A 51,991-nucleotide genomic window follows, 5' to 3' on the forward strand; every position below is an offset into this window, starting at 1 on the left:
CATACAAGAAATTCTCAAACAATAAATAAAACAACTATATTTTTAAAGAAACACAAATAAAAAATAAATACTTGAAATCATTTACAACATCCTTAACCATCAGGAAAATTAACACTGAGATTCCATCCCATTCTAGTCAGAATGGCTATTGTGAAGAAAAGAAATAACAAATGCTGGCACGGGCGCTGGGAGAGAATAACCGGGACCAGCTGGGGATGCCAACTGTGTAGTCACTCAGAAAATCAGCATGGAGGGCTCCAAAATGTGAAAACAGAACTACCGTATGACCAGCTCTACCACTCCTGGGCATAGGCATGAAGGAACCTAAGTCAGCACACCACAGAGAGACTTTCCTATCTATAGTCATTGCTAGTCACACTAGCTAAGGAATGGGACCACCAAAATGTCAATCAACAGATAAATCTACAAAGAAAATATGGTGGATAGATACAATGGAATTTTATTAAAACAAAATGAAGATGAAAGAAGACTTCAGCTGGGAGGAAGCGAGACGGCTCGGTAAGTAAAGGCACTTGTTGACAAGCCCACTGACCTGAACCCAATCCTCTGAACCCATATGGAGGACAGAGAGCTCCAGCTTCTGCAAACTGTCCTCTGACCTCTGAAATGCATGCCCCGTCTACTCACATATAAATGCACTTTTAAGAAAGGAAATGTTCCGATATTTAATCCTATAGAACCATTTTAGATCTGGGACACATTTCTGAAGCTATCAGTACCAGCATTGTAATGACGATGCTAACTGAGTTAAATCATTAAAGATCTATGCCTGTAACTAAAGGTAGAATCAACCCTAAACCATATAGTTTAGGTTCATAATAGATTCAAAATAGGTTTATAATAGATTTAGGCTTATTTAAAACCTACTTAGAATAGAGTTAAAGGGTAATGGATAGATTAGTACAAGCCACTACACACCTCCTACCACCAGCACCACCACTACTTCCTGGGATTCAACTGGAAGGCAGGAATAGACCTCGTCTCAGTCCTCATCCCCTACTGTTTATCATATGTCTGCTTTCGAAACCACAAGAGCTGCTTACGTATTTGAACAGTGGTCTGGAAAACAGGTCTGAATTTGTTGCATCCCCCATCATTAACATTCTCTTCTGTATTTTCGTAGTTCACCTCCAGATGAAGTCAGAGAAAAATAAAATAAAATAAAATAAAATAAAAATAGCTTTGCTAGTGGCTTAGACCTTGCCAAATCATTTACAAGGATGTTATTGTAGAAATATGGTATAGGTCATTTAACTTCAGATTAAATAAAAGATTTTTATGCTTTTCCTTGCTCCTGGAGCAGCTTTGAAACTTTGGGTCTTGCTTTTCTGTGTAGACTCAGTCACAACATGGGGGTAAAATCTCATCAGGTCATGCGACTGTACTCTGTCCACTGACAACAGGGTCGCCGGTTTTCTTGGAATAGGCATTGTCCAGACGCCACAAGTTATACTAAGAAAACAAGACAAGCATAATCATAGTCCTACAGATAGTATTGGAGCTACTTTAAAGATGACGTAACATGTTAAAAACTTAGTGTATGACTGACTGTACACACATTATATATTCCTGCTTCAGCAGTTTTTGAGTGTAGAGTTTCTTTTAGTCAGACCTGGAATTAGGTCTCTCACTCATGTGGTTTCAATTAAGTTCTGTTAAAAATAGCTTGTAATATAATCATTTTCATTTTTAGCACTTCAACAACTTTACTACTTCTGATCCATACAAAGGACAGATCTGGGGACCAAAACAAAGGATACAATACCCTCAGGAGAGCTCATTAGGAGCACAAAACATCTAGTTTAGTGCATGGTCTTTTTTAATTTTTAAAAATTTTTATTTATTTATATTTTATATATGAGTGCTCTGCATATACTTGCACACCAGAAGAGGACATAAGACCCTATTATAGATGGTTGTGAGCCACCATGTGGGAATTGAACTCAGGACCTCTGGAAGAGCAGCCAGTGCTCTTAACCACCAAGCCATCTCTCCAGCCTGCATAATCATCTAATAACACCTAGGTCCATATTTTAAAGTACAAACACATGTACATGAAGCATATGAGAGAATATCTCTTTTCTTAGCTGACTAAAGAAAATACCAAGAGCATTAGCAGAATTTCCAGACAGTTTATCACAAACAATAAGGGAATTTTATTTTATATAGTTTAATTTTATATAATTTCAGGCAGACGTTCTGCTTATATCGACTTTTTAACTTCACATTCATATCTTCAATGCAGTGAAAATTCAGCCACAGCTGTTACGTTCTGCCATTTGTCTTCATTATAATATCTAGAGAAAATGTAACACATTATTTTGTACAGAAGCAAGTGTCCAACAGTTACTGATAACCAACTCCCAAAGCGAGAGCGCTCACTGCCTGCATCACACCCCCTCCTTCTACTCCTCCCGAAAGTGCTGGGGAGTTCTTTCTGGAGAGACAGAGACCGGCTCAGTAACATTCTAGAGGAAAGCCTGACAATGACTGACAATGCACTCTGCAGGGTTCTGCTGCTCACCTTGTAGCCTGGAGGAACTCACCTTGTAGCCTGGAGGAACTCTGTCCCGGTGCTTTTTGTCCTCATTCCCTGCTCAGGCACTGCTCAAACAGCACCTCCCAGTCTCTCATTTGCCATTCCTTTGCCTTCCCCTATTCCATGCTGCAGGTAAATCTGCTTTCTTACCAAATATAGCATTATTGAAGCCTTCCTCTCAGGGCTCACACCAGGAAGTCCAGCAGGAAGACCATAGCTTAACCAGACTCCCACTGACACATTTTCATTTTGATACATCTTATCCCCAATCCTAATTAGATTATACCAGGTGATTTTGTAATTTTGTTGCACCTCAGAAAACCCTGCTATCACAGTCATGCCTCCATGCCAGTTCGAATCTTTGAGTAAGGAACCTAAATATCTGATAATCAGGAAAGTAATGTATCGCTAAGTTACAGTTTGCTACTCAAAGTGGGATCTAGGGGTCAGTAACAGCAGCAGCAGCATCTAACAGTAGTCTTACTGTTAGAAGTGAGGGTCCTTTGGTACCATTCTAAAGGAGCTGTAGCAAAAGCTCTGTCATAACATGATCCCCAAGTGGTTCACAAATCATTAAAGTTGGGGAAGCCAACTTTACTACATTCACTCCTTGTGTGGGATGTACTAACCTCAGATGTCTTGACTCAGTAAAGACTTCTCAATTATTCCCAGCCTCATCTTCACTTCACCTTCGCAGACTTCATATCCACCTTAAGGGACATGATCTTTACTTTCCCAGTCATAAACTATTACGCCTCACTTCTGGAACTTGAAATTACTAGAGATCTAGGCATCATCTTCCAATCATCCTTCCTTACTACCCCATACAAGCAACTGATTAGTTACTAAGTCCTATCAACTGTTTAGACTGGTTCTCAGAATTCCCAAGTCAGACTTCAGAGGCAATAACCTGAGAATTACTATTTATAAATATCCAGGTGGTCTGAGTAGCATACTTTGTGAGATACACTAGTTCAGGTTTTTATTTTCCCAACTCTGTTCATATGGACTTTGACAAAGGTCACATCAGCCTTTTAACTTTCAGCTTACTTCTTTCCAAATCCAAACCTTCTTGACAGAATGATCAAATAAAAAGTGACTGACTAGAATAAGATAAAAAGTGAGCATGACCTTAGAGGTTCTCCGCCATCCACCTCCCAGTACAAGTCAACCGGTTTTCAGAAGTCCAGTCTCCAAGGATGGCGAAGCATAACTGATTTCAGTTCTTTGAGAGAACATTAGGTCTCTGTGCTTACATCTATCCTGATACTTCTTTCTAGAAGGCCTATACTCAGGGTTCTCCATGGGCCTTAGATCATCCACTAGAGGAGTTCCACCTGCGCTGTGTACCCTAGTAGAATCATGTATACATTTCTATTGAAGCACATTTCCCTCCATCAGAGCTGTTTCAGCTGTCTAATATCTTCTACCAGACTATTAACTGACGGAAGGAGGCAACAATATCAACTGTGGCAACTAACCATCTAGAGCATGACATTCGGACTCCAAAAGTATTTGCCAAACGTCTTAGCCAACTACAGAACCTCCATATTTACATGAATGGATGTGTGTCAACCAAATAGCAGGCTTGAAAATGCTTCACCATGGTGTCAAAATATGTTGATTTCTTTTCCTCTAAAGAACTGACTTCACCTCTGTAGTTAGAGTAATAAATATGTCTGTCTGTGACTATATGTACTTACTTGATAACTTATTCTTCACATGGTAGCATAATCAAACTTACCATTAAATACAGTAACTAAACACATATTTTAGACTTTTGGCAATTTAACCAAACCAAGGAAAAGTTTCAAAAGTGAGATTCCAGCTAGACTTGAGGAACTAATCAAACATCTAAAGGCAAATCATCACTGCACAGTGGATGATTTTTTTTTGTAGTCCTGGGATTTGAACCCAGGCTCTCACATATACCAGGCCAAGTGTTCTACACTGAGCTATATCCTCAGGCCTCATAATGAGTGATTATATTCCAGACACTTTACGTAGCTTACCTACAAGTCTCACAATTCTTTGAGGTAATAACTGTTTAACCAGTTTTACAGATAGCATACTATAAATCCATAGAATTTTTTGTTTGTTTGTTTTGTTTTTGTTTTTCGAGACAGGGTTTCTCTGTATAACAGTCCTTGCTATCCTGAAACTCACTCAATAGACCAGGTTGGCCTCGAACTCATTGAAATCAACCTGCTTCAACTTTCAAGTGCTGGGATTAAAGGCATGCATCACCAAAGCCAGCAAATCCATAGACTTTTAAGGAATTTGTTCATGTGTCAGAATATATAGGAATGTTCCATTATCTAAGGATTTCTATTTCCATTTCTCTGATATGAACATAGAATTATTTCCATTTCATTTGGTGTGTGCCTGTGTGCTATTTCTACCTGCTATCATTATCTAAAATCTCAAGCTTCTCACCAAGACATAAAGAGAATGGGAGTGTATATCTGTGAAAATATGGTTATATGATTAAAAGCTAAAAGTATCCTCTTTTATGTTCATATAGTGTGTTGATCTAGTTCTGATTTGGCCAGCAATTATCTGTATAAACTAGAACAAGATCACGTATCAATCTAGTAAAATAATTTTGCCATTTGTAGAATGAAAAAAAAATAGAAAAGGACATGCATGGCTCTCAAATTTTCGTGTTTATTATAATCACCTCAAAAGTTTAACAACATTCGGATTCCTCTGTCTTCTCTCTAGCACTAGTAACTTACCAGGCTTTCGGCTGTCCTGGTGGTCAGAAGACCACCACGAAGAAGGGTTGAACTAGACATTTTCTAAGGCCCCTTCTGCCTCGTGGTCACCATTTTCAGAGCCTATTTACCACTTTGTGCCTTAGCATTTTTGTTGGCTTTGTTTTCTTGAACCTTTTTTTTCTTTAATCAACACAGTGCTAGTTGCTTTTCAGTCACACTGCACAGGGTCCTAGATCATCAAAATGAACTTTACACTGTAGCCCTGATTAGATTACTGCCAAACCAGCTAAAACTTTAAATGCCAATGCTAAGAATAGGCTGTTGAATATTTTAAATAACCTGATCACAAGTTAGCTTGGTGCTTTGCTATTTTTACTAAATGAAAGGCAGTCACAAGAAGCCAGAGGTCAAAGGGCAAACACTTAGGTAAGGAGGCTGCTCTTAGTTAGGATAACAGCCTAGAAATAAGCCAGGAGAGGGCAGCATCAGCTCAACATTCATCGGGGGTCTCTGAATTAAACTGCTGACTGTGAACAATTGAATCTCCCAGGCACAATTTGGTTTAGATCTATTACTTAATCCCCAAATTTTGATAATATCTGGTGTCATAAACTAATATGATAGACATAAAAAAGGATCAATAGCTTTCTTTTTTTCTTTCTTCCTTTTTCTCTTTCTTTCTTTCTTTCTTTCTTTCTTTCTTTCTTTCTTTCTTTCTTTCTTTTTTTTGAGGCAGGGTTTCTCTGCGTCACAGCCCTAACTATCCTGGAACTCACTCTATAGACCAACCAGGCTGGCATTGAACTCACAAAGATCCAACTGCCTCTGCCTCTTAAGTACTGGGATCTGAGATTAAAGGTGTGCACTGCCACTGCCCAGCTAGTTTTCCTATTTTTATTAATAAAGTTTTTATTAACATACATATAAACAGAAAGTACAGCTTGAGGGTTTTTTTTATAAATGTAACACACTAGTGTAGCTAGCATGGTAGAATTACCTGTAACAACTTCTTTAGTTAATACCTTCATTCCAATGAGGGAATTCACTCCCAATTCCTTTAGAGTTTAGTTTACCTGGTTTATGCTACACACATATAAATAATAGTAAATATACTCCCTATGAGAATCTAATACCTTATGTGAAATAAAAGCTTCATTAAACTATATATATATATATAGTTTGATTATTACTATGTAGGACTTGAATGAATATACTACAGTTTACTTACCTATTTTAATTCATGTGCATCTGTCTAGATTCTGGTTTGGAACTATCATGGCCAATAAATACTGTGGTATACATTTTTTTAAGAAAAGTCATGAGCCGGGCGGTGGTGGCGCACGCCTTTAATCCCAGCACTCGGGAGGCAGAGGCAGGTGGATCTCTGTGAGTTCAAGGCCAGCCTGGTCTACAAGAGCTAGTTCCAGGACAGGCTCTAAAAAAGCTGCAGAGAAAGCCTGTCTCGAAAAACAAAAAACAAAAAAAAAAAAAAAGAAAAGTCATGTTACCCTTGCTATCCTGAAACTTGCTACATAAAGCAGGTTTGCCTCAAATGCACAAGATCCATGCACCTGCCTCTGTCTCCCAAATGCTGGAGTTAAATATGTGCACCGCTACACCTGGCCCTAGTCTATATCTTTTGGTGAACATACATAAACATCATTACTGAGCATAATCCTAGAAGGGGAACTGCCGGGTTGCTAGGGATTTTCTATCTCAAGATTCCTAGGAATCTTGCACTGTGAACGGAATAATAACGACTGAAGTACGGAACAGTAGTTGTATCTGGGCCCTCCTAACACGGGAAAAGACACACTCTTTCATGGGCCATTATGGATTTTGCTGTCAACATGTATCTTATTTGTATGTGATACTCTAGCCCATTTGCTAAGTGACATAAAAATAATTACTAGATTTAACAAGAGGCTCAGAACAAGAGAAGGCTCCACAACAGATCCAAGCTATGTTGCAAGATGCTCTATTGCTTGCACAACATGGTCTAGTAGATCCAGAGGTGCTCTAAGCATCCCTGACAAATAGAGATGCTGTCTGGTTCTTTTGGGAGGACCTCAGAGTTAAACAGTATGGCCCTTAGAATTTCAAAGTCAAGTTCAACTATACTTAAACACAGAAGAACAGCATTTAGTCTGTGAATGGACCTTAGCACTGGGCCACTGTGTTACTGAGCTACTGTAGTGAAGGTCAGGTCTTCACTGCCAAATCAAACTAATATATGTAAGATTGCACTCCAGCATGCATTAAAGGCACAAATAGGTCACATGAAGAACTGATCCAAATGTTATTAGCCCCTACTTTACGACTCTATCTTCTCTCATCCAGTCAACATTTAAGAGGTCATGGGGAGTGCCCTGTAGTTTGCTGACCAGGAAAAAGAAAAGATTAGATCTGGTTTACAAATTGGTCAGCCCCTCTGATACAACTCAGAAAAAAAAAAAAAACAGTAAGAGAAATCTTCTTCCAAGGGGCGGGGCTTTGAGTAGTGTACCTGGTTGTTTGCTTTGCTGGAAGGAGGAATGATCAGATGTTGGATGTATACCAATTCATAGGTGGTAACAAATGATATGGATGGATGGATGGCTGCGACTCAGAAGGAATGCAATAAGAAAAAATAGATGAAAAGGAAAATTGAGGAGAGGCATTACATAAAATTCTCTAAATGGGCAAAACCCATGAAACTATTTGTCTGACATAAAAATATACTCCAAAGGGTGACCTCAGCAGATGAGAAGTCTTAATAATCAAGTGGACAGAATAATTAATGCCAGACGCCAGTTAGTCTCTTTCTCTAGCAACCTCTGTCAGAACAAGGCTGGAGGAAGAGGAAGGAAGCTGATTAGTATCCTCTCTGTCCTTGGACATAAAGTAATGAGGTAGCAGGGAGAGCAGGCTCATCAGCATGGACCTATTGGTACTGTTATAGCAGAACACCTTGAAGTGCTCAGGCGGCAACGCGGCAGCAGGTAGATCACACTGACCAACTTTTATCAGGCAAAGGCAGTGTCTTCTCCTTTCAGGGCGAGCACTGTGGGTCTGGATGAATATGCCTTCTGTACACACAACACTTCTGCCAAGGCTGCTGCACATGAGTTTATAACCACTGTAAAGAGCGATAATGGTGCCATGGTGTTATGGTTTAGATGTAAGATGCCCCCCATGGGTTCCTGTTTTTCAACACTTGCTTCCCAGAAGGTGGTACTATTTTGAAAAGTTGTAGAACCTATGGGAAATAGAACCTTCATGGAGGATCTGGGGGTTAGGGGTTGGCTTAAGGCTTTATAGTTCAGGCTTACATATTATTCACTCTCTGCTGCCTCACATCAAACACAATGTGACCAGCTGCTCGAGCTCTTGCCACCGGGCTTTCTCTACCATGATTTCTTCTTAAACCATGAGCCAAAATGAACTCATTCCCTTTAGGTTGCTTTCTGTCAGGTATTTTGTCACAACTAGAAAAGTAATTCATACAGAAAAGCTGCACCAGCTGTGCAGTCACTGCTCTCATAAATGCGATCACGCAGTCCTTAGGCATTTGGAAATGTTTTGTGGGAGGAAGGTAGAGGAATCTGGAGCTATGGGTTAAAGAAGCCAGAATATGTAAGCCGAGATTAATTTGCCATTCTAGTGAGTGTTTAGAAAACTCCAGAGAGTGTGGAAAGAAATGAAGACAGCGATAATCCAGCCTATAAAGGTTCAGATGGGAACTAGCTCTATTAAGAACTAGATTACAGGCCATTTGTATTAACATTCTGATAAAAAAAAATCTGACTATATTTTGCCTATGTCCCGAAAACCTGAGTGTTGAATTAAAAACTAATGACCTCATTTGTTCAATAGAAGAAATTTCAGGATACAATAGCTTTGAGCATCATGGTTACTGCTCACTGTTCTTCTTGGCTGAGAGTTACACCACCAGCACTACTTGTTCTCAAACCTTTAAATTTTGACTTAACTATGCTACTGGCATCTCTGGTTCTTCAGTAGATGGATGGTATGCCTTAGAACTTTGAAATATCGATAATCATATGACCAATTCCTGTATTAAGTCTCTTCTCACATAAAATACCCTATCTATCTATCTATCTATCTATCTATCTATCTATCTATCTATCTATCATATGTATTTATATATTCGAGCAAAGAAACACTGGGAAAGGTTTTTTATCTCTCTTTCAACACACTTTTTTCTAAAAAGAAACTCTCCCAAAAGTACAAAATAGTAAATGTGTTTGAGGGTATGTATGGAGAGACAGATATCTATCGATTCTTATTCTGTTACTCTGGGCAACCCTCAGTAATATAATTATTAGGTATAAAATGAATAGTATTGACTTAGTCAATCTGGAAGTTATTTAAAAATAACTTGGAGAGTCCTCAGAGCAGACACAGGAAAAAATGAGGATAAAAGTCAAGAATGAACATCTTGCATGGGTATATATACATACATATATTTATATGTAATATATATTAAATAATACATAAATATATAAAACTATATGTCATATTAAATTTCAGTTGTTCCATTGGCCACTCACTCATGAGAGGTTCTTTAGCTCCACTATGGAATTAGAAAAATATGCTTATTTTGGTTTTAGAAGCCTTTAATGATTGCATTTGCCTCAACCACTTGGTAATATTTATCAGTTAAAATCCCCTACTCTTTAAATGTGTCAAAGTGGAACACTAGCACTCATTCTACCTACTATGACAATAGTGAAGAATTGAGATGTTAAACATAATGCCTCACACAGAGGAACTCAACCAATACCAGGTGAATAAAATAATTCTCCATCTTTAAAAAGCATACAACTAAAATAAAATTCAAATAGCAGAGAATAGCAAATTGTTGAAGAAGAAACATCCTAGGTAGATACATTTAAGCCAATGTCATAAGCTAAGTTTTCAAAAGATGAAGTATGCATTTTTACAAAGTTATCTTACTCGAGTTTATGACATTTGCTCAAGCTTTTGTAATTTTATCTTTTCAATTTTATGCAAAAACTTGAGAATACAAGTTATAAATGAATTTACTGTGTGCAGAAAACAACTACTGTGTAGGCCAACTGAGCTCGCACCTGGAGGAACATCTGTAGGAGGAGAGTACCTCTTCTTCACAGCAGCCTCTTTACTTCTCATACGCCTGGTTCCTGGTGACGCCCTAATAATACAACAGATCTCTGGTGCATAGGAAGGAAACTGAAAAGGAAAAGAGTAGTCATTACATAATTCCTCTAAGTACTACATTTAATGCAGTCTTATTTAAAATAAAAATAGTCTCAATATTCTTGGTTAGAATGATAGAACCATATTGGAAAACAATGAGTAACATTCAAATAAAGAGATGATGAATTGTCTTATTTTCCTATTGTGAGAAAACACAATGACCAGAGCAGCTTATAAAAAGAAAGCTTTTAATTTGGCATATGGTTCCAGAGGGTTAGTTCATGATGATGAGGTGAGGAATGACAACAGGAGCAGCCTGTCCCCAGTGATACACCTCCTAGTCCTTCCCAAATAGGAAGGACCTGTATTCAAGCATATGAGCCTATGGGTGGGGCATTTCCATTCAAACCACCACAGAATGAAACAGGATGAATTGAATCACGATCTGAAACACTTTGGAGGGGGTATTTATAATATCCTGCTTTGTTGTCTAAATGAGGGGAATAAAAGTATTGTTTATTTATTTAAGCCATGCATATTATCTTCTGTATGAATGCTATTTTATACCCAGATCTGCGTTCTTAATTTCAACAGCCTCTTCCATCCCAAACACAGGACAGAGAAATTTTCCTAAGGAAAGGGGTTAGCAGATCATTTCTTCCTTGGAAGATTTCTGACCATTTGGGGTAGAGGGTCTATGCTAAAAACATCTGAATGAAGTAAACTTAAATCTGCAAATGCTGAGATACCAAGCCCAAAGAGCCTTTTACTTCCAGACGAGAGGCTAAAGATTCTTCTCTTAGTTGTCCAAAGATCTAATGTTGTTAGCCTGAGAGTTCAGCCGTATCATCAAACAATGACTTCACAGTAGTCAAGCACTACTTATAATTGAGATTGTTTAGTTACCTTTCCACATCCACAATATTAACTATGACTGCATATATAAATCACTAACATACAGAGAAAGTATATATGTGTGTGCACAGGCTCATGCGGGGAGTTGGGTTCAGAGTGGGGAGAGAAAGGAGGAGAACTTGTTGTTTAATGCTATGTATGACAGGATAGCTAGTCCATGAGCTTCTGGGGATTCTCTTGTCTCTAGGGACAATTTAGAGGAGTCTCAAACGAGGTAGAAGGTGAGGACCAACACCCACGGCTATCCTCTGACCTCCACATGAAGACCACAGCATCTCTATACATACACACAGATCCATACATATGCATACATGCACACACAAATAGAATCCATGACATTCTGACACAGTACATGGAAAAAGAGTGAGGCATGACAAAAATTTCACACAGGATCAAAAGACAAGATTTTTTTCCCAAGCTTCTGAAACAGAAAAAATAAATAAGCATGGTTTCACAAAACAACATGGGAAGTTAGAATTCTGATAAGGTAATGTTGAAGAAACACTAAAGAAAATTATCTGTACCTCCAATTCTCTAACTAGAGTAGAAGAATATCCAGCTATGGGGATAGAATTAAAACCTGTTCTTTCATGAACAATCCCATATTCCCTTTCATAAGAGGTTAATGCAGGCATTCACTTTTCTAAATAAGGAAACGAGAGGGAGGGCAGGTAAAAAGACAAGGATGGAGGGAGGGAATGGGAGGGAACGAGGGAGAGAAGGGAGGGAAGGAGGAGAGAGAGAGATAGGATAGAGAGGGGGGGAGTGAGGGAGGGTGTCGTAGGGTGTCGGGTCCTTTGGCTGGCTCCGCTCTCGCCTCTCGCTCGTCTTTTCCTCGCGGTTGTTCTTTTTCTTTTGCGTTGCGTCTGGCGGGCTGTGTCGGTATAGGGGGGGAGAAGCACCGTGGCTGGGGAGTTTGATAGTAGATTTGTGCGATGAGAAAGCACAAGTCAGAAGACTCCAGCAGGAACCCTTTTTCTAGTGAGTTAAAATCTGATGGATCTTCATATCTAAAATGTTGTACAAATGATTAACAAAGAATTTAGGACTGGTTAGATACAAAAACAAGGAAACAAGTATCATGGGCAGAACCATACCCTTCTCAAAAAGACATCAGTTATTATGAAGGTGACTTTATTTGGTAATATGGTCTTAACAGAGTTCATCAAGTTACATCAGGCCCTGGTTCAATATATCCTGTGTCTTTATAAGAACAGGAAACATGGAATTGACATACAGGGAAAATGCGAAGGCACAGAGATACGCAAAGAGGGAAGGGAGCTATATGAGAATTGGCACAGACCGGACTGATGCTGTCCCAGTCAGAAAATGCTGGCAGGTAGCCTGACAGAAGAAAAATTCACTCCAGTGGGTGTGGAGGAGCCGCGCTCTGCTAGCATCCTTATTTCAGAGTTGTGGAAGGTATTTTCTCCTGTTTTAAGAAACCATCTACTTTGTAATAGTTATCACAGCCACACCAACAAATTACTATTCCAGGAAGTAAACCACTGGGAGAAGCTATTGCAGTTTGCTGTATGCTCTGAAGAGTGGAGAATCTCCAATGATACAAAGACTTACAAGACCAAAAACTTTACTCTCTTAAGAAAGAGAAGTTCTGAAGAAAACAGTTGTTTGTGTTCCATTTTATTCAGACACAGAAAAGGACTGTATTTGAACAATCCACCTAGTGGTCGGAGGTTGATCTGACAGGACCAACACCCATGTTGATAGACCAGTCAGTACACTGCTCTTAGCCAGAATGGAAAACTGTCGCACGGAGAAAACTTTCCTAAGACTGTGCTTTTCCAGGACGAGTGCCAGGCAACGTCAGTGTATACAGCTGCTATTAGAACCTGCTACAAATGGGTTTCAGTTCTAGCTTTTTGAAGGAAATAACAGGGAAGCACTCCCAAAATATAGTGGGAAAGATCAATGGTTATAAACAATGGAAGAAAAGATAATTCCCAAAGGGTCAAAAATTTATATTACCAAAGAATAAATTAAGCAATAGCCCGAGATATAACACAAATATATAAGCTAAAAAAGAATTCTGTAAGATAAAGATAACTGACTTAATATATTCCTAAAGTTCCCCACCCTGCTTTTAAAATAACAAAGCCTCACACTCCAGCATGTCCTCAAAAAGAAGGCATCATTTTCTGGAACAGGATTTCCCTACATAGTCCAGCCTGGCCTTGAGCTACTCTACTTCTCCCTTCCAAGTGCTGGGATTAAGAAAATCTTCTGCTTGCAAATGACAGGGTGGAAAAACAGTTTATTTGGAAAGGAATGAAATTTGGGATGAACTCAGTTTCTCTGTTCAAGACCAAACGCTGTGGAAAGAGTTGTAATGGAGAATGGCAACTTGTTCTGTTAGCTCAGCAAGTTCTGCACCTTTGTTCTGGTTGTAAAACTTGTTCTATGACCACAGGAGCGGGCAGGAAACCCAGTCTTAAGACAATTACAGTTTTCCATTTCCCTGGCAATGACAGATGGACCAGGGCAGATGTGCAACTCAGGCAAAGTTAACAGAAGCCCTTAGCCAATACTGAAATACATGTACACATAAAAATATTCCTTTCAGTCTAGTGTGGTGGTGCACCCCTTTAATCCCAGCACTCAGAAGACTGAAGCAGGTGGACCTCTGTGAGTTTGAGGCCAGCCTGGTCCACAGAGTGAGTTCCAGGACAGTCAAAGATACACAGAGAAATCCTGCCTCAAAGAAAAAAAAGTAATAATAATCTTTTTTTCTTTTCCTTAGGTTATATCAAACCATAGAAGATGGTGAAAGTCTGTTTGTAATAGATGCCTGGGGGTGCAATAAAGACAAGCTGAGGTTAAAAACAAGTGTGAGAACTAGAGTTTGGGATCCCTAAGACCCATGTAAATGTCAGGTAAGTATGATGGCTTGATGTCATCCCAGAACCAGAAAGGCAGAAACAGAATTGCCTGAGCAAGCTGGCTAGCCAGGTTCACCCGAACTGGGAGTTCCAGGTTCAAAAAGAGATCATGCCTCAATATATAAGGTTCTTAGAAGGAACTGGAGAAGGCACTTGATATCAGCCTCAGAACTACACACATATACCTGGACACACTTGTGCAAAAACAATACATTTATATCAAAATAATAAACAAAAACAATTGTAGAAACATATAGAAGTTTCAGTGGTTGGTGGTGGTGCATGCTTTTAATCACAGTACTTGGGAGGCAGAGGCAGAGGCCGAGGCAGAGGCAGGTGAATCTCTGAGTTTGAGGCCAGCCTGGTCTTACAAGAGCTAGTTCCAGGATAGGCTCCAAAGATACAGGCAAAATCTGCCTTGAAAACCAAAGAGAAAAAAAGGTGTCTAGAAGTCTCAACAGGGATTTCTAACAAGTGCTACTCAATTTCTGAATTCAGTCATTTTCTTTCCCATTTATGAGTCAATAAGTCATCCTACCCTGTCCCATTTTGGATTGTGTGTGTGTGTGTGTGTGTGTGTGTGTGTGTGTGTGTGTGTGTACAGAGAAACTTGTGAAAAACAATAAGAGATCCACTGAGTTCAGGGAGTAAAATGTTTTTTGCCTTGCTTGGGCATGAAGGCACATGCCTGTAATCTAAACATTTGGGAAGTTAAAATAAGAGTTTGAGGTTAAGACTGTGAATCTGAGTCTAGCCTGAACTACACAAAAGTTCTAGTCATAGCCGGGCGGTGGTGGCGCACGCCTTTAATCCCAGCACTCGGGAGGCAGAGGCAGGCGGATCTCTGAGTTAGAGGCCAGCCTGGACTACAAGAGCTAGTTCCAGGACAGGCTCTAGAAACTACAGGGAAACCCTGTCTCGAAAAACCAAAAAAAAGTTCTAGTCATGAAAAGTGAAAGAAAACATAACAAAGTTTGTAATCTAGAATTACTATACTAAACTTTCCTTTGTACATAATACAATTCTCAGATAATAAAATTTGGACACAACACTGTTAAAACTAGGTACCTATAGGTAAAAGTGAAGTTAGATGCACACACAACAATTAAGTCAAAATAGATTTTATACCTAATTGTGAGACCTACACCTCTTTAACAAAAACATTAGCAGAAGCTTCCTAACATTTGATTTGATTATGACTTTTTTTGTATGATGCCAAAGATATAGGCCACAAAAGAAAAATTAGACAAGTTAAATGATGAAAAATTCCAAATGTTGTGCTTCAAAATATCCTATGTACAGAATAAAAAGGCAACTCATAAAAGTGGAAGCTCACATAGCTAACAACTGAGTCTTCTCTACACACATAAAGGATGTTAGTCTCAAAAAACAGCATCATAACTATCTTTACAGCAATTGAAGAAAAATCTGAAAATGTTACCTCATTTGAAGAACTTTCTTGCCAACTTGACACAGGAACAATTTCACTTGAGTTAACATAATTGCTGACATTTGGAAATAGTTCTTCAAAAGATACATTTTGCACTGGAGACAAATCAATCTATATAACAATATAACTCCTTTTACAGTTTCAAAAATAATTAGTGTTAGGTAATTAAGCATATTGAGAACACTATCTTATTGAAGCATTTTCTTGTGTATTTGATGCACAAACAACTTCATTTGAATAAACATTATTAATTACATTTGGAAATAATTCTTTAAAACATATTTAACTGGATAAATCAATGTATAAATAATTTGTTCATGAAAGCCAACCAGAATATAAAATCATATATACTGGCAAGGATGTGCAGAGATTGGAGCCTTGTGCACTGCTATTAAGATTGTGAATTGATGCAAGGTCTATGGTATAGATTTTCTAGAAAATTTAAAGTGCCCCACCATATGATCTAGAAATTCTACTTCTGGGTATATACTCAGAGGAACTGAAAAGAGGGCGCTTATATTTATACATACACTTTTAGCACCAGTGTTCATAACAACCAAAGCAGAAATGACCAAAATGTCCACTGGCCAACAGACAAATAAATAAAATGTAATATTATAACAGAATGTTTTCATATCTAAAATGTAAGTAATTGTGTGTGTGTGTATGTGTGTGTTGTGTTGTGTTGTATTGTGTTGTGAGTGCACGTGCCTCTACACTTACATGAAAATCAGAGAACATCTTTCAGGATTTGGTTTTCACTTTTTACTGGATGAGTCCTAAGGATAGACCTCAGGTTGTAAGAAAGTACCCTTACCCACTGAGCCATCCCACATTACATGTTTTTGAAATTATTTTATTTTATGTATATGGTGTTTGGGCTACACAAGTCTATGTGCCATATGTATGTAGGACCCATGGAGGCCAGAAGAGGGTGCTGAATTCCCTGGACCTGGAGTTCTAGAGGGTTGTGAGCCACCATGTGGGTGCTGGAAATCATACCCCAGTCCTGTGGAAGAATAGCCAGTGCTCTTAGCCACTGAATCATCTCTCTGGCCCTTGGAAGTAATTTCTGACACATGCTATCACATATGTGAACTTGAAGGCATAATATTTGTGTATTACTTTAGTCATAATGGGAGGGATACTGTTGGGTATGGTGAGATATGCCCAAAGTCCCAGCTACTAAGAGGGGCTGGGGTAGGAGGGTCAACTGATCTCAGGATAAGTCAGACCCTGTCTCAAAATATAAAGGCTACGTAATATGTGATGTTTAGCTATATGAAGCACTTCATGTAGTCAAACCACAGAGAGAAAGTAGAAAGGTGATTAGGAAGGGCCCAATAGGGAGTTACTATTTTATAGGTATGAAGTTTCAGTTTTACAAGATGAAAAAGAATTCTAGAACTAGATGGAGATGATGATTATACAGAAATGTTCAATGCATAACTAAACATGGTTAAAATTCCAAATTTTATGTCACATATACAGAAAAGACTGGTTGTAATAGCATATGATTTTGATCCCAGCACTCCAAAGGTGGAGTTGGGCTGGTCTATGCATTCAAGGGCAGCCTGGTCTACAGAAGGAGTTCTAGGCCAGTCAGGGCATGAGGGGGAAGGAAAGGGAGGGGTGGAGGGAGAAGAATTTGTGAACTGGCAAGTCTGGGGCTAGAGATGGTTCAGCCATTAAGAATGTGTACTGCAGAGGACCTATGTTTAGTTCCCAGTACCCATGTCAGGAAGTTCACAACCACTTGTAGCTCCAGCTCCAGGGATCTGATGCCCTCTTTCAGCCTCTGTGGGTACTCACACTCAGATGGACATACTCACAAACACGAGACACATACATAATTAAAAATAAAATCTTTAAACAAAACTCCTAAACAAACCTTGGTTGGAGTTCCTTCTTACACATAGAGTATTTCCAGTGAAAGTGTGTTTATGTAGCAGAAAAGTTCAGGTATTATTATTCATGGGCAAATGCCCCCAGAACGATATAAACAGATGAATGGGGAGAGGAGAAGTCAGGACACAGATACCACAAAGGCCAAACGCTGGTACTTACCACAAAGTCAGCGGTGTCTGAAGATGGTGTACTTGTTAACAGGGCTTTGTTTTGCTTATCAGGAGAAGTAGAACTTTTTTTCTATAAATATTTATAAAATAGATTATTAGAAAGAAAACATTTAAAAAATAGTAATTAAAAGTTAGTAGATTAGACCATGTGTAATAATAATAAAATCCTTATTCTGCTAAGTAAATTTTAAATCACCTGACAGGAAACTGAAGAATTCTCTAGACTGAATTAGGTCAAGCAACTCTGAATAGAAGTGACCTGGTGTAGCAACTACAGAAGACAGCTGAGGCTGAAATCACTACTAATTTAGAAAGAGAAGCTAGAGTAACAAATAATTAGCTTTGATTACCTCTTTTAACCACCTTAAATTACTTTCAGCATTTGTTTAGTTCCTGGAAGAGTACTGTACTTTTCATGGGAAGACTCACATCAACAAAATGGGAGTGGAAAGCAGGGTAGAAACTAGAGGGAAAATGGGAGATGCAAAGATGCAGAGAGGGACGCATGAAGAAACCAGAAGGAAAAAGAGAAGATGATTGAGAGAAGGGAGAAGAGAGACCAAAGACAACAGAAACAGAACAGAAACAGAAAAAGAGACAGAGGTACAGAAGGGCAGGGATAATGTGGAGCAGGAAGACAGGTAATGAGACAGAGACAGGAGTCAGAGAGAGACAGCAGGACACAGAAAGAGACAAACATAGACCACAAAGAAGAAACAGGCAGGAAAGCAAAGAAACATGAGTGACAGATGGGTAGAGAGACTGAGGTAGGTAGTTTTATTTCCAGCAATAAGTGGCCTTTCTAAATCTTGGGCTCCATAAACCCACCACACCTTTCTGGGAAGTCTCTTTTCTTGATTGTGTGACTGTTACGTGATGCCAAGTTTGGATCTGGAACCCAAACCCTGAGATAAACTGAAAATCACAGTTAAGTCTCTACTAGTTTTATTCCACTTTGACTTTTCTTTCACTCTGTTTTTCTTCGGATTTAATCTATTTAAATTAGTTGGAATAAACTAATCTAAGATGGATTATTAAGAAAATATTAAAAACTTATGGGTATATCTGCTTGGTACAGAATATGTTAACTCTTACTTATTAGCTACATACTTGAAATTTCTCTATCTGAACAATGAGGAGCAGCCTACCTTCAGGATTGGTGAGCAAGAATTTACAGAGAAAGAGAAGATTCTGGAGAGAAGACAGAATGAGTGTTCTGGTGAGCTAGTTCTATCATCACCAAGGCAGCCTCAGGGATCTCTGTTCAAATTTCCTTGAACAAAGAGCCTCCTGGTACACCCTAAAGGGTATGTTTATCACTAATCCAGCTGCATCAGGATCTTTAGGATCTTCATCAGCTGTCAAGCTGAGGTCATCACCTCAGCCTTCGGCCAAGTCCTGAACACACAGCACAACACAGACTTGGGTGGTGCATACTCTTTGTTCAGAACTCCCCACTGGATCCAGGCAGTCATTATTCAGTCCCTTATTTCTTTTCTCAGGTATTCTCTGCTCCAGTAAGCCACTTGAACTCTTTATTATGTCTCAGAATCTGCTTTGCGGGGCTCCCGATGACACAGCTGTCAACACTCAGTTCACTTTTAAAAAACATTAGCTTGCATGCAGCTGTAGAATTTAGCAATTTTTTCTCTATATTTGTTAAGAAATTGTGCATTTCTAAACACCTTCCCAATCAGTACATTTTATAGTCTTTTCAGAATTATGAGTTAATAAAATACCAGGACTTACCGACACAGGTTCCAGGGGCTGCGGCAACAGAAGATCCTTGACTGCGATGCTTTCAAGAGCTGAACTATAATGGGAGAATGGAGCTTTGCTGTCTGGACAACCAGAGCTTAACTTTGCTTGAACTTGTAGACCGCTATCTTCGGATTTCTTTTCAGGCTGAAACACATTCACAATAGCAAATATAATTCACAATGCCATGAAATATCCCTTGTCCTTCTCAGGCGTCCTATTACATCTTCAAGTTGAAAAAAAGATTTAAACGTGAAGATAATTGATTTTCTAGGAAAAAGGAATGTGTTCTAAGGCTAGGGGTATATATCTCCAGCACTATAAAACATGACAACACAAACCCTGTCATATGCCTAAAAAGCAAATTGTTCCATATATTTAAATGAAAAATCTGGTGAAAGACAAATTAGGTTGAAATACTCAGTTCTACCACATTTAAGGTAACAGCTCTCACATGGTGTTTTACAGAGTTGGAGATGTGGATTGGTCAGTGGCAGAGCATTTGGCTAGCAGGGGTGACAACTTGGGTAAAAACGAGCTAGACAACCAAACAATGTTTGCAAAAACAAATTATTAGGCCTGTTTTTCAACACCTAACATTATACTAGGGAAAATATTAAATCTATTTATTCCTGTCTTTATGATACAATAATCTTTATTTAAGAAACCATGTCCCCTAAAGTAGAAAACCCTCTTAACATCAGGACATGTTAGCTGTCACAAGTGTGCTGTTTTGTTAACTCATCCCTGACTGGATATCACACATGGCTCAGTAACTCCAATTATGGACTTGTCTCATGGCTTCATAATATATTTATAATATCATGGTTCTTAAACTATAAGCATGCCAAATGTAAGTAGGGAGGTGAAATTTGAATTCCATATAAAATTAGATAGTGGTGGTGTAATCCTAGGGACTTGAGGTTGGGGTGGGAGTAAAGGATGGCAGAGTAGGGGGAAGGAAGTGGGAGCTAAGGGAGGTACAGTCCATGCCAACGAGTAAACCCGAGAATGGAGTCAAGAGCACAACATGCAACGACTTTAACTGACTTCTTTTCTTGGAGATTTTGTGAAAACCGATGTCTCTTTCAGTCTTGCCATCATCCTAAGCAGTCTTGTCAGCCAGGTAGATGACGGACACAGCCGTCCTCTCAGTTCCTTTAGTTCTGTCACCTTTGCCCTCAAGCCATTCAGTCATGCCACCACCAAAGCCCAGCCCTCACCTTCAATAGAAACTACAGAAGCATCCATTCAGACAGCTTGCTAGACCCTCCTAATCCTTGTTTAAGAGCCTTCATGAAATAGTATGCCCCCTTGTTAAAATCTTTAGTTCACTGATCCTGCTATTCTATCTTCACTATTCCTTGTGGGTTATCTAACCTGTCACTATCCATCAATATAATTAATCTCTTATCCCTTCCCCTTCTAGCACACGGATGCCTCAGGCAAGCCCTCCCTTCCATGTCCTCTGCACCTTCAGTGCCGCTGAACACCGGTAGAACTGTAGAACCTGGAAAATCAGACTCAACAAAACTGACGCACACAAGCAACTGTACTACACATCTCTAGCTTCTCAGACTATTTCACACAAGCCCTATTTTCCTTAGACCTGTCTTCTTCCGTTTGCAATTTTCAGCTAAAAATCTTTTACCATACACCTCTATAACAACAGTAACCACCAAACAGGATGCCACCCATGACTCAAAAATTTCAAGGCTCAGTGTAAAATGGGAGGCTCTAGTTTACAAATTATTAAGATATCCCAGGTGGCAATGGCGCATGCCTTTAATCCCAGCACCCAGGAAGCAGAGGCAGGCAGATTTCTGTAAGTTCAAGGCCAGCCTGGTCTACAGAGTGAGTTCCAGGTGAGCTAGGATTACACAGAGAAACCCTGTCTTAAAAAACAAATGAAGAATTTAAAGGTAGAGAGGAGCATTGAATGTGGTGTGTGCCCTTTGACGTGCAAATCAGCCCTCCCACACTGCATCTACAAACCTACCACAATGGAAAGATCCCTCTGCTAAAGGCCAGTACCCATGCCTGAATTCTAGACCAATGCCTCCTAATGTTCTCAAGGACCTCTCTCTTCAATATAATATAGACATTTAAAAATAGCATAGTGACTCTTAAACAGTTTTATTGCAATATAAGTCAGCATACCCTAAAATTCACAAAAATATGAAATTCAATATTTTAATAATATTTTTAGAGTCGTGCAACCATTACTACAATCTAATTTACAATCTAATTTTTGTCTCTAAAGTCTCATATTAGTGACAAATTTCCATTCCACTACACTAGTACTAAGTAACCTTTCCTCTAATTCTGTCTGTTGTGGGACATATGTACCCTGTGTGAAAATGTATTGCTGTGAATGGTCACTGCTAGGCAGGAGATATAGGTGGGACTTCTAGGCAGAGAGAGAATTCTGAGGAGAAGAAGAAGGCAGAGTTGCCAGTCAAACATGAAGGAAGCAGCATGGGCAGTTAACGAGAGACGAGGTAATGAGCCATGCAATGGAATGTAGATAAAAAATGGGTTAATTTAAGTTATAAGAGCTAGTGTGACAGGCCTGAGCTTTCATGATTAGTAAGAAGTCTCTATGTTGCTGGGCAGTGGTAGATCACACTCTTAATCCCAGCACTCAGGAGGCAGAGACAGGCGGATCTCTGTGAGCTCAAGGCCAGTCTGGTCTATAGAGCAAGTTCCAGGACAGGTTCCAAAGCTACACAGAGAAACTCTGAATTGAACAACCAAAAAAAAAAAAAACTAAACAAAACAAAACAAACAAAATAAATCTCCATGTTATTATTTGGGAGCTAGATGGCAGACAGAAAAAGGCTTATTACATATATCTTTATTTTTCACCCTGGGTATTTCCTGTAAGTGGAATATAGTGTGTGTGGTCTTCTATGTCTTCCTTCTTTCATGTAACATACTGTGATCAAAGTTCATCTGTGTTTTAGCATGCATCAGTGCTTCATTTGCTTTTAACTGCTGGATAATATAGATATGCCACATTTTATGATCCACTTATTAGATGGGCATTGGGGTTGTTTCTACTTTTTGGCAATTATAAATAATTGTAATTGCTTATTAACAAGTTTTTGTGAAGTTGCATATTTTCATTTTTTTCCTTTGGTATAAAAGTTACAGTTGAATTGTTAGATCACATTTAAGTTTTTAAGAAACAACAAACTGTTTTTCAACATAGCCATGCCATTCCACATTCCAGCAGGATCTATGGGGATTCCAATTTCTCCAAATCCTCACTAATACTGGTTACTGTATTTTTTTTATGGTGGCTACCTTAGTAAATGTGAATAAGTATCTTACTATGGCTTTGATTTGCATTTAACTTATACATAATTATAGTGAGCATCACTTCATGTGCTATTGGTTATTGGACGAGAATAGAGCCATTTAAAAACAGCAGGATATCATGACGATTGATTTATGCTCAAGAAGAGATATCTAAAATAGCATAGTCTTTGAGAAGAGGCAAAACACAGTAGCACAGAAAAAGCATTGATGTAAGATGGGACACACTTCAGTGGCAATGTATTTGATCTGTATGATAGACAAGGGCAGACTAGTAGAGGGTGCATCATAGAGTAGACATTATAGATGAAGGACAAGGACAGGTAGCCAGGAGGAGAGAGAAAAAAGTAAAGAGAATACAGAGAGCATGGGGAAGACTTCCTTTTAGGACAAACAATTGAAATTCAGGTCAAGTATAACTAGATCTCTAGGTCATGTAGAGTTCCAGTTGCTACTGGGTGGAATTCAATGCATTACTCCCATTTTCCACCCACCATTTTTAGTAGCCCTCAATCATGATCTGATATATCCAGTTTTTAAAATCAAGGCTTCTTGAGACCCTGCCTTTTCATTCGACAGCTACTCTTTCCCTTTAGGGTTGATTCTCCCTCCCCATCCCCAGTCTTGCACTTTATTGTCTTTGCCACTTCAGGCCTTGACTGCATATGTGTGCAGCTGTGTATAGCCTCTCCTTCTGCAACTACTTCTTGTCCTCAGCTTCTCTTCATGCTTGGTGAGCTGGTGGCACATGGCTCTAGTCTTGTTGGGTCACCTGTTCGGAGGCTTGTACTTCTTGCCCCTGTAGAATCTCCTAAAGTTTTGTTTTGTTTTTTTTTTCCTTTTTTTTTTTGCGTGTGGTTAACAATGGTCAGGTGATGAATTTGTGGACGACTCACATCTTAGACTAGGTGCTGCCTGTCACCTTGGCAATACAAAATTGGGAGAGAGCCACCTTCAGATCATCCACTTGTTTCAGCAGTTCCTCCTTCTTGCCACACAGGTCCCGAGCTTTAATCTTGTCATAGCTGTGTTTAGGGTCAGGTTCTATACAAAATTATGACTTCTCCTTCCATAACTCTAACCTGCTCCGATTTGGTTGGATGCTCCTCAGTCCACTAAAATTGTTCTTGCTGAGATCATCAGATTCTTTCATGATTCTAAATGCAATTCACTATTCTCTTTTAAATTAATGAAAAATGTTGAACAGTTTTGAGTTTACATCAAAGTTGAAAGAAGTACAGAGTCCTCACATAGCCCTGTACACACATATGTACAGCCCTCCCACTACTAACATCCTCTATATGGTGAATGCTATGTTTTTCATCATCAGTGAATCCACACTTACATTCCAGCTAAATCTACAACCTACAGTTCACCTTGGGATTCACTCAGTTGTATATGTTGTACTTCTTGACAAATGTTTAACATCTATCCACCATGTAGTATCATAAAGAATAGCATATTTGCCCTAAAAATGCCACTATACTTCACCTCCTCATCCCTTTCTTTGATTCTGAGCAACCATTAGGTTTTTGTTTTTACACTCTCCATAGTTTTGCCTTTTCTAGACTATCGTAGAGTTGGGCTCATATAAACCTTTTCAAATAAGGTTTTTCACAAGGATTACAACACCCTTCGCTTTAAAAAATATCATTAGTATGCTTATATGCATATGTGCTGGCATGTGAAGGTCAGAGGACAATTTTGGGAGTTTATTCTCTCCTACCATAGGTTCCAGGGATTAAACTTGTGCATCAAGAGCCTCTACCTGCTATCTTATCGGCCCACTTACTGGTTGTTCATAATATCACACCATTTAGAAATTCCACCATTTGCTTCTATGCTCATCTATGAAAACATGCTTTGGGGCTGGAGAGATGGCTCAGTGGTTAAGAGCATTGCCTGTTCTTCCAAAGGTCCTGAGTTCGATTACCGGCAACTACATGGTGGCTCACAACCACCTGTAATGAGATCTGGTGCCCTCTTCTGGCCTGTAGACATACAGACAGAATATTGTATACATAATAAATAAATATTTTTTTAAAAAAGAAAACATGCTTTGGTCACTTGCAAGTTCTAGAGATTATGAATAAAGTTGCTATTCACATCCATCTGCAAGTTTTATGTAGACTGAAATTTTTTCTTCATTTGGGAAAATGCTAAAGACTGATTGCTGGATCGTGGTAAATGCATGCTCAGTTTTGCTAAAAGAAATGCACAAACTTGTCTTCCAGTGTGGCTGTGTCACCTGCAGCTTTCAGCAAAGACTGAGCACGTCTGTTGCTATATCTGCAGTAAATTTGGCATTGTCCATGGTTTAGATTTGGAACATTCTACTGGTGTGTTTTATCTGCAATTTTCTATGGGCATGAGATAATGAGCAACTTTTAACACACTTCTTGCTGTCCATATACCTTCTTCAAGTCTATTCAGGTCTTCTGTCCATTATTTTTTTTTTTTTTTGGTTTTTCAAGAAAGGGTTTCCCTGTAGTTTCTAGAGCCTGTCCTGGAACTAGTTCTTGTAGACCAGGCTGGCCTCGAACTCAGAGATCCGCCTGCCTCTGCCTCCCGAGTGCTGGGATTAAAGGCATGCGCCACCACTGTCGGGCTTCTGTCCATTATTTTATCTTCATATTTGAACTTTCAAAGTTTTTTGTGTGGTTTTGGATCATCATCATATCTACCTTTTACAAATGTGAGATTTGTCTTCTCTTTTTCAACATTGGCTTTCAATGATCAGGCATCAATTTTGATGAATGATCTTTATAATTTATTAATGATTTCTTTCATGTATTATGCCTTCGGCGGTATATTTAAAAATTCATTATTATGTCCCAAGTGTTAAGTTTCAAACCTGGGACAAACAGCTGGGGTGCCTATTTAGCATATAAAAGCAGACCTGGTCACCAGGTTCTCCCAGCATCCCTCAGTTCCTACCTGTTAGAGGGTAATGATAGAGCTGAAGAGTAGATAGCTATGATTACAGTTTTCCTTAGTTATGATAGAAAGTAAATTAGGTACAAAAGTTTGGACTCATCAAGAAAGGCTAAATAACGTAATATTTCCCCTAAATTTTCCAAATACTCATAAACTGGACATTGTAAACATATCCCTTACTTGGTAATTGTTCTTATTGTTTATAGTTTTGCATTGTTAAGTTAAAATCTTTCTTTTTATTTAGACAAAAAGAGGAAAGTTTTGTGGAATAATCTTTTTGTAAACTGTAAAGATGTGTCATTCAGACTGGATTAATAAAAAGTTGAACAGTCAATAACTAGGCAGAGGAGAGATAGACAGGAGTGGTAGCCAGAGAGAAAAGGGGAGCCAGCTAACCAGACAAGAGCCAGCCAGCCCCCAGCTGGCTGGCCAGACATGGAGGAAGCAGGAAAGCAGGATGGACTACATAGATAAGGTAAACGAGCCTCAGGGCAGCACATAGATTAATAGAAATTAGCTTAATTTAAGTTATAAGAGCTAGCTAAAAACAAGCCTAAGCTATAATTAATAAGTGTCCATATAGTGATTTAGGAGCTGGTTGGTGAAATAAAGAGCAGGTAGCATGTAGCTAGCTATATGCATTTCCATGCCAATCACTTAATCAACTGAATCACCTCTCCAGCCCCTCCAATAATATCTCAAGACAAAGATTAGAAGTCTTTCTCAATACTTCTCACTCCTTCCTCGATATCAATCTGTCAACGCTACAGGCAAAATTATCTTCAATCCATACATATCTCTCCATCTTTTCTATCTATAAAATACAAAACACAAAATCTCTCACCAAAACTATTTTTAATTTCTTAGTGATAAGTCTCCCTGCTAACGTTTGCCTTTCCTCAATTTATTCACTAATCTATATAATAGGAAGAAAATGGGTTTTAGAGCAACAAAGACCTGCCCCACACTACTAAAAAATGATAACAACATAAACCTGTTTTCTCAGCTATATATACTATCAACAAGAAAGCAAGCAAGCACACAAACAAAAAACTAATTATCTTACTTGAATGATATAAAGAAACAATACAATTAACAAAGCCTTTCAAAGTCCAAAAGACTTCCCCAGAGAACTTCAGATCCCAGAAGACTAGAGTCTTCAGCATAAAGTACTGCTCTGGTTACAGAGTAAATTTCTTATTTGTACCTCAATGAATAATGTGTACCTAGTCATTGAAAAGAAATCAGAAAAAAATGTTAAAATGCATTTTAATTCTCTTTTATTAAACTTACATAATGTATATATTTATGTATGGTATGCATAGGGTTTTTTACAAATTGAGTATTATATTCCAAAATGAGTTTTTCTATTACCTTAAATACACAGAAAATAATTAAAATCACATCTTTTATTGGTGCAGTTATCTGTATAGTTATCCTGCTTCAATACTTGCTTTTTTCTTTGCTTTTTTGGTGGTTGGAGGGCCAGTTTTCTCAGCAAATATAACCTCAGAAGTTGCATTTTCTACAAATGAAAACATAGTTTAATTCTATTTAACCAGCTATTAGTTAAATACAGATGACAGACAATTCAAATTCAAAACCAACCCAAACCCCTGGTTTTAATGACTTTACCTCTTTAAAAGGAAGAAAAACTTAATGTATGCTGAATAATCTAACTTGCCTCGATAGAAGAAAATATCCCTTAAAAATTTAGGTCAGACAGAGCTGCACTGGCTGCTCTTGCAGGGGGCCTGGGTTTGATCACCAGTACCCACATGGTGGTTCACAATCTTCTGTAACTCCAGTTCCAGAGGATCCAATGGCCACTGCAGGCACGGTGCACACACATGGTATACACATATACATACAGGCAGAACACCCATACCCCAACACAAAAACCAACTCAGAGGTCCATGTTTCACAGAAGTAGAATACATGGTTTACTTTTGAGTTAGTGAAGATGTATGTGGTAAAGCTCTTTATTTCTACTCCCCTGTATTTAAGCACTCCCTTTCTACTGTGATCTACCAGTATTTAGTCATTTACTTATGAATGCAATGAGGTTTCTCTGTTGCCCAGACTGGTCTTGAATTTCTAGGCTTAAGCCATTCTCCTGCCTCAGTCTCCTGAGTAGCAATGACTCCACGTACCTGCTACTATACCTGGCTCTATCAGCATTTAAAACAAACTCAGGCCTGGCCTATGGTATTCAGACCTTTCCTGTGTTCCATATTGCCTCCTTCTGCAGCAATCTTACCTGTAGCTTCAAAGAGCCATCTATACATTGACTTTACTGCCTCTCCTCCTGTGTACTCTCAAATTCAAAGCAGTCCAGTTTAGTCCTCACTAGCATCAGCAAAAACGCCCCTGTTCTGTCTCACTGGATCTAACACAAAGTGCTGACCGTCTCCTCCCTCTGCTCCTCCCCACATCTCCCTCCGTTCTCCACTCCCCAGACTGAGTACAAAGCAACAGTACTCATTGAGTGCTGACACTGTGCACGTTATGCATATGATCTGAGTTTAATATTGCACATCCAGCTTGTCTTTACTCTCTGAATCACTACCCTGATTTGAGGCACCACTTCTCTATAATTCATTAAATCGTTATTTACCTAAAATGTAAACCTAGGGTCATTTGCTTAACATTTTTTTTTCAGGCTTTCCATTGTCATCAAATTAAAATTTAAACTCTTTGTTCCAGGACAGGCTCTAAAAGCTGCAGAGAAACCCTGTCTCGAAAAACCAAAAAAAAAAAAAAAAAAAAAAAAAAAAAAAAAAAAAAAAAAAATTTAAACTTTTTTCTTTGACATACAAAGTCCTTTTTATGATTCATGATTCCCCAGCCTAAAATATTTTCCAGAGAAAATATAGGATTCTCAGTTAAATTTGAATTTCAGTAAAAACTTTAGTTAACTAATCCAGCTTAATAGTATTTATTTTGCAGTGTTTGAAACATACTTCTACCAGAATATTTGCCATTTGCCTGAGTTCAAGCTTAATGCATTTATTTGCTTAATCTGGAAACTCTAGGGGTTAATGGATTACTTCTATCATTTTCATCTCCCAAGGTGAAGGACATTTGTAGGTAGATTTATGAGTTTATGGGAGATAAAAACTATTACCAACATTTTGTAATAAATTAAACAGAATAACAAACATGGGAGTACTGAGGATAATAACCTCTGGATAAGTGCTTTATAGTTCCTAAGATTAAGACCAGGTTAGATCTGGATTATGATCATTCTTTCTCCACAGTTTTCATTCTAGTTAGTCTGATTACTTTAAATTATTTTCTACCTCATTTATGTATGTTATACAATGATGTATTATTATTATCACTATCATCATCATTATTATTGTTATTAATTATTGAGACAGGGTCTCACTATGTAGCTCTACAAACACAATCTGTAGACCAGGCTGGCCTTGAACACACAGATATCAGCTTGCCTCTGTCTCCTAAGTGCTGGTGTCTAAGGCATGCACCACCAGACCCATCACAATGAATTGTTACATAATGCATACTTTAGAATGGTGACATTCAGTGGGTTAACTGCCAGCTTCATGGGGCTGTTTAAACTCAATTGAAATTAAATAAATTCTAAAATTAAGAAAAGCTTAAAAAATAAATGTGTGTGTGTGTGTATGTGTGTGTGTGATTGCTAGTTTACTCTGTCCTGAGTCTTCTCATGGCTTCTGAGGTGCACCTCTATAATGTGCCAGCCACTAAGCCTGGGAGTCACCCGATGGACATTTCCTTCCTTCCCTCCTTCTACATCTTGAAGTGCTACATTTACATTCTTCTTAAAAGTTTTAATTCATTTTTACTTCTATATGATTTCACTTAATCCTATTCATCCAAACACCTACATTTCAACTCCAAATAGATATCAGTGTGTGTGTGTGTGTTTGTATATAAAAAGAGCCTCTGTCCTGACTTCCAGAGTCATGGTCACAAACTACCTTCATGAAGTGACACTTGAAGCTAATGCACCTCTCCAGGCTGAGTTATTCTATTCAAGGTTGTATATACAATGTCACAGTACTTCCTCAGATAGAACTGCCTTCATTTCTCCATTTAAAACATCATACCTAGGGGCTGGCAAGATAGTTCAGTGGGTAAAATCACTTATCAGACAAGCTTAGAAACCTGAGTTCAATCTCCAGACCCACATATAGATGGAAGGAAAGAAGTAGCTCCACAAAACTGTCCTCTAATATCTACACATGTGCTGCCATGTGTGCTCCTGCCACGTGCACTCTCACACAGTAATAATAGTTTTTAAAAAGCTTATCCGGTCACACTCTTTACCTTGCTTCATTTTCTTTCACTGCTCTCATATTCTTATATATACTCCATTTCTCTCATACAATACATCCTAACCACAGTTTCCCCTCCCTCCACTTCTCCCACTTCCCCTGCTACCTCCCCTCTTCCTCAGATCCACTCTCCCTTTATTTCCCTTCAGAAAAGAGCAGGCCTCTAAGAGATAACAGCCAAACAGGACTAAACAAGATACAATACAAGGCAAAGGCCCTCACATTGAGGCTGGAGAAGGCAACCCAATAGGAGTAAAAGAGCCCCCCAAACAGACAAAAGAGTCAGAGATACATCCATTCCCACTGTTAGTAGTCCCACAAAACCACCAAGCTAACAGCCATAACATATACACAGATGTGGTGCAAACCCATGTAGGTCCCATGCCACTTTAGTCTCTGTGAGTTTCAGAAGTGAATATGATTTTTTTTTATTTTTCTAGTCCCTTGAATGTGTTATTACAAAGCAAGTTTCCTTTAATTTTCTCGTGATAACTGTCTAGAGTACAGGCTCAGTGTCTAACACTATAATAGTGTTGTTCAAGGCTGGAGAAATGGCTCAGAGGTTAAAAGCATTGCCTGCTCTTCCAAAGGTCCTGAGTTCAATTCCCAGCAACCACATGGTGGCTCACAACCATCTATAATGGGGTCTGGTGCCCTCTTCTGGCCTGCAGGCATACACACAGACAGAATGTTGTATACATAATAAATAAATAAATATTAAAAAAAGAGAAAAAAAATAGTGTTGTTCAGAACAGGAATGAGCTTAATCTTTTCTCTCTCCAAGATAGGGTATCAAATGTTTGGCTCTAGTTGTCCTAGAAATCACTATGTAGATTAGAACTAATTTCTTAAAATGAAGATTTTAATACTAAACTGTATATTTTTGATTCACATAAACATTTGAAATGTTTATTTTTTGAAGAAGGAACAATTCTTCAATTTTGCTTTCAAAAAAATATTATAAAACTTCTTGCAAGAAATAAAAAAAACAGGACTAAAGGGATGGCTCAGTGGTTACAATCACTGGCTGCTGCTCTCCCAGAGGACCTCAGTTCAATTCCCAGCACCCACATGGCAGCTCACAACTGTTTACAACTCCAGTTCCAAGGGAGCTGTTCCTCTCTTCTGGACTCTGCAGGCACTGTATGCGCATGGTGCACAGGACACATGCAGGCAAAACACTCATAAAAGTAAAGCTGAAAAAGAAATAAAATAAAAATCTGACCTACGACTGAGGCTAATAAGTACATAAATGTCTTGCTATGTTCACTCCAATAATAAATTAAGGAGTGCCAGTAATGCGAGACATTTTGTTGATCCCATCATTCTCAGTCGTGACATGTGGCCCCAATGGTTCTTCTACCACTGAACCTATAAGGGCAGAGAAAATGTCTCACTCCCCACTGGGGTATACAGCAATGCCTAATATAGAATATTTTAAGTATATTTCTAATAACAACAAACAACAGGTGGTGTATGGATAGTAAAGACCCATTTTCTAACCTAATAATATTCTTTTCTTTCTTTCCTTTCCCTCCCTCCCTCCCTCCCTCCCTCCCTCCCTCCCTCCCTCCCTCCCTCCCTCTCTCTCTCTCTCTCCCTTTCTTTCTTTCTTTCTTTCTTTCTTTCTTTCTTTCTTTCTTTCTTTCTTTCTTTCTTTCTTTTCATTGAGATTGGGTCTGACTATCCATTCCTAGCTGGCCTGAATTTGCTATGTAAACCAGGCTGGCTTCTAACTTGCTTGTTTTCTGAGTGCTGGGATTAAAGATATACACCACCACCATAAGCAGCCAAATCTTTATTTTTAAAATGCAACTGAGCTAAAATGTTTCCTGGAGTACCTCGTTTGTTAATACATAGTATACTGTAGCAAAGGTAAATATGTAATCATTTAAATAATTAGTGCCACTAATTATTACCTGATGCTAAATTTGGAGTATACTTTGGTTCTGAAGAGATATGTGGGGCTTCTAATGTCATCTCTCTATAATAAGAACAAATTAGTGATATTTTAGGAACTTTCAATTATCCTCAAATTATACTGTAATTAAAGACATTCAATTAATTAGTCTGTAGGAAAAATATAACAGTTAAAAATGCATCATATTTATAGTAACAGATAACAATAACATGTATGTACATGTTTATGTAGAGGAAAGCCCTGATGTTTAGAATTACATAGACCTGAGTTAACCCTGGTTTTACTACTCATACTTCAGTGGCCTTGAGAAAGCTGTCCAACCTGTCCTGAGTCTTAATTGCAAAGAAATTGCCAGGACGTTTTGGTGATATTTGGACATGAGTGTCTTTTCTCTTTGGCACTTCCACAAATGAGACTGCATCCCATTCTGATTAAACATGCAGGTGAGGATGAGTTACTACAAGAAGATCCAGGTTCATTATTCGCCCCTAAAACAAGTTCTGAGAAAAACAGATTTCCTTGAAGACAACAGAGTTGAAAACCAAATGTGAGAGGAGACTTTTCTAAGTTCCTGTATTAGTTCATTGAAAAGTCGAACTTAGTAAAGAGCCAACTATTTTTCTGTCATTTCTCTTTAAGCTCTTGTTTCCAAGTAGAGCTGCCTTGCTTCTGAATGAACCTTCATGTGAACTACTTCTTACTGGGGCATTTCAGGGACACTCTGAGTTCTCTTCAGATCACATAACTCTTCCACCTTTCACTAATGCATCTCGGCTGCCCTATGAATAAAAAGCTATTTTTAGGGATGAAGAGTCCAGTGTAGTGACACAGCTCCATACTTCTGCTATGACACGTAAATCTCCCCCTGCTCTGGCCCGATTCAGACTCCTCTATGGGGACAGCAGCTCTGCCTATGCTTCTCTAGTCCTAGTCTCCCACGGCCATTGCCACACACACTTATCTGAAGCTGGCTTCCTCTGGCATTGGATCAGAATAATCTGGAAGTGGACTTTCTCCAGTCTGTAGGTTACCTTTCCATTTTCTTGAGTTTTCTGTAAGTATTCACTGAGGGTTAAGTTATTTTAAATTTCCCACAATATGCTTTAGTCATGACGAAAACCTTTCAGTGGCTCTCAATATCTCTGGGACAAAATAAAAATGCCCTCCCCAGGCCTTTCACAGTCCAGATGGTGTCCACGCTCTTGAGCTCAGACCCTGTCACTCTCACAGACCCTCAGGTCAGTGCACTTACCCTGACCAAATGCTTCCTCTAATAACACGCTTCTCCTCGGTCACTTCTTGGTCTTCCCCACAGCAATTCTACCACTTTTTTTTTTGCAAGAGCCTCAACATCAAGAGACATTGGCATTATTTAATAATAACTACCTCCACAATAATTCCTCCTAAAACAGAGTTTTGAATAAGTGTTTTTGAGACAGTTACACAAATAATCCATTTTTTAAATTATTATTTTTTATTTAATTTTTTAAATTATTATTCCTAGGAACCAAGAGAGGTCAGTGTGTTCTTAGACTTTTAGAAAACTACATAAATCATAAGTGAATATTTTACAGAAACTCTCAAGAATAGTTCACATGGTTGGGATCACACAGACCAGGGCTTAAAACCAACTTATGCTACATTTTGGCAATTCACAATGAATTGGGTTTTTTCCTTTCAGATTACCAAAAATTAAAAGTCTAATTCAGTTTAGTTAGATGATGCAATTATCTGCAATCCACAAGAATTGAATACTTTCCCTGCAATACTACTTTTATTGAATATGAATTTAGATAGAGAAAAAGTACCTTTCTATCTTCTTTCACTATGACAAAAATCATTTTGGTAATTGTGCAAGGACTAAACTAACCTACCAATTCTATAGATTTACAAAAAGTCAGACTAAGAGAGAACCAAAGAAGGGAAGAACAGGCTTGAAATGATTATAATCAGCACACGAAGGTGGTTATTCAAAGCTGTCTATTAGTAGCTAATATGAATTAATAAATGCTTGACTGATAAATTCCCACAAAATGAAGCCAGATTCAACATTGACAAAAACAACTTTGATAAGACAACAATATACCCAATGATTTTTATTAAATGTTACTTAGCATATGTGTTATTAATTCAAAATGATAGAGTCAGCCTTGACCACTGTCTCTCACATCCCACCATTGGCTCTAACAAGTCTTGCTAATTCTACTGGCAAATGTGGTAGGAGCTCAGCCTCTTACCTCAGGCCCTCCTCTGGCTAGTCCTCCTACCTAAAGAGCTCTACCCAACTTGCCCTTCCTGTAGATAACAGCTCAAATGATGCCTTTCCAATGGGACCTCCCCACCACACCATTTAAAGTAGCAAGCTTCAACTCCAACACTCCAGGGGCCATCTTGCTTTATCTTTTTTGATATCATCCTTTTCAACACAGCAAGCAGCACCACATTTACTTGTCTATTGTCTATCTCTCCAAAATGTAATGTGGATTTGATGAGGACAGTGATTTTGTGTTTGATTTTACTCCTTACTATGTCCCAGCAATTAGAACACTCCTGACTAGAGTGAGTGATCAGCAAATACTCAATCAAGTTCATCTGAGTCTGTGGAATGGCACTTATTACTATCATATAACTCATAATAAAGGGTTTTGAAAAGTACAATACCAAAATTTTTAGTTCTTACATTTTTCTATGGCATTCCTCATAGTTTTCTGGAGAAGAACCTACCAAAGGGGGGGGGGGGGGAATCAATCCATTAGACATAGAGATAATCCAAAAGCACATAAGAGGCTAAAATTATCCTGGATAAAAATAAATATTTCTCTTCAGCATACATACTGACAGAACTTCTGATTTTATGTTTGACTGTTTTATCATGTTTCTCATGTGTCTCTTAAACTAGGCAAAGGTATTTAGAAAATATCAAAGTAAAACATAAAAAGTATTATGAAGTGTTATGAGATACATAAATACTTGGGTAGTTCTTTATAATCTGAGTACCTTTCATAACTATTACCTTGGGAACTTTACAATATCCAAGTCAGTCAAACACACCAATTTGTTTTTCCCCATTTCACATATGTGGAAACAAGGACTAGTCAGTTACAAAACCCACCACCTGCCTTAGGTATTTAGCTGAATCAATGATGTCCAGGTACAGTAAGAAAGCTAGCTCAAAAGCTGAGGTGGACCACTGAGATGAATAAGGGCAGACAGCTTGCCAAGCCTGCCCACGGTCCTAGGTTCAGTCTCTAGCACTGTAAACACGCAACAGTAATAAAGAAGGTTGGATTGGGGTGGGAGAAGTCTTAGTAAAGTACTTGGCAAACATCCACAAGGACCTGAGTTCAGTCCCCAGGACTCATGTTGTGGAGGAGAAGACCAGCTCCCAAAGGTCATCCTCTGATCTTCACAAGTATGTCATGGCACACATATATGTACATGTACTCACATCCACACATTAAATAAATGTAATTTTTAAAATCAGGGGCTGGCAGATGGTCCGTTGGGTAAAGGTGCTTGCTGCCAAGAATGACAATGTGAATTTGATCCCCAGAACTCGTCAGGCTGTTTTATGAACTCTATATATCCAGTATGGCACATGCAAATGCTCATGCATACACACATGCATACAGACACATAATAGATAAGTAAAATGTAAACAATAAGCTAGAAACCCATATTACTAAAACTATTGTTAGGTATTATTTGTAGCCAGAAGCAATCTTGGCTCATAGGTTTAGATTAGAAGTCATTTAGAATAGAAAAAAACTACTTTCATTTTCCAACATAGATGAGGGATTTTCCTCATGAGAGAAAAATGAATGTAAAACTCACTCAGAATTGCTGAGAGGTCTGCGAGCTGAGCCACCTTCTCTACAGCCACTGCATTGCTGGTGTCTAGAAGAGTGGAATTCTTGCAGGACTTGTACTCTTGCAACCTGGGATGCTCACAATCTAAAAAACAGAATATGTCATGGTACATACCATACACTCATGTATGTGAATGTGTGTGTGCTAAATAAATAAATATAATCTCAAAGTTTTAAGATAACATAAAACTTTGAAAAGCCTTCAAGTGACAGACAGATTACTCCATGCCCCAAACTTAGGTCCTATCCATTCCAGACTATGGTAATTGAAGGTTTGGGATAGAACGGAACACAAGGATAAGTCATAATGACATCAAGATAAGAATCTACAGCCCAGTCCAGTTCTCTGTCCTTGCATGTCTTCTGTCTAGATTTTTGCTTTACAGAGATCACCGAGCTACCGAGTGGCAGCACACACATAACTGGCTGACTCTCGTATTCTCTGTACTCCTCTCTGTCCATTAAGCCTCATGCCAATGAGAAACATAGTCACACTGCCACTACTTGGTATCAGTTTTAAACTTTCTATTGACTGTGGCTATGTAAGAATGTGCTATACATGTTGCATCCCTGTATGTACCTTTCACCTGTCCACAGCACACTATTATATCATCAGATAGTCTTCATATGTATGGAAACTGTGAATTGAACCTAGGACCTCATGCATGCTGGCCAAACATTCTACCACTGAGATACATCTCCAGACATTATTAGATATTCAATGTAGGTATCATGATGATAAAATACTACAAAAATCTTATTCTTCTGGTATACCATGCAATCTTTTGGTTTTCCTGAATCAGTGTTCCCCTATCTTCACAGATGGTTTAATTTTATATGTATTTCATTCTCTTAGTCTTTTTTTTTTTGTTTTTGAATTTCAAGACAGGGTTTCTCTGTGTAGTCCTGGCTGTCATGGTACTCACTCTGTAGACCAACATGGCCCCAAACTCACAGAGATTTGTCTGCCTCTGTCTCCCAAGTACTGGGATTAAAGGCGTGCACCACCACTGCCTAGCAAGACTTCGGAATTTTAGAGAGACCATGAAAATTTTAGAGAAACTCTGAACTTTGAAAGAGATTTTAAATGTTTTGAAGAGATTGAACTCTTCTTACTCTTTATTTTTGTTTTTGAGACAGAGCCTCTCAATGTAGCCCTGGCTGTCCTGGAAATCACTATGCATGCCAGGCTAGTCTCAAACTCACAGAGATTCACTTGCCTCTGCCCCAAGAGCTAGGATTAAAGGCGTGTGCCACCAAAGAGACTGAACTTTTTTTTTCCAAGACAGGGTTTCTCTGTAGCTTTGGAGCCTGTCCTGGAACTAGCTCTTGTAGACCAGGCTGGCCTCGAACTCACAGAGATCCACCTGCCTCTGTCTCTCAAGTGCTGGGATTAAAGATGTGCACCACCACTGCTTGGGAAGCGAGTGACCTTTTAAAGTATTTGAATTTTTTTTTTCGAGACAGGGTTTCTCTTCTGCAGCTTTAGAGCCTGTCCTGGAGCTAGCTCTTGTAGACCAGGCTGGTCTCGAACTCACAGAGATCTGCCTGCCTCTGCCTCCCGAGTGCTGGGATTAAAGGCGTGCGCCACCACCGCCCGGCTGAGAAGTATTTGAATTTTTAAAGACTGTGACTTTTAAAAATTGGAATGTTTTATATTGTGATATTAATATTAACATGTCAAATATTGGGGGCAAATGACAAAAGAAAGGTTCTAGTTGAATAGTGATGTGACTATGCTATCAAGTTGATAAGGGGTCAATTATGTTGGCTAGTTTTACGTCAACTTGATACAAGGTAGAGTCACCTGGGCAAAAGGAATCTCAATTGAGAAAATGTCCCCACCAGACTTGTCTGCAGGCAAGCCTGTGGGACATTCTCTTGATTAAAGATTGATGTGGGAGGGCCTATCTCACTGGTGATGCTGTCACCCTTACACTCTAGGGTCCTGGATGGTATGAGAAAACAGGTTGAGTGTGCCAAAGGAGCAGGCCAATAAGCATCACTCCTCCATCAGGCATCTCTCTGCGTTCTTTCCTTTATTCTTAGGATCTATATGTCTGTTTAAGTACCAGTATCACGCTATTTCTATGACCATGGCTCAGTAGTTTAGAATTTTAAATCATTGTTAATTTACCTAAAATCTTTTGTGTCTCCCCTAAAAGTTAACTAGGATATGTATTTTTTTTCAGAATTGTAAAAGCACAAAAGGATAAGTCCAACCAATTAGGCCCATTTCCAGGCCTTTATTACATTTGTTCACTGATACCCTGTTACCCAAAGCAAGCTATACAGCTCACCCAATGTGACAAAATAGAAAACTACCACAGAGGAATGAGCAATTTAGACCAACATATCAAAAATCACAGCATGCCTTTTATTAACAGATCCTAGAGTCATCTAATCCATAATCCCTCTGACTAAAAACATCCCAAAAGGTAATTCTTCAGGGAATCCCAGCATTTGGGATGTTAAGACGGGGAACTCAAGTCACTTCAAGTTCAGCCTGGTTTACATAGTAAGGCTTTATCTCAAAAGAGGCTCCCTTTGAGTAGAAAGGAACAGTCACAATATCTACCATTTAAAAAATGACATCAACACATATATGTATATAACTGTGCAAATATAGTATACAACTATACAACATATATATGCGCATATATATAACTGTAAGAACATTCGTTTGTACAAACATTAGTCACCATTGGTTTGTACAGTTATATACACATGTGACATGTTCATGCTCGTACATGTTGTTCTGTCATACCTCCGTCCCTTCTATCTCAGTTTGCCCTCCCTCTCCCCCTCCTCCACTAGGTCTCCTTTGCTCTAGATTCTCCTCGTCTACTTTCAAGTCACCTTTCAGTTTTATTTCAACATATGAGAGAAAATACACAATATTTGTCTTTTTGTGTCTTGCTTAGGATTCATGATTTCTTCTTTCCAATTCACTGTGTCTTTATGAGTTTGATTTTGAAAAGAAAAAGGCACGTTCTATTGTTACAGGAAGCTGTAGAGAAAAGCCTATGTTGTCTTCCATCATCAACCAAAGGCTCTATTTATAATAAATAATAAGTAACTGTGAAGAAAATTCAAGCAAGGATTTGGCCTACTTAACATGTTATATACTGAAGAGTAAGAAAACTACATGAAATAAAAGAAAGCAAACAGAAGTGTACAATGAGGGTATGTATATTTAGAGAACAAATGCACCTTCACCTCCATTAAGTGCAAATATATTCACTGTAAGATGTATGGACAAAGCAACAGCTTTACAGCACAGCCAATTAAGGATGAAATCATATTCTTACTCAAATAATCTGATCCTCTGAACAGCTCAGGTGATGGGAAGCTATTCTCTTCAGTACTCTTTGTATATGAGTCTGTGTCTGAACAGCTCAGGGGACAACTGGAAACATCGTACTCTGAGGTCATCCCTGGAAAATAAAGCGAAACAAAAAAGGTTGAGTGGGATAAAGAACAGAATTAAAATCCCAAAAAGGCACATCTGTAGAAATGTTATATATTATGTATAGTTTATATATATATATATATATATGTAGTTATATAGCAAGAATTTAATATTGACTTCACACACAATTAGGAAATCATAATATTGCCAATGATTTTTATTTAAATCTTAGACAAATAAATGCTTTGATGTTGATAAACACATTATAATCCTTCTGACTATTTCCCTAAGTTCTACTTTTTACGGCCCACTCCTTTTTCATTTCATCTGTAATCCTAGCTCAAAAATTCAAGTTCTATATGTATGCAATTCACTAGCTAAGAAGAAAAAGGATGAATCCAGCCATTCCATCCAAAAAAGGACAGACTAAAATAAGACAGAATGAAAAACAGACAAACAAAAGACTGAACAGACATCCCAGAAATACTCAAATATATATGCACAACTGATTTTTATGTAGACATGTAAGTAGTTTAATGAAGAAAGGAAGGATTGTCTTTTAAACAAGTTGTGTTAGAATAGCTCCGTATGCATATGTAAAACCAAAACAAACGTTGGGTGTGTGACTTTGTGGTAGAATACTTGCCTGCATGTGTGAAGCCCTAGGTCCAATCACTATCATAACAAAAGCCCTCATCCCCCAAAACAAAACTCCAAAGAAAACAAAACAAAAGTTAAGCTGAAGAGATGGCTCAGCAGTTAAGAACACTTGCTTTTCTTGCAGATGACCTGTATTTGGTCCTAACAGCTGTATAGCAACTTACAGCCATCTGTAACTTCATTTACAAGGAATCTGAGACATCCTCCTGGCCTCCTTGAGCACCGGGTACACGTGTACAAATACATACATACAGACACTCATACACATAAAAATAAATTTTAATAAACTTAAATTTTATACCATACTCTAAGAAATTAACACTAAGTTAGGCATGTTGGTGCATGCTTCATGGAGAAGGGTTGTAGTCCTACCTACTCAGGAGGCTGAAGCAGGGAAATATAGAATTTAAGGCCAGCTTAGGCAAATTGGTAAGATACTTCCTTAAAATAAAAAGTAAAAAAGAGATCTGGTGGAAAGACAATACAGAAGCAACATTATAAATAGAAGAGCTACACACTGAGTGGCAATCAGTGCTCATACAGGACTCTGATACATTGACACACATCTTTACCTGGACCAAGGCCACAGGAAAGCCAATCCTTAGAGATTGCTCAAACTGCTCTGCCAGCAACAACAGATAAGTACTATCACACGCACACGCATGCACACACACACACACACACACACACACACACACAACCACTACCATGAGAAGCATGTGAACACAGGAGCTGACCTGGATACAAACTTGGGGACACAAGTATACGTAGGCAAAGACTACATCCAGGACACTGGTGGAAGAGCAGCCTGAGCTCAGGTAATATCCAAGCTTGTCCTCATTCCTACTTTTCTCCCCTCTCCTCGCTTCCTCTTTACTATTCTTTTTATAAATTTGAGACAGGATCTTACTATGCAGCCCTGCTGTCCTGGAACTCACTATGTAGACTAGTCTACGCTGAAACTCAGAGATCCTACTGCCTCTGCCTCCTGAGCATTAATCCTCCTGAGGACTAAAGGTGTGCTCCACCATGTGTGACTTTTTACTTTTTATTATTAATAAACTTAACAATCTTTAAATTACTTGCTTATTCATTTGGTCTCCTAGTTCCTTAGTGAGAATGTAGGCAAATTACCCAGTTGCTTTTTATTGTACTTTAGTATCTGGTTTGTAGTAAAATCATTCTTTCTGTTATAGTTGTCTGCTACTCCTCTATCAATGATAGTGGGGAATCATAAGCCCAAGAAAAGACCATCCACAAAGAAAATCCACATGAAACAGAACAATGAATATGGAAAAAAAACCAAAAAAACACCGACAATGGGAAGACTCATCCATTGCATCAGATACACAAACAACACAGAAACACAGAAAATGAACAAACCAATACAGCACTTTCAAAAGCTTGCAATTCTTCAATAAATAAAACCAAAGATAGTAAACTAAGCAAAAAGCTAAACAAATGACTCAAAAGTTCATTTTTTAAACAACTTCAGAGTATGACAAAACAAGGAAATCAAGTCAGGGCCTAGATAAAAATTTCAGAGACATGAATGAGAACCTCAATAACCTGGAAGAGAAATTCAGCAAAAAAAACTGAAATTCTGAAGAAAAAAACAAAACAAAACAAATGTTGGAAATTGAAGAGTTAATTCAGGAAATTAAAAGCATCACTTATTAGTGAAAAGCATCACTAATATGCTAGATCAAGCATAAGAAAGAATATCAGGGATCAAAGATGAGGTTGAAGATATACTATACTCAGAGAAAGAAAAACACAAGGGTGTCTATAAATATCCAAGAATTCTGGAAAATGATCAAGCAAGAGACTAAATCTAAAATCCAGGAAGTAGAAGGGTAGGAGCTGAGATAATAGCCAAAGGCATAGAAAATTAGAGTAAAATTATTCCAAATCTAGTCCCTTTGGAACTTCAGTGCTGGTCAGTCAGCTGACATGCATGCCTCGTTCCCAACCCACAATCCTGGCACTGCTAAACCAATCTATTTAGGGTCTCTCTTCACTGCTACAGGACAGGAAGTGTGAAACAGAGCTGTACTTAACAGGGCTTTAGGCATGAAGTGGTAGTTGTATGAAATGGTAGTTGCTTCCTTTGCTCTTCAGACAGTAGACACAGCAGAAAAGCCAATGGCTCTTTGTGATACTCCTCTTTTTCACAACCTTCCTTTAGGAATGCCTGCAGTTCTGCTTCAGGAAACCTATTTGCTGGTATTCCTTAAAGGTATCCTAAGAACCTGCAGCAAGTGTAATGGAAAGGCTGGGAATCATGGGAAAGAGCAGGAGCTGTGAGTACAGACAGCTGCACAGTCACAGAGATGTTCTTCTGACGGATCTGAACAAAGGCTGAAGGCGGCTAGCCAATACCACACACATGCTCCCTTTTCTTCTTTACCAGGAGATTTAGAAATACCTTCTGTAGCTTATATTAATAACAATGGATCTTGTGCACAGTATATGAGAAGCCAAGAAAATCACAATAAAAAAGCATCAAACAGCAGGACATACTAAAGCGTTTCCTCAGTGGATTTAGATACTTTCACATCTTTATATGTCTCCATATTGGTCCTAATCTCAAAATAGACTTTGATTTTGCTTCTGTGAGCTTTCTTGTCAAAGGAATAAAGTTATGAAAGACCTAAAAATCTGGTAGAAATCATTTATAGGTCAGTGTCTTTGAGTTAAAAAAAAAAATTCTATTTGTAGGAGCCAAAAAAAATTCCAGTCTGAACAATGAATGAGTCCAGTGCTGAAGGCACAATTAGAAGTCTAAGTAGGTGCAGCCTATTTCATCATCACTGTCGACATTCAGGGTTCATTAGAAGAAAACATGGGCCCTTTCTTCTAATGCTGCATACAGGTTTTACTCCAATTCTATTGTCTTAATTTTGTCAATAACTGTCACCAGGGAAATTTTCATTAGATGGCGATATGACTGAAAAAGCAAAAACGATGCTGTCATCAAGTGTCCTCACACACGCAGACATAGTCATTGTGCTGGATAGTTTTATGTTAACTTGACACATGCTGAAGTCATCACAGGAAAGGGAGCCTCAACTGAGAAAATGCCCTTGTAAGATTGGACTGTAGGCAAACCTGTAGGGCATCTTCTTAACTGGAGATTGATGTGAGGGCCCAGCCCAGTGTGGTGGGTAGAGCCATTCCTAAGCTGATAATCCTATAACAAAGTAGGCCAGGCAAGCCATGGCAGTAAGCCAGTAAGCAGCACTCCCTTGTGGCCTCTGCCTCAGCTCCAGTCTCCAGGAGCTCACCTGAGTTCCTGACTTGACTTCCTTCAAGATGAACAGTGATAAAATGTACGCTCCTAGTAAACCCTCCCCCCAGCTAGCTCTGGTCGTGCTCCATCACAGCAGAGGGACTCTAACTAGGACAGTCATCTTCATCTACACCAGCACATTCTCTCAAAAGCCAAGTTTTTTAAAAGCAACAGCATTCACTTCTTTGAAAGCAAGCACCACTGATTAAACGAAATTCAACAAGTTATGTGGTGACTGCACTATTTGGAAAATCTACAAACCCAGTTACCATGGAATCTGGCTTGATATTTTTCACAAGAGTTCGGGAAACAAAACTTCAGATTTCCTCTTATATCCTCTCACCTCAGAATCAAAAGGTACCATTGCATTTCGCTGTCACCCTGGGCCCACGGGGGCCAAAACTTGGTTCCACACTGGCAGGTCCACTCCTCAAGGCATGATGCTGCCTTATGTTGCAGGAGGATGATTCCATCCATGTGTCAGGTGTACCTGCCTCTGACCTGAGCTTAATTGCTCCGGCCCTGCTGTCCAGCCGTGTGCCCTACCGTGACTCCTCCAGCTCTGGGTGCCAGGAAGGCCTGCAGGAAGACCTCTGTACACGCTGTTCCTTTTGCATGGATTTCTCTTAACCATCTTTTGGCATAGCTAATTTCTGGTCCCCTTCAGATCTCAAGTCAATTGCCAACTACACATGGAAGCATTTCCTAGTATTTCTAGCTGGGCATAATTAATTACATTCAAGTCATTCTCTTTTATAACATGTCACTACAATAATTTCTCATTTACTGGTGTAAACATGCAGGCATTGAGAATGAGGTCTAGAGCACAGCCGGGGATTCATGTTAGACTAATGGAAAGACAGCTTCTCTTGTGCTGAAGTGAGAAGTTGAGAGATGCAAAGGAGAGCATTATGTTTGGAGAAAAGACAGAAAGCTGTAATCTGTTAGTCTTACCTGAAACTAGTTCACTACTTGATGAACAACTGTCAATCTTGAAGTCCTTAGTCACTGACTCCTATGTGGAATAAGAATGAAAGATATAGTACAAATTATGAGATAGATATTTTAATTTGATTTTTTGATATTTGATTTGGTTTGAAAAATGAGTGTCAACTTTGTATGTTAATTTCATAGATATATCGGAATACTGATCACAGATAATCTTCTATTTAACACTAAATCTAAAAATAAATATTAAATTACTATGAATAAATATGGGGAACTAGCACAGTCAACTCACTATTGAGAGATAAAGTAATAGAAAGAAAGTTAATATTTTTCTGACAACCTAGGAAGGAAGGACTTTTTCTCACCTTTTAAATAACAAGTGGAAGCCGGGCAGTGGTGGCGCACGCCTTTAATCCCAGCACTCGGGAGGCAGAGGCAGGTGGATCTCTGTGAGTTTGAAGCCAGCCTGGTCTACAAGAGCTAGCTCCAGGACAGGCTCCAAAGCTACAGAGAAACCCTGTTTTGAAAAACAAAAACAAAACAAACAAACAAAAAACCCGAAAAAAAGCAGAATAAATCAGAAGAAAAATGACATAGAAGTCCAAAATAATAAAATTAAAGACTCATAAGTCAATGGAAATCTTTGCTATGTGTGTAAAACTGTCTTCAGCATATAATGAACAGGTACTTCCTAGCAGAAGAAATACAATGGACAGCAGTGAGAAAAAGTCCTGACCTCATCAGCATCCAAAGGAATGGGAAGTAAAGTAACGCAGCGTTTTATCTGTCATCAATTTGAGTAAGAGTGTGCCAATTTGCCCACAAGAATCTCAAAGTGTCAAACACATCTACCCTTTGGCCTACTGCAAAGTATTTATCTTAAGTAACAACCGTAGGTGCACACAATCTTATAGAAGTATGTCTATCAATACCCACAAAGGCAAAACCTTGGAATCTCGGGCTCCCAGTCTCCAGAAAAGTCAGACACATTTTGGTATATCTATTAGATAAAACACTATGAAGACATTAAAATATTATAAATGCCTTAAGACTATTTAACAATAAGGTAATATAGAAGTTGTAAAATGTTTTTAAAGCAGAGAAAAAAAGCAGAAAGAAACATACAGCAATTCTAAGCAAGTTTTATATACTATTTTGAATATTTAAATCATCTTCACAAAATACTTCACCATATACTGCTATAACATAATGCAAAAAATCATTTTTTAAATGTCGTATGTGAAACTGCCATCTTCTAAACACAGGCCGGTGGCCTGAGGCAGGACTGTAAGTTTAAAGCCAGCTTCTGCTGTACAGTGAGGTCCTGTCTCACAAAGCTAGATTATAATAAAAGAATATTAGCATGCTCTGTGGCACACTGAGTTCTTAGTGATCAATCATGTTTCTAGTTGCTAATGGACAAGCTCAAATGGAAAACAGGCTTTAAAATGTTAACATTTTGAATCTGCAAAAGAGAACGTTAACAAATAACATTTCCCCAGTACTCACTAAAAGATCTGAAAAAGACAGAAGTGTGTAATTATGAACCTCCTTAAGTGGGACGCTCAAGGCTCCCTTTTATTGTGAGGTGCATCAGCTACTGCCTGCCTCTACCCTAAGTATATGTAAGAAGCATAGGAGGAAATCTTTAATTAAAAATGAGAAAAAAGAAGAAGAAGAAGAAGAAAAAGAAGGATAGGAGGAACATACATACACTCAATGGAGTTATCTTCTCATCTGGGGTCTCTTGGCCAGGGATATTTTCTTGCAGGCTTTCCCCTCCTGTAATACTTAACTGACTGCAAATAAACAAAACAGTCCCGTTTACAACATCTGGGTTTGTCTTGTGTCTTGTTGTAGTTTAAAATCTGAGAGTTCCTTTGAGGAGATCTTAAGAGAACTGACTGGGATTTGCACCAAAAGCTGAATGATGCTGCAGACGCTTTCCTTACAGGTTCTGTCACGCCTTTAAGTAATGTGGCAAGCCCTCCATTCATAAACCGAATCTGTCTGGACTGGGGGCTGTTGCTCAGTTTGGTGGAGGGCCTTAAACCACAGCGTAATGGCACAAACTTGTAATCCCAGATTTGGGAGGTGGAGGCATGAAAATCTATCTGTTAAGGTCAACCTCTACTACATAGAGAATTTGAGGCCAGCCTGGTCTATATGAGATCCTATCATTCATAAATATAGATGTGTGCATTATCTGTAAACGTATATAAAACCTAACACACACATATATGTGAGAGAAGGGCGTGGACGGGAATGTTGTGTGCACACCCCTCCCCCCAATTTCTGGGTCTGCGTTTTAGGAGCAGAACCAGCACATTCATTTTCTCCCTTGACTCCTTGATTGAGAGGCTACTAAGCAGAAGCAAAACCTAAAACTTTCTGAGAAAGCCAAGTTGCCCAGGGCTGTTACCCTAGGATACCCACCTTGGCAACTGTGAGCTGCTACCTCTGAACCTGTTCAATTCCTCTTTCTCAGTAATCTTCCGCAATCCCTGCTCTTTGCCTTTTCCCTTCAGACCTGCGAGAGGGTGCCACGTTTCAGGGGTCCTGCTCGTGCCCCCACTCAACCCCGGCCAAGGCCCACCCGCCACCCAGGCCTGCTGAACTTCGACCTGGAGGGACCTCAGTCTTCCCAGGGACGGCTAGGTCCGGCTTCGGGGTGAGGTTGAGCCTCTCATCATCCCTCTTCTTGCGGGTATAGACCCGTCGAGGCCACATGACCACGCCACCAAAGCCGGAGGGCCCTACACGCCCCATCTTGTCCATCGCCTCTTGAGGAACTGGCCACCCACAGAGTGGACCGCCCGCCTTAGAACTACTTTTATAGTCGCAAAGGTTTCTGGGAAGATGGTGGGCGGCTCCGGCCACGCCCTATTGCCGGCAAAGCAAGGCCTGGGCTGTGAGAACTGCTTCTAGATGACTGAACCCAAGCTCCCTAAGTTTTAAATGCACGTGTGCACACGCACACACACACACGCACATGCACACACACGCGCACGCACGCACCTGTGTCCAGCAGGTCATTACTTTTAGTCGGAATGATCCAACACCTGTAACTCATACAGTGCTGTTCTGAACACCACCTTGACACCCCAGCTGCAGAGTTTGGGGTTTCTGTGCTTAAGGAATGAAGATGGGAGTTTAGCCTCACTCAGTGCAGGAAGACATAGGGCAGATTTGTTAGTGAAGGCTCCATCTGATAAGCATATTGAGCACGTGACAACCATCTTTTTAGTCTTAAAAAAAAACGCAGCCAGCCGGGCGGTGGTGGCGCACGCCTTTAATCCCAGCACTCTGGAGGCAGAGGCAGGCGGATCTCTGTGAAGTTCAAGGCCAGTGTGGTCTACAAGAGCTAGTTCCAGGCCGGGCGGCGGTGGCGCACGCCTTTAATCCCAGCACTCGGGAGGCAGAGGCAGGCGGATCTCTGTGAGTTCGAGACCAGCCTGGTCTACAAGAGCTAGTTCCAGGACAGGCTCCAAAGCTACAGAGAAACCCTGTCTCGAAAAACCAAAAAAAAAAAAAAAAAAAAAAAAAAAAAAAAAAAAAAAGAGCTAGTTCCAGGATAGGCTTCAAAGCTACAGAGAAACCCTGTCTCGAAAAACCAAAAACAAACAAACAAACAAACAAAAAAAAAAAACGCAGCCTTTGACAATATGACAATATTGAAAATGCGGTCTGTAGTCATGACATCAGGAAGAGCTTGAAGGCTTTTCTATGCCTCCCAAGTGCTGTGAACATACGTATGCAGATAACTATATTTGTGTGTGGAGGCCATAGGACTTTCTTAACCACCACTTTTTCGTTTGTTTTGTTTAGAGATTCAGTCTGTTAGTGAGCCTGGAGCTCACTGATTTGGCTAGACTGCCTGACTGGCACACTCCAGACATCTTCCTGTCCTCTCCAGCAAGGTGCTTACAGATGCACACTGCCCCGTCGGCTTTTCTAAGAAGATACAGGGGATCTGAACTCAGGTCCTCTTGTTTATGTGGAAAGCACTTTACCAGCTAAGCCATCCCTCATCCTGAGGTCCCAATGTATGTGAATACAAACTGAATTTTCATAATAATATTGCACTGAATTTTACAACTGAAAAATAAGCCCATGGAAACATTTATAACAGTCTATTACTCATCAAAATATAACTTTGTAAATAGCAGAGGGATCTTTATGGGCATTCTTGCCTGCTTAGATGTATTGGTGCTTTGAGTCACTGACTTAGTGTTGGCTGAGCACCTTGCTGCGTTAGGCACTGTGTCTTGGCGACATGAATAAGTAACAATGGGTCCTTCAGTCAGGGATCTTACAGTCTTGCTGCCCTCTGAGTAGTAATCACAGTCCCAACATTCTCTCTTGAGTAACACCCATAACATGCAAACAGGCAGTCTCTCATTCAGATACCAAGTCTCCTGGCTCCTCTCATTGCTTTGGGGTACAAACAAACAACCCACTGCAGTTCTTAAATGATGTGTGGGAGCCTTGGAACTCACTATATAGATCACCTGACTCTACCTCCTCAGTGCTGGAATTAAAGGCATGCACTACCATGCCCAACTCCCTAAAGGTTATTCCCTGCACACACATACACCCCCCCCCAATACAGTTTCATATAGTTCAGGCTGTGCAGCCAAGAATGATCACAAACTTCTGATCTTCCTGCTTCTACCTCCTAAGTGCTGTTATTACTGACAGGTGTCTCAGTGCCTAATTATATTCTAGTGGTGCCTGAAGTCAAACTCCGGCCTTGGTGCAAACTAGGCAAGCACTCTATTGAGATAGGGACCCATTTCCCCAAACCCAATGAAAGCATTCACAAAGTGCTAACAAGTAAAGTTTTTAGGAACTAGGACCTGTGAGATGTCTTAGTAGGTAAAAGCACTTGTCTTGTGGTTTGGCTAAGAGCACTTCCTGCTATTGGAGAGGACCTGGGTTCACTTCTCAATATTCTAATGGAGGATTAGAGTAATCTATATCTTCAGTCCCAGGGGATCTGATACCTTCTTCTGGCTCCTGTGGTACAATACATACAGACAGACAAAACTCCCATACACATAAATTTTTTTAAAAAAAAATCTTTTAAAAGTGTTTTTTTGTGCAAAATTGACAGTTGCATCCCCAGAACCCATGATATAAGAAAAGAACCAATTCATAAAAATTGTTCTCTGGGGGCTGGAGAGGTGGTTCGGTGGTTAACCTTGGAGCTTACGTTTGTTTTGTTTAAATATGTGTAACTCTGTGCCTGGGTGAGTTTTATGTGTCCCGTGTAGATGCAGGAAAGTGTGGAGGCCAGGATAGGGCATCAGATGCTCTGGAACTGGAGTGACAAGCATAGGAGTTGTGAGCCACGATGTGGATATTAGGGACCAACCCCCAGGCCTCTGTATGACTACTGAGTTCTCTCAACCACTGAGCTATGTCTCCAGCCCTAAAGCTTAGTTTTCAAAGAAAAATGGCAGAAATTATAAACAACTTTGAGAAATAAAAAACTTTATTTTTTACAAAAGTTTTCATGAGTGCATTTTGTATTTGATGTTCATGCCGTTATAACAAAGCAAACTAAAATATAATTACAGTTAAGGTACATCTATGCATATTTAAAAAGTAATATCTTAATTCCTTGATTTTCAAAAATTGAAAGTAGAATAAGCAGTTCTTCAAAAATAGCCATTTTCCCCTCCCCATGCAATCATTGCAATGATTTAACAAGGAAATGTCAAATGAGCGGTCAGATGAGTGCTTAAATGGTGTATTACCTCCTGAAAACCCTTTGTGTTTGGGACTAGAGTTAGAAACACTTGCTTACATTTTCAAGTGTGCATCGCCTCTGCAGTACAACCATTAAAAAATTCTCAATGGGGAGATTGTCATTCGGGGACTGGTCCTCATGTATGCTGATCCTATTCTCACGGCATTATTTGTAGGTTCACAGGCAGGATTATGCAGCATACTTCAGAGAGAGCTTAAGACTGTCAGGATCCTTTTTATCATTGTAGTGTTTTCTTAAAATAAAAACTGCCAACTTTTAATTGATCCATTTTACATATGATTATTCATTCTTTTGTCCTGAGATATTAAGCAATTTTGTAAGGAGTTTGTCTTCATGCAAAAATATAATTTTCCATTCTTAACATTCATTTTCTAGTATTTTGCATTTTAAATAACTGTATCACACTTGTGCTTAATATATGTAAAACATAAAGAACAATTCATTTATTATGGCAGAAAAATTAACGACCATTGGTTCTTTCATAGGCAATTCAATCAATTTTAAGTGTTGTTTTCAAATTGCTAAAACATTACCTGTCTGTAAAACTCTCGATGGAAATTATGGGGGTTTCCCCTGTTCAGGGTATGGCTACTCCTTGAGCCTCTGAGTTTAAGATCCTAATACACGAAGCTAGGCCTGCAGGCCACACCCAGTCAGTCTTCTCTGCCTCCTGGAGGGGAAGTCTCAATGCTACTTATAAAGACATCCTTTGTGGCAAATGGGGCAATGTATATATCTGTTTTATAGTGCTTACCCCAACTGGGTTGGTTTGTAAAAAAATGTGAGAATTAGTAACACATTTGAGTGACAGATACATAAAAATGCCAAACATTTAAGAACATATTTACGATTAAGGAATCAAGTCTCTGTGGCCTCTAGACTTTAAACAGTATATGGTGCCCACTGGGATTATGAAAAGTCTTAAGTACTTAGCCTTTTTCCTATATTGGTTAAAGAGAAACGCTAACTTGTTTCAGATTTCTCAAGGAGTTTTTCATTGATAACATGCTCTTTCATTTCTTTCTTGTTACAAAGTTAAGTAGTGTTTCACAGAGGACAGGTGATGAACTTAAGGCCAACTGTAACTTTCTAAGCACATCTGCACCCTCCCATAAATAGCCCCCACACAGATTGGGAAGTTCAATAGAAACACAGAATCTTTTGAGAAACAAACAACAAACAAAGGTTGTTAACAATTAATCACATCTAACTGCAACGAAGAATAAATATAATAAGGATAAATTTTTCAATCGTTTGCTTAAATTGCACTGTTCAAAAATTCTGCTGGAATCAAAGCCAACTATGAGATTTTCGTCAAGTAGTCAGACAACGGAAAGCAGCTTCTTTTATTTGAAGTGCAAAATTCCTTGCCCTTAAAATAATATGAGTATCTAATTCAGGTGATGGTCTTCAATTTTAATTATCAAATATGTGCGAAGTATCTAAAGAGCCTGTGCTTCTCACATGCAGCTCTGGATGTGTTATCTGTCTAGTCAGAAATGTTTTTCAAGTTTACTTCACCCTGGGAGCAGAGCTCAGGGGCGCAGCACTTGCTGAGCATGTGCAAGGCCCTGGTTCTGATCCTCCACACTGTGACAGACATTAATGTGAACAAAATCTGATCATTTATTCAAAGCCAAATTTATAGGTACAACAATGAGTCTTCAGAGAAATTATACCCAAGGAATGTACCTGAATTTTAAAAAAGTACCCGAATCACACTACATTATTTAAAACTGAGTTCAAGACTCAACATGACTGAATCATGTGAACCATCATTGATACACAATGATGCAGGTTCTGATTGATAGCGTTCACTTACAAACAGGTTGGGACCATCCAATAGGCCTGCAGGATGATGCAGGCTGTACTGACAACATTTACTTACAAACCAAGCTGGGTTTCCTACTGGGCTAAGGAGTTCTTGTCCCACCATACTGATTATATATGTACGTGGAAAGATCACGT

At 39.0% G+C, this 51,991-nt stretch overlaps 1 protein-coding gene across 1 annotated transcript; it reads right to left on the minus strand.

The window, feature by feature from the left end:
* Positions 1-2,286: 2,286 nt before the first annotated feature.
* Meikin (meiotic kinetochore factor) lies at positions 2,287-46,977 on the minus strand. The gene is made up of 15 exons (XM_038324618.1): positions 46,872-46,977; positions 46,684-46,777; positions 45,962-46,046; positions 44,254-44,311; positions 39,247-39,372; positions 35,901-36,020; positions 34,747-34,786; positions 32,065-32,129; positions 31,371-31,376; positions 27,275-27,345; positions 19,554-19,709; positions 17,794-17,874; positions 15,718-15,837; positions 10,374-10,494; positions 2,287-2,318 (listed from the first exon to the last, which is right to left on the minus strand). Exons 1-15 carry the CDS (start codon positions 46,975-46,977, stop codon positions 2,287-2,289), a joined length of 1,281 nt encoding a protein of 426 aa, XP_038180546.1.
* Between the last annotated feature and the right edge of the window lie 5,014 nt (positions 46,978-51,991).

Source organism: Arvicola amphibius, chromosome 4, assembly GCF_903992535.2.
Source record: "Arvicola amphibius chromosome 4, mArvAmp1.2, whole genome shotgun sequence".
NCBI classification, from domain to species: domain Eukaryota; kingdom Metazoa; phylum Chordata; class Mammalia; order Rodentia; family Cricetidae; genus Arvicola; species Arvicola amphibius.

Bases quoted from the DNA above. Each gene is read 5' to 3' on its own strand.
- Meikin (XM_038324618.1), bottom strand. From the start codon at position 46,977: ATGTGGCCTCGACGGGTCTATACCCGCAAGAAGAGGGATGATGAGAGG. The intron at 39,373-44,253 runs GTAAGACTAACA...TTTATTTTCCAG, and splicing joins AAGTAGTGAACTAGTTTCAG to GGATGACCTCAGAGTACGAT. The intron at 19,710-27,274 runs GCAAGTATTGAA...AATGTGTTTCAG, and splicing joins CCAAAAAAGCAAAGAAAAAA to CCTGAAAAGAAATCCGAAGA.